The sequence below is a fragment of the Aegilops tauschii genome, chromosome 1 (assembly GCF_002575655.3).
Source record: "Aegilops tauschii subsp. strangulata cultivar AL8/78 chromosome 1, Aet v6.0, whole genome shotgun sequence".
Taxonomy (NCBI): domain Eukaryota; kingdom Viridiplantae; phylum Streptophyta; class Magnoliopsida; order Poales; family Poaceae; genus Aegilops; species Aegilops tauschii.
This window is the reverse complement of record NC_053035.3, coordinates 464,002,398-464,074,126: the sequence shown is the minus strand read 5'-3', so window position 1 is coordinate 464,074,126 and position 71,729 is coordinate 464,002,398. Positions and strand designations below refer to the sequence as shown.

Here is a 71,729-nt window from a genome sequence, read left to right as displayed (position 1 = left end):
AATGGCATGGAGGCTCAGATCCTTCACATGATTATACTGGGGAAAGGAACATCTTATAAGATATAAGGAGCTTACCGGATTGGCAGGGCGCTTGGCGCTGAGCCCGCGATCCTCGGTAAGGGGAGGAGGCACCTCGGCGGACTTGAACAGCACCTTCCAGATGTCTTGGTGCGTCGTGTCGAAAAGCTCTCGCGGCGTCTGGTGCTTGGCCGGGTCGAACTCCCACATATTGAATGCCCGTCTTTGACACGGGAGGATCCCGCGGAAGAGCATGACCTGGACCACGTTGACAAACTTGATTTTCTTGCTTATCATGTTTTTAACACAGCTCTGGAGTCCGGCCAGCTCTACCGATGAGCCCCAGGATAGGCCCTTCTCTTTCCAGGAGGTGAGCCGCATGGGGATGCCGGATCAAAATTCGGGGGCCGCCACCCAGTTGGTGTCGCGCGGCTCGGTGATGTAGAACCACCCCGATTGCCACTCCTTCATGGTCTCCACATAGGAGCCTTCGAGCCAGGTGACGTTGGGCATTTTTCCCACCATAGCGCCTCCGCACTCTGCTTGCTGGCCGACGACCACCTTCGGTTTCACATTGAAGGTCTTCGGCCACAGGCCGAAGTGAGGCTTGATGCGGAGGAAGGCCTCGCACACGACGATAAACGCCGAGATGTTGAGGATGAAATTGGGGGCCAGATCATGGGAGTCCAGCCCGTAGTAGAACATGAGCCCACGGACAAATGGGTGGAGGGGAAATCCCAGCCCGCGGACGAAGTGGGTAAGGAATACAACCCTTTCGTGGGGTTCTGGGGTAGGGACGATCTGCCCCGCGTTCGGGAGCCGGTGCGCAATGTCTGCGGCCAGGTATCCGGCTTCTCGAAGCTTCGTGATGTTCTCCTCCGTAACGGAGGAGACCATCCATTTGCCTCCCGCTCCGGACATGTTTGGAATGGTTTTTGCGGAGAAAATGAGAACTTGGGCGCTGGAGCTCGAGTGTGCAAGAATGGATGGGCAGGGAAGAAGAAGGCGTGGGTGAAAAGGAGGAGTCCTTGTCCCTTTATAAGGGTGGTAGAAACTGTGCGCCTCCCCCCCTGCCTGGTAAACGCGCTTATTCCCCAAGCGCCGTGATTGATGGCGCGATTGGGTTACCCATACCCGTATTGATGAGAATCCCGTGATAAGGGGACACGATCTCTACTTCGACAAGACGTGCCAAGAAAACCGCCTCGCAATATGTGCAGTAGCTGGTTGAGAAAAATGGTTCGAATAATGACCGGGCCGTGGCGTGGTGTCACACTATGAAAGTTAGTCAGCAGATTAGATTTGTGGAATATTATACTCTCTACGGTGGTATGTGGAAATTGTTTTGCAGAGCCAGACACGATCCTTGTGTTCAAAATCTTCTATGGAGTATTCGGAGGAGGAACCCGCCTTGCAATGCCGAAGACAATCTGCGCGCCGGACTCATCGTCATTGAAGCCTGGTTCAGGGGCTACTGAGGGAGTCCTGGATTAGGGGGTCCTCGGACTGCCGGACTATATACTTTGGCCGGACTGTTGGACTATGAAGATGCAAGATTGAAGACTTCGTCCCATGTCCGGATGGGACTCTCCTTTGCATGGAAGGCAAGCTTGGAAATTCGGATATGTAGATCTCCTCCCTTGTAACCGACTCTGTGTAACCCTAGCCCCCTCCGGTGTCTATATAAACTGGAGGGTTTAGTCCATAGGCCAACAAAAATCATAATCATAGGCTAGCTTCTAGGGTTTAGCCTCTACGATCTTGTGGTAGATCAACTCTTGTAATACTCATATCATCAAGATCAATCAAGCAGGAAGTAGGGTATTACCTCCATCGAGAGGGCCCGAACTTGGGTAAACATTGTGTCCCCCGCCTCCTGTTACCATCCGCCTTAGACGCATAGTTCGGGACCCCCTACCCGAGATCCGCCGGTTTTGACACCGACAGCCGCCGAGAATCAGGTACTATTATCCAACGGCCGGCGCCTACGTTTTCTTTCTTAGCATAAGCACCGCACCTTTGAATTTCTTCAGGGCATCATTCAGTTTTTCATGAGACGCGTTATTTTGCTTGCACCTGTAGGGCCATACTTCTGGCAGTGAACATGTTACATGTGCTAAATTACATACCAGTGCACATATAGTTAATATGCTTTAGTTTTGTCCTAAGTATTACTGTACTTCCTAGATATCACTGCCTACCATTTTACTTCTTGCATGCTATATTTATGATAATGGTGTTGTTCTGATGCCACCTGTTGGTTCCATCAGACTGCTTCATGTTCTCTATGCTTAATTACAAATCAGCAAACTAGCATGTGGTTCCGCTGGTTTTTGTTCGTTTTACCCTACATTTTTTGATGCTAGCTATTACATCACTGCTATGAGCCTCTGTTCATTACTTTTTTGTGTGTTCTTGATCTTCCCAAGTTGCATGACTAATTTGATGCTTCTATTAATTATGGAGCTGCCAACCCCATGAAGCAAAATATTTGTTCTTTTGGGGCTGGCACCTCGAACAAGCATAAAAATAGAGGGAAGCAGATATATTGTCGTGTATGCACACACCCTTCTTTCATTAGTTTAGATGGACCATTGATGATCAATTCGAACCAGTGCATGCGATTAAAATTAATTTTACCTAAATAGAGGGTGCAGAATAAACTACAACAAGTAGATTTGCAACCACGGGATGCTGACGATATCTTCAAAGAACATTGCAACAACAGCGAGGCTTCACAGCAACATATGGTAAGCCAGTGTGTTTTAGTACATGTGAAATGTAATGCATGTGGGCTGCTTTCTTGGCTTGTTCCCTCAACCTGTAATCCTACAGAATAACAAATAGTCCAGTTGTCTGCTTTGCTGTATTGCTTGATTCGAATGCTTGTTTGTTACTTGTTACGCTATACTTGAGTTGGCCAATATGTCAGCAGTGCCTGCTGTACTATCGTAAAGAAATGCATGCCTAGTTTATTTGAGTCCTTAACTTTTCCTCTGAACTTCATCACAAGACTGTCTTCGTAGTTTATATGAGGCCACACTGTTAAGTGCTTTCTCAGATTATTTCAACTGCTTAGATGCCTTGGCAACTTAAATATAGCGGTGGTACACTTCCTTTCAACTAGGGATGTCAACTGGGTCCCGGTTAATCCCGATTAAAGTCCACTAGTGGTATGATAGTTCAAAAGAGTTTTTTTTTGAGGAAAATGAACCAGGGAGCTAGCAAAAACTAACTAGATGGGACTGGCGGATGTCGTTTATTTGCCACTTACATCCCTAGTTTCATCTTACCATTTTAATTTCTTTTCGGTTGATGCTGCTTCGAACCATTTAAATATAGCTTGCCATGCTCGGCAATAATTCGTATGTCGTTTACCATGTAAGCTTACTGCCTGGATCATGCGATAACTATCTCTTACTTATGTCCAGCGGAAACCTTTCAGGATGCCGTTCACACTAGGACACAATGTACAACCCCAGAATCTATTTGTGGAAGCAGTGCGCCATCCATGTTACCAGATGGTAGCAGTTCAGAGGCAACACCGCCAGAGAGTAGTCTGAGCACAGATATTATAGTTCTTGAGGCTCTACTAGAGGCAGAAAGAGATGGTGTGGCTGGCATGAATGAGGTAATCTCGATCTTGAAGCTAGAAATTATGCAATTAGCTGCACGCATTATGCAAGCAACCCAATAATTGGAGGAAGTAAGAATGTTGCATTTGAAGACGGAGGAGGTCCTGCTGCTTCTGCTATCTGAAGCCCAGGGTAATCCCAGTTCTTCTTTAGATAGCAGTTGAAATTGTCATTAGATTATTGTACTTGCATGTTGTGTCATGTCTCTGAATGGATTATGTTGTAAGACCCCCTATGTTGTCCATGTGTTGTAATGATCCGAATTTTTTAGGCGAGGTAATCCTCAGTACTTGTATGATTGACATAAGGTGAACTGTTTTTCGTGTGAGCATATTGTATTGGATGAAATAACTGTTTGACTCAAAGTGTATCCAACCTACTGAATTCGAAGATCACGGCATTTCTAAATCATAATCATATATAAAGGTGGAATAAATCTTTGTTGTGGTTTTGAAGAAATAAATAACAAAACGTAGAATTATCTGTGGATATTCATAATCGAATAAAAATTGGATTTGGATATAGTTGCCAGGGCCCAGGGCAAACGTGAATGCTAATTCTCCCAAGTTTTGAACGAAGCGGCTAAACACCCACTATTATTTGTGGGCTGCCCGAAGCAAGTGTTTGCAAGATGGAAATTACTGTCTACCCCTGACACTTGACATCCTTATCGACCGGATTTACACTGATGTCGATAGGGGTAGACTAGTAACTTCAATCAGACGTGACACGACGGCCTCTGAGCCCATTCAGACACGGTGGACGCCAAACGTGGGCGGCAAAACACATTTGATTCAAGCTCGTCCGGAAGACATGTGTCTCTCCCTCCATTTCCCCATTCATCCACGGTGGGCGGCAAAACAAACTCTCCTCGTCCAAAATCAATGTAGGCTAATATTTTAAATAGGGGCAGATGTGTAACTTCCCTCAGACGTGACACAACCGCCCTACCTATCAGCCCCGTTCATACACCGTGGGCGCCAACCGTGGGCGGCAAAACACCCTCTCCTCGCCCGAAATCGTTACCGGCAAATATTTGGGAGATGCGAGATTACCGTCCTATCCCCAACCGACGTGATGTCCGAAATTTTAAACGGGGGATAAGTTCGTAACTTTCCCACATTTCAGACAAGCGCGTCCCAAAGTTTGAGATCCCCCCTCCCCCTCCATTTCCCCATTCATACACCATCGGCGCCACGAAAACCTCCCTGCTGCGGCCAGCCTCCTCCGTCTGCCACCCCATCCTCCACCTTGCCGGAGCCGCTACCCCTACCCCGTCGTCCACTGCAAGAGATGGACGTTGCTCATCCACGGCGTCGTACCAGGATCCTTTCATCGTGTCGTCTCGCTTCATCGGCGCCGTCGTCCACTTTGCCGTTGCCGCTCCTACGACCGCCTCGTCCACGGCAACAGGATTTATCCCCCAACCCGGCCGTCTTCCATCTAAAGTCTTCTTCCCCGCCGCCGACAGCCATCACACCCACAGCACCCTCAACGTATCAGCAGGGGCCTACACGGTGTCGCAAGAGAGGTGGTACTCTTCCATATGTGCTTAAGTTATTGATCTCACCCGGAAAATAGATCTTAAATTGTTTACTGTACTTTTCTTGTCCGTACCAAATCGTAGTGGCTAGTTGTGCAAACATTGGTTGCGAAGTAGCTTTGTCCCGTTTGCACCTTCAGATCCGCCATGTCACGGTCACTATACTCGTAAAGCTTATGGTTTCCCCCTTTATATTCACTACCATCATCGTAGGTGCTTCACTGCTTCGTGTCGTGCTAGCACTGCTCCTCAAGACCTCAACCCATCAAGCGAAACAACATGCCACTCATAATTCCAAAGCTTACGTGTTGAAATACGAATCTAATATGATGCTCATATTACTAAAACAGAGAACATTTAATTGGTCACCTAATGTTCCTATATTCATTTCGAAAAGCATGTGCACCACCCACTGGTCCAGCTAGTTCCACTTTCCTGATTTTACTCTTGATGCTTAGGGTTTTCCCCTTTTATCTACTCTACTATGATTTGCGTAGGTGCTTTCTGTCATACTAGCATTACTCTGCCCTTCAAGCTAAACAACACAACACTCAAAATTCCAAAGCTTAGTTGTTCAAATATGATTGTGATATGATACTGATATTAGTTAACAGACACATTTAATTGGTTAGCTAAAGGTCCCACTTGAGTTTCCAAATGCATGTCGCAACATATAGAGAGACAGCAGAATTGCATTTCTTTGTCAGTTGTTGACTGTACTTTCTTGTCCATACCAAATCTTAGTTGTTATTTCAAAGCAAATATTGGTTGCTAACTACCCTTTGCGCGGTTTGCAGCTTCAGATCTGCCATCCCACTGCCACGGTCAACACTATACTTATCATGCTTACGGTTTCCCCATTTTATGATGACCACGATCAGCCTACGTGGTTCGTGTCGTAATAGCACTACTCCACCCATCGAGCTAAACAAGCTTAGTTGTACAAATTCAAATCTGATATTATGCTGATATTAGTAAAACTGAGAGATGTTTAATTGGTCAGCTAAATGTTCCTACTTTAGTTTCGAAATGCATGTGAGCCACATATGGAGAGACTGGAAGGAATAGTATTTCTCTATGCGCTCTGGTTCATCATGGGTGGCCAACCGACATTGTATAGAAAGACTTGTAATATCTTTAATCTGCTTGCTCTTTTGCTCTTCTTTAAGATGATCCTCTTCTCTTGCGGTCGACTGGTCAGGTCGAGTTATTCTCCCTTAGTATATTTTGAATCTGTCAAGTCAGGTCGACTTGTTCTTCTTTACTATATGTTGAAGCTGTCATCTGCGAAGTATCATCACTTCTGGAGCTCTCATATTTTGAGTAGTAGGCCACATTATATTAATGCACACACCAAATTACAGCATGCATGACACCTCTTAGAAGAATTGCAGAGATAGCACAAAGGGGTTTACAGGGAGGAAGTATTGCATTAGAATTACTTCTGCATTACAAAGATAATCTCACTTGTTTTTATGTTTTCATGCATGTTAGGTATTGAACATTATCAAAATAAATATGATAATGGGCGCACGAGAGGGATATTGCGGAACAATCCACTGGCTAACAAACTTGGCATGGTGGAGGACGGTCTATCTTATTCACCCATCAAGGTGCATGCTCTAACTTGGCAAGGTTGTATTGGTCGCACATATTTTGCATCTGACCTCTTGCATTACTTCTACTTTGTTACACCATCTGCTTAGTTTAAGCATCATATATGAGTATATGCCATACCTATCCATTTTCTGTACCTATTCCATGTGTCGTCATACTATTTTTTCCAGTCAAATGTTGTTCTTTCGTAATAGATGTCCAAAAGGAAGAGGGTGATTGCAGATCCTCAAGGAGTACAAACTAGGTATTTGGAGAAGGTAGTGATGCCTGCTAAATCATATAGATCAGCAGCCACAGAAAACACAGGCCCAACTGTAACAGACTTTACCCCTACTCCAGTGGCCAAACCCCTATTAGAACTGCTGACAGCCCAGCGTTAGGTACTGTCTATTATATCAATTCAAAATTTGAACTCCTAAATTTCTGCATGTACCTTACCTTGTATGAAAACTAATTTCAGATGAATCTCCTTGCTCAAAGGATCATAGGATCTCACGACAATACTGGGCTCTGCATTGCTCTTGTCAGTACCTCTTGCCCTTTGTCAGCATACTTACACTCATTGCTGTTTGATTATGTAGCATCACTGTAATTGTTCGCTTCTTTATCCTCCCTTTGCTTGAAATTATAAGATCTATATTTACTCTTAGATAAATGTAGAATTAACACAATGGTTATGAAGTTTTGGATTGCTCATGTAAGTACCTGTTGTCATGTACTCCCTCTGTATCGAATTAATTGTTGATCAATTGGATGTATTTAGAACTTAATAGTGCTAGATACATCCATTTGAGCGACAACTAATAACGGACGGTGGTGGTATTACTGTACATGCATCGCGAGATAGTTGTTTGTCTCGCATTACTCTGCATCTTATCTGCCCTGCCCTCCACTTTCTCCAAATAATCATATCTACATTTACTCTTACCAAAATGTTGAATAAAGCCAATGCCATTGCACACGTTGATGTCTGCATTCCTCTTGTCAGTACCTTTTGCCTTGTAACGCTGTAATTAATTAATTGCTATTTGATTATGTATCACCAGTATGCACCTGAGCTTCATTATCCTCTATTTCTTCTAACATTATTTTATCTATATTTACTCTTTGCAAAATGTAGAATAATGGCAACGCTTATAAAGAATTTTCTTTGGGGAATTTATTGAATTATCTTTCCATCAACATGGAGAAGGGCTTTGTCCAGCCCGTGTTAACATGTAATGTAAGTTCATCCTTCTCAAGCCTTCAAACTTGTTTCTAGTATAGATTTGGATAGGCATCATTTCCTCCACTGCTGTTTACATCTGATTGGATGTTTGCAACAACTACCAGTTTTAAATTGTAGTTGTAAAAACATGTTCCTTATGCAGAACAGATCCATTTATTTGCTTATATAATTGTGAAACCTGTTACATGTCTCCTTGTTTCTCTTTCAGAGTCGTATCTCTTATGCCAGGCAGAACTTTAGGAAAGATAGTGAGCCAAACCATCTTGAGGACAGCGAGATGACCCCAATGTCCTGTCTTGATGAAGACAGTGAGTTGAAGCTACTCACCAGCAGGTGTGAGACAACCTCTGTGCAGTCACTGCCTCAATCAGTTCGACTTCTTCAGTCTCAACTTAAAGCGGAAAGGCTTGCTTCAGCTCAGCTCTGAATTGAAGTCAAAGATGTAATGAAGATGTCAGGGGACTGCCTTGCGCACTATGGTGCCATACAGCTAGGGATGAAGCATCTATCGTTGACACAACTGAGGTCTCATCAGCTTGTTCGGCTGCTTGCGGGGCCCGAGCTTGCCATGTCTAGTGCCTTCTAAAGTGCTCTCAGTTTTGTATATTCTTTTGTCGGCGCGTTTATATGCACTGGTGGCGACCTTTGATGCCCAGTGTATGTAATCCGCGGTCATGTTGCGCTTTATTATCACCGGTAGCGAACTTTGATTCCCAGTGGATGTAATATGCCGTAATTTCTTTGTTGTATAGTCTAGGTTTATTCTTTGGTCGGTATGTTGTAATTTAGGCCGGAAGGTTCAGTGGATCTCACTGTTGTCGGTCTTCAGGCCGACCCGTTACTCATATGAGCCAAAACGTGGGCCTATAATCATCTTGGGCCATTAGCAGGTCTAAACCTATAGTAGTTTCCTGCCTTTAACAGGCCATGAGCTACATATTTACTGTAGTGACACTAGGCTTCCTACGGGCCGTAGAAACAATGGGCCTTCTACGGTCCATAGAAACAATGGGCCTTCTACGGGCCGTATCATCAATGGGCCTTAGACAGGCCGTATGATCGATTGGCCAAACATGGGCCAAAAACAGACCGCATTATGGTCGTAAACAGGCTAGAGTTGGAGTTGTTCGTTCATGGGCCGACCATAACGGGTCATCATTAATAGGCCATATTTGATGACTCTATGAAAACGGCCCAACGTATTAACGGGCCACAAACGGGCCGACTGTAACCACGGGCTGAATTTGGCCCACAAGCAGAAAATGGCAGTAACGGGCCGTAAGTAACTGAATGCTGGAAATGAGCCCAAGAATAAATTGGCCCTGAGAAGGCCGAAAGCTAACATGGGCTGGAAACGGCCCAACGGAATAATGGGCTGTTAATGGGTATAAAGTGATACACTGTTCATTACGGGCCAGTTTCACCACGGCCCGTTAATGGGCCAAGAGTTACAAAGGGCCTCATATGGGCTGAAAGACGTCATGGGCCATACATGGGTCGGAACTTAAAACGGGCTGGAATTATATTGGACGGCCCAGATGACGCTACTGGGCCTAATTCGGATAGGCCATAAACGGGGCATGGGTTAGCGAGCTGTAAATGGGCTATATGCGAACAGGCCGTTAATAGGCTTTCCGTGGGCCGGCCCGCCACCTTTTGACCAAGTCAAACGGGCCGGCCTTTTCACGAGAATGGGCCTCTGTTGGGCCGTGTCACGTGTCGACGTATCATAGGCGCTTTTGGTCCAATGAGTGGATGACATCTGTCCCAACGGTGAGCCGACACGTGTTTCCTCCAGCCAATGATGATTTTACACGTGGAAAATTCCCATTGGTCGGGGCTGTTAACGGGTTGTCGGATCCAAAACTGGACCCGATAGCTTAACGGCGTTCCGTTACGGTGGATGCCACGTGTCGGTCACCCTTGACGAAAGCACTTCTGCGACGCGCGATTTATCGTCAAGGAAGTGGACACTTCCGTGATGATAATTTTGGTAATGTCATGGAACACTTCTACGACAGCACAGGTATGACTATCTTGATTCTGTCATAAATTTGTCATGGATGTACATGCATGACAGAAAACGTGACCTACTGTGACAAACACGTATCATCACGGAAGTGTATTTTTTTGTAGTGTAGGCTAGACTTCTAGGGTTTTACCCATTACGATCTCGTGGTAGATCAACTCTTGTAATACTCATATTCATCAAGATCAATCAAGTAGGAAGTAAGGTATTACCTCCATAGAGAGGGCCCGGACCTGGGTAAACATCGTGTCTCCTGTCTCCTATTACCATCGACCTTAGACGCACAGTTCAGGACCCCCTACCCGAGATCCGCCGGTTTTGACACTGACATTGGTGCTTTCATTGAGAGTTCCGCTGCGTCGTCACCAAAAGGTTCGATGGCTCCATCAATTATCTACAACAACGCTACCTTGGGGGAGGATTTCCTCCCCGGCCAGATCTTTGTGTTTGACGGCTTCTCACTGCGGGCCAACTCGCTTGGCCCTCTAGAGCAGATCGACAGCTACGCCCTAGGTCACCAGATTAGTTTTGGAAATCTGGACTACATCGCTGATATCCGAGGAGACTTGATCTTCCAAGGATTCAGGCCCTCAACCTCCGCTCTGGCCTTAGATCCGGAGCGTATCGCCAGGTCCGAAGATGGGCTCCCTGAGCTCGCCGGACTATCTGCGGCCATTAGGCCCATTGTTGGAGAGCCGGCGGAAGTAGTGTCGCGGGCAGCCATCACGGAGCCGGACCCTTCTCCGGACACTAGCTCCAAATCCTCGGAACCAGCATCGTGTGAGTTCGGCCAAGGTGTTTCCCTCTCGCCGTACTCCACGGGCTCTCTTCTCTCGGGCCAAAGCTCGCCTTTAAGCGAGGCTCTGGACTTAATGCGATCCCTTGTCATTACAAATGAGCAACGTCCGAACTATGCCCAGCCCGGACTAGGGGCTGAGAGCAAGGAGTTTTATGTCCCGCCCACCACCCACTTTATAGCCACTGTCGAGGACTTAACCGACATGCTCAATTACGGCTCCGAAGACGTCGATGGTATGGACGACGATGCCAGAGAAGAACAGGCCCAAAACCCGCCGTTTACCGGACGCTGGACGGCCACCTCTTTGTATGACGTGTACATGGTGGATACACCCAAAGAGAATAGCGGCGATGACAAGGAAGATCCAGTCGAGGACAAGCCTCCTGAGATACAGCCAAAGCGCCGACGTCAGCGGCTCTGCTCTAAGCCACGCCGTGGAAAAGACAGCAATACCGGCACAGGAGAAAACAATACTCTCGGCGATGCCGAAGACAATGAAGACCCCGTTAAGCCAACCTCCAAACAGGACAAACGGGAAGATGGGCGGGTCAGCCCTGATGAACAGGCCATAAACGAAGACTCGGAGGACAGTAACTACCTTCCGCTCTCCGAGGATGAGGTGAGCCTCGGCAACGAGGATTTTATCGTGCCTGAGGAACCTCTCGAGCAGGAGTGCTTTAAGCGCCAGCTAATAGCCACTACAAGGAGCCTGAAAAAGAAGTAGCAGCAGCATCAAGCTGATCAAGATCTGCTCAACGATAGATGGACTAATGTCCTGGCAGCCGAGGAATACGGCCTCGAGAGCCCAACCAAAAGTTACCCGAAGCGCAAATTGCTACCTCAATTCAACGACGAGGCACTTGGGCCCGTACCACCAGCGTGTAATGCGGTTGATCGACCACCACGTGGCCGGGACAAAGCGGCAACTCAAGCCGAACACCAGCCCCTACTACCTCGCCGTAAAGGCAGAGATAAAGCAGCTCGAGGATATACATATGACCTGCGGCAGGACCTGGATAATAGAGCAGGACAGACCAGATCGATCTACGGATCGCGAGGGCGTGCCCTGACACGCGACGACGGCTATCTAGCCGGACGTGACAAGCATAATCACGCCCGGGCCGAAAACCGCACACGAACTCCATCCGAGCTACGTCGCAACGTGGCCCGATATAGAGGCGCCGCACACCCCCTTTGATTCACTGATGAAGTAATGGAGCACGAATTCCCAGAAGGGTTTAAACCCGTAACATCAAATCATATGATGGGACAACAAACCCTGCGGTATGGATTGAAGATTTTCTTCTCCATATTCATATGGCCCGTGGTGATGATCTTCATGCCATCAAATACCTCCCACTAAAACTCAAGGGACCAGCTCGGCACTGGTTGAACAACCTGCCAGAAAATTCCATTGGCAGCTGGGAGGACCTGGAAGACGCCTTCCGCGATAACTTCCAAGGTACATATGTCCGACCTCCGGATGCTGACGACCTAAGTCACATAGTCCAGCAGCCCGGAGAGTCAGCCAGGAAATTCTGGACTAGGTTCTTAACTAAAAAGAACCAGATCGTCGACTGTCCGGACGCCAAAGCCCTAGCGGCCCTTAAACATAGCATCCGTGACGAATGGCTCGCCCGACACCTCGGCCAAGAAAAGCTGAATTCCAAGGCAGCCCTCACGGCGCTCATGACCCGCTTTTGCGCGGGCGAAGATAGCTGGCTAGCCCGTAGCAATAACAGTGCAAGCGAACCTGGCACTTCTGAAGCCAAAAATAGCAATGGCAAGCCCCGACGCAATAGACACAAGCGTCGAAGCAACGATAACAATATCAATGACACTGCGGTCAACGCCGGATTCAGTGGCTCCAAGTCCGGCCAACGGAAGAAGCCATTTAAAAGGAACAATCCGGGCTCATCCAGCTTGGACCGCATACTCGATCGTCCGTGTCAGATACACGACACCCCCGATAAACCAGCCAATCATACCAACAGAAGTTGTTGGGTTTTTAAACAGGCCGGCAAGTTAAATGTGGAGAACAAGGAGAAAGGGTCGCAAAGCGAGGACGATGGCGAGGAGCCCCGTCCAAGGAACACAGGGGGACAGAAGAAGTTTCCCCCTCAGGTCAAAACGGTGAACATGATATACGCTACCCATATCCCCAAGAGGGAGCGCAAGCGCGCGCTCAGGGACGTCTATGCAATAGAGCCAGTCACCCCAAAATTCGACCCATGGTCGTCCTGCCCGATCACTTTCGATCGCAGGGACTATCCGACAAGTATCCGTCATGGCAGTTCAGCCGCACTGGTCCTTGACCCAATCATTGACGGATTCCACCTCACGCGAGTCCTCATGGACGGCGGCAGCAGCCTCAACTTGCTTTATCAGGATACAGTGCGCAAGATGGGCATCGATCCATCAAGGATCAAGCCCACTAAAACTACCTTTGAAAGAGTTATACCAGGTGTAGAGGCCCGTTGCACGGTCTCAATCACATTGGAGGTCATCTTCGAATCTCCGGACAACTTCCAAAGCGAAGAGTTGATCTTCGATATCGTCCCCTTCCGCAGTGGCTATCACGCACTGCTCGGACGAACCGCGTTTGCTCGATTTAATGCGGTGCCACACTATGCTTATCTCAAGCTCAAGATGCCCGGACCACGCGGCGTCATAACAGTCAATGGAAACACAGAGCGCTCCCTCCGTACCGAGGAGCACACCGCGGCCCTGGCAGCGGAAGTACAAAGCGGCCTTCTAAGGCAGAACTTTAATTCAGCGGCCAAGCTCCCGGACACTATCAAACGAATCTGGACTACTCCGCAGCATGAAAATCCGGCTTGTCAGGAGTTAGAATAGCAATTCGACCTCCGTCTCAGTCCCGAACAAGTGGCGGCATACGTACCGCGCGTACATAATTACGCACTAAAAATACCATGGGTAGAGACGGAGGCATAACCAGATTGTGGTCCATAATACGGCTCCACCTTCCTTGGACACACATACTTTCACTTTTCCCTTTTATCCTTTTCAGGTTTCTCTTCCACAGGCCCCTCGCGGCGGCCTGCTCAACGGTCCTTTCGAAGGACGGATACACCAAGGCGGCAAGTAGCACAGACGTGTGGGGGAATCTTTAGATGTTCTTCTCGACGATCATTCTACCTGTTTTCAGGACCCGCACGCAGCTCCCCCTTGGTCTTGGCATGTTAAATAGCCAGGTTGCTTATCGCACTATTTGTACAAATACGCTTTGACGTATTAATCAAATTATAATGGAAACAGTTTGCGGCCCAACTTTTGTGGCACTAGCTTACTACTTCATTTTATTTCGTCATTCTTGTCGATTGCACCCGTACACTTTGGTACGCTTTAAATTTGCCACGGGCTTCATTATGCTCCACACTATGCGACAAAGTCTGAACACTTTTTACAGTATAGTTTGGCACCCCGAATTTTAGCATTATATGCATCGGCTCCGAATCATGTCTTTGGTCAATAGTTGGGTTGCCCGGCTCCTGTGCTTGCTACCTTATGTTCTGTCCTATCGGCTAGGGTAGTAAAGGGAGAACTACTGCGATTGTGTTTTCGGTTCATCTGGTCAAACACCTCAGCAGAGAAAGCCGAAAACTAACTGTCATGATGCGGCAAGAGCTGGTCAGCTATTCGGAGGTTAAAAATCTTTTGCGATTTTTTCCGTGTTATGCGATGACTCGGCCTTCATCCGATCAGGTGTTTACAGCACCCTAGTCCAGCTTAAATGCTAACTAGGGGCTGCGCCTACATTTTTATTGTCAAACTCCTATGGCTAAGTGAGGGTGATAAAGCCACATAGTCCGATTGCCTGGTTCGTTGCGCTAAACACCTCCTTCAAGGACCAAATTCTTGGATCAAGAGTGTTTAGATTCCATCCCGAACACCCCCGTACTACCTACGTGGGAGCCGAAGCCGACGAGTGGCCAACCCTCAGATTTAATAAAAACGGCCGCACAGGAGATAAATTTTTTAAAATAACAAGCATTATATTACATATCAGCCTTGTTTCACCATACAGGACAACATGAATGTATTCATTCAAAAATAATGTCCTTAGCACATTGCTCTGCTACAATGCGGGATCCCTCCAGGACATCATCAAAATACCACTCGGGCGTGCGGTGCTCCTTGCCAGCGGGCGGTCCCTCAGTCGCGAGCTTGACGGCGTTCATCTTCGCCCACTGCACATTGACACGGGCGAAGGCCATCCGCGCACCCTCGATGCAGACTGACCACTTGATGACGTCAAACCGGGGGCAGGCACTGACCAGCCGCTTCACGAGCCTGGAGTAGCTGTTGGATATGGCTTCGGCAGGCCATAGCCGGACTATTAAATCCTTCATGGCTAGTTCGGCCACCCTATGAAGTTCGACCAGATGTTTTAGCTGATCGCTAAAGGGCACCGGATGCTCTGGCGCAATGTATTGCGACCAGAACAGCTTCTCCGTCGAGCTCCCCTCTTCGGCTCGGAAGAACTCCGCAGCGTCGGCAGCACTGCGCGGTAAATCCGCAAACGCTCCTGGAGAACTCCAAATCCGGGTTAGTAAGAGATATCTCTTCTTCACATATTTGCTCTGCATAATGAAGGCCTTACCCGCCGCGATTTTTCTGGCCTCTTGGATTTCCTGGAGGGCGCCTTGGGCTTCAACCCGGGCATCTTGTGCGCTTTGGCGGGCCTTAGTAAGTTCGGACTCTTGGTCCGTAATCTTGCGCTCCAAGGACTCGCACTTCTTTACGGCGTCCTGGACCTCCTGCTGGACCTCCTCGACCCTCGCCTCGTGCTTCTCGCGGGCGGCTTGTTCCTCTGCTACTCTCTTCTGGGCGACGGCCAGCGCGTCCTTGAGGGTCTCCACCTCGGTCGCAGCCCCTACGAAGTATCATGATAATATGATCAGCACAAATAATTCATATCTTTCTAAGATCTGAATATGCCATTGCATACCTTGCTTGTCCTCTAGTTGCTTTTTCACTCGGCAGAGCTCTTCCTCGGCCCGCTCCAGACTCTGCTTCATTCCGGAGACTTCGGCAGAATGGGAGGTCGCAGCTAGCAGCGATGCCCGCTTATTCATATAGACTTGTATGGTTAGTCTCCTGCAGAAATTATTTGACCCTCTGTCCGGTTTTTCTTTTCGAACACCAGACAGAGTCTCAGGGGATACTGTCTATACTATGGCATTGTTTTCTGCATAATTATGTCACATACCTCAAAGCCTGTTAAAAGGCTGGTGCAGGCTTCGGTCAGTCCGCTCTTGGCAGACTGTACCTTCTCAATCACCGTACCCACAATGATACGGTGTTCCTCAACAATGGAAGCGCTTTGCAGCGCTTCCAGTAGAGTATCCGGTGCCTCTGGATGGACAGAGGTCACCGGTGGAATTGGCACACCTCCTTCTTTTGAAGGAGGCTGCTTGCCGGATTCCGGAGCCATATATGTCTCCGGGATCGTATTCGGCTGGGGGCCGAATTGGATATGGCCCCCATCGCTAGTCTCCATGGGGATTCGCTCCCCCATGTGTCCGGTGGCCGAGGTATCATCCTCTGGCGTCACCGTGACGGCCTCCTGTGCCTCCCCCTGAGCCGGGAGGGTCCTTCCGGACAGCACCTCGGTGTCGCCCGTGGCCTTGGGAGAAGAAGCCGCCGGAAGGGACCCGCTGTCCATCACCTTCGGATCCAGCGAATTTCCCGAAGATGAGGATCGCTCTAAGTCGGAACGAGCCGGACTGCAAGTGCATGATTTAACATGTTAAAATTATGAAGTAAGGAGGCTGGGTATATAAACGCGTCAGTGCCTTTGAGTGCTCACGATTTGCCCAGGGGCTTATCTCGGGCGCGGCACTCCGAGCTGCTATCGATGTCCCACACGGAGTTATCCGCGAGGGAGACCTTCCCCTTCTTGGACGCCTCTGCCTCTAGGTGCGTGGAGGCCACCCTTTTCTTCCTTCCCCCTGAGGGGGAGAATTGCTTTCCTCCTCCTTGTCGTCGTCCTCGGTGGGGGAGGAGTGGGTCTCGGTGTCCTCGGACATCGCGTCCGAAGTGCCCTTATGGCGGAGGCCACCTCTGGCCCCCTTGGTCTTCTTCTTGGCCTTCTTCTCCGATGCTTGATAGGGCGCCGGAACCAGCATCTTCGTCAGAAGTGGAATTGCTAGTTCTTCGGGCAGTGGAGCCGGACACTAAATCCGCTCCACATTATTTGTCCAGCTCTGAAAAAACAAATAGGGAGGCTTAGACATCTTCCTTGAGTAAACAAGTAAAGGGAACACCTTGAAATACGAAAGACTTACCGGACTGGCGGGATGGGCCGAGTCATGCCCGTGGTCCTCGGTCATCTTCGGTCACGTCTCGTTGGCCTTAAAGAGCACCTTTCCAGATGTCTTCGTGCGTAGTTCCGAAAACTATTGCAAGATCTGGTGCTCGGCCGGATCGAACTCCCACAAAGGGCAAGTCCGGCTTTGGCATGGAAGGATCCGGCGAACTAGCATCACCTGGATCACATTGACGAGCTTAATGTTCTTGTCTACCATGCTCCTGATACACACCTGGAGCACTGGCAGTCCATCCAACGAAAACAAGTCCAGGCCCTTCTCTAGCCAGGAGGTGAGCCGCATTGGGGCTCCGGACTGGAATACGGGAGCCACGGCCCAGGTGGCGTCGCGAGGCTCTGTGACGTAGAACCACTGCTTTTGCCACCATTTGACGGTCTCCACGAAGGTACCTTCGGGCCATGTGACGTTGGGCATCTTGCTCACCATGGCGCCTCCGCACTCTGCATGTTCGCCACCCACCACCTTCGGCTTCACATTGAAGATCTTTAGCCACAATCCAAAGTGGGGTGGGATGTGGAGGAAGGCCTCGCACACGACAATAAATGCCGAGATGTTGAGGAAGGAGTTGGGGGCCAGATCGTGGAAATCCAGCCCGTAGTAGAACATGAGTCCGCGGACGAATGGGTGGAGAGGAAATCCCAACCCGCGGACGAAGTGGGGGATGAACACAACCCTCTCATGGGGCAACGGGGTGGGGATGATCTGTCCCTTGGCCGAAAGCCGGTGGGCGATTTCCTTGGCTAGATACCCGGCCTCCCGGAGCTTGGTGATGTCCTTCTCCTTGACGAGGAAACCATCCACTTGCCCTGCGCTCCAGATCCGGACATGGCTGGAGTGCTTTTTTGAGGCGGAGAGGATGAGGACTTGGGCGCTGGAGCTCGATAATGGGTGGAGAGAGAAGGCGTGGGTGAAAAGGGTGAGAATCCTTATCCCCTTATAAAGGCAGCGAATATCAAGAGCCTCCCCGCTCGCCTTAAAACTCGCCTATTCCCCAAGGGTCGTGCAGACGGCGCGGTTGGGTTATGATGTCTACTACACAACCTTCTTCTTGTAGACGTTGTTGGGCCTCCAAGTGCAGAGGTTTGTAGGACAGTAGCAAATTTCCCTCAAGTGGATGACCTAAGGTTTATCAATCTGTGGGAGGCGTAGGATGAAGATGGTCTCTCTCAAGCAACCCTGCAACCAAATAACAAAGAGTCTCTTGTGCCCCCAACACACCCAATACAATGGTAAATTGTATAGGTGCACTAGTTCGGCGAAGAGATGGTGATACAAGTGCAATATGGATGATAGATATGAGTATTTGTAATCTGAAAATATAAATACAGCAAGGTAACAAGTGGTAAAAGTGAGCGTAAACGGTATTGCAATGCTAGGAAACAAGGCCTAAGGTTCATACTTTCACTAGTGCAAGTTCTCTCAACAATAATAACATAACTGGATCATATAACTATCCCTCAACATGCAACAAAGAGTCACTCCAAAGTCACTAATAGCGGAGAACAAACGAAGAGATTATTGTAGGGTACGAAACCACCTCAAAGTTATCCTTTCTGATCAATCTATTCAAGAGTCCGTAGTAAAATAACACAAAGCTATTCTTTCCGTTCGATCTATCATAGAGTTCGTACTAGAATAACACCTTAAGACACAAATCAACCAAAACCCTAATGTCACCTAGATACTCCAATGTCACCTCAAGTATCCATGGGTATGATTATACGATATGCATCACACAATCTCAGATTCATCTATTCAACCAACACAAAGAACTTCAAAGAGTGCCCCAAAGTTTCTACCGGAGAGTCAAGACGAAAACGTGTGCCAACCCCTATGCATAGATTCCCAAGGTCACGGAACCCGCAAGTTGATCACCAAAACATACATCAAGTGAATCAATAGAATACCCCATTGTCACCACGGGTATCCCACGCAAGACATACATCAAGTGTTCTCAAATCCTTAAAGACTCAATCCGATAAGATAACTTCAAAGGGAAAACTCAATCCATTACAAGAGAGTAGAGGGGGAGAAACATCATAAGATCCAACTATAATAGCAAAGCTCGCGATACATCAAGATCGTGTCGAATCAAGAACACGAGAGAGAGAGATCAAACACATAGCTACTGGTACATACCCTCAGCCACGAGGGTGAACTACTCCCTCCTCGTCATGGAGAGCGCCGGGATGATGAAGATGGCCACCGGTGAGGGATCCCCCCTCCGGCAGGGTGCCGGAACAGGGTCCCAATTGGTTTTTGGTGGCTACAGAGGCTTGCGGCGGCGGAACTCTCGATCTAGGTTATTTTCTGGAGGTTTCTGTATTTATAGGAATTTTTGGCGTAGGTCTCACGTCAAGAAGGTGCCCGAGTCGTCCATGAGGTAGGCCCACGCGCCCGGGGGGTGGGTGCGCCCCCCACCCTCGTGGACGGCCCGGGACTCTTCTGGCCCAACACTTTTACTTCGGGGTCTTCTTTTGGTCCATAAAAAATTGTCAAAAATTGGCACGTCAATTGGACTCCGTTTGGTATTCCTTTTCTGTAAAACTCAAAAACAAGGAAAAAGCAGAAACTGGCACTGGGCTCTAGGTTAATAGGTTAGTCCCAAAAATCATATAAAATAGCATATAAATGCATATAAAACATCCTAGAAGGATAATATAATAACATTAATACTTCATAAATTATAGATACGTTGGAGACGTATCAGGTTACCCACGCCCGTATTGATGAGAATCCCGTAATAAGGGGACATGAGCTCTGCTTCGACAAGACGTGCCAATAAAACCGCATCTTGAAACATGGAGCGGGAGGCTAAAAAAGGTTCGAAATAATGACCGGGCGGCAACGTGATGTCACGCTTCAAAAGTTGTCAGCAGATTGGACTCGTGAAGTATTATACTCTCTGCGGTTGTGTGTTGTACTAATTTTGCAGATCCGGACACGCTTTCTGTGTTCGAAGGATGCTTTGGAGTATCGGAGGAGGAACCCGCCTTGCAATGCCGAAGACAATCTGCGCGCCGGACACATCGTCATTGAAGCCTGGTTCAGGGGCTACTGAGAGAGTCCTGGATTAAGGGATCCTCGGGCGTCCGGCCTATGTGACGTGGGCCGGACTGATGGGCCGTGAAGATACAAGACAGAAGACTCTCTCCCGTGTTCGGATGGGACTCTCCTTGGCGTGGATGGCAAGCCTGGCGTTCGGATATGAAGATTCCTTTCTCTGGAACCGACTTTGTACAACCCTAGTCCCCTCCGATGTCTATATAAACCGGAGGGTTTAGTCCGTAGAGGCAATCACAATCATATAGGCTAGACTTCTAGGGTTTTAGCCATTACGATCTCGTGGTACATCAACTCTTGTAATACTCATATTCATCAAGATCAATCAAGCAGGAAGTAGGGTATTACCTCCATAAAGAGGGCATGAACCTGGGTAAACATCGTGTCCCTCGTCTCCTGTTACCATCGACCTTAGACGCACAGTTCGGGGGCCCCTACCCGAGATCCGCCGGTTTTGACACCGACACCCCCCTCCCCCTGGTACCGGTTCAACATGAACCGCCACTAAATGGCCACCACGTGGCACAAGCCAGTGCCGGGGGCGAGGAGGCCTTTAGTACCGGTTGGTAACACCAACCGGTACTAAAAGGTTTGAGGGTTTTTGTTTTATTATTTATTTTTCCTTTAGTTTTGTGTTTTCCATTTAATTTTTTCATTTGCTGGTATTTTACGATACTACATATTGTACACGTTATGCATATATATATATATATATATGTCTCGCACCACCATTCACACATACACACATGTATATATACAATTTGGTATATACAAATACCGGCAAGGTACATTTACGTACAGTAGCAATTTAGAGATTGTTTTTACATCATTATGAGTTATTAAATCACTAGGTGAAAGAACCGCGGATTAGTTTCAAGGGGATGGATCCTAAGTGATCAAGTCATGGATACTTGATCACTTAGGAACCATCCACTTGAAACTAATCCGCGGTTCTTTCACCCAATGATATAATAACTCATCGTCATCATCATCATCATATTAATATAAAAACTCTTGCATCATATCATCACCAACAACACTAGCTAATAATCATCATAGTCATAGTGTAGCACATCATCATCTTCAAACACATTGTAGCTAGCTAATCACTCCTGCTGCTCTCTCTCACGTAAAATAGCATAGAACATGTGTAGCAGTCCTGATTCATCATATTGGAGCATGCAGATGAACCTGTCTCCTAATTGTGGGCTACGCTTCTGATTGCTGCCCCCTAGTACTTCTCTGCGATCCTTCACAATTCTGCTCCAGTCTTTCACTATTAAGACTTGCTCGGTTTTAGAAATCCTGAATGCACTCATGTGCAATGTAGGATGTCTTGGCCGTAAGCTAACCATTGCCATGCGACCTTTAGACTCGATCCAATGAGGCACAACTATCATCGGGAGTCCCTGTTGAAGAACATCGTAGTAACATACTTAGCAATGAAGTTTAGCTTAAAAAATAATGTATGTAAAAGATGCACTGAGGACAAATAGTAAAATTCTTACCATCTTTCCTAAATAGATGTGACCGTAGTTCAATACAAACACTTTTGGTCGCACGTTTTGAGTACTGAGATTTTCAAGTCCAGGAAAATAATTTCTCTTGACAGCATCAAGATCCTCAAGCCATGAAACATAATGACTTATCTCCTCACAGTTTAGTTCGGCCTCGGGACAATGGTAGGTCATGTCTACCAAGCACCGGACATGTTTGCTTGAATGGAAATAAGCTGTCAATAGAAATTAGTTGTCAACTATTTTTGAATAAACAATATCGAAGACATAAATATGGTTGAGAAACTCACATAATGGTAGAACTGGAGGCGTATGCACATCGACCCAGATGTCGATATTACCTTCAATATCATCTTCCGGACGAATATCAAAGGTGATAAGCATATCGGGCTCAAATGCATAAGCCTTGCATAGTGCTCTCCAATTTTTGCATTCAAAATAGGTGTAGGTGTCTGCATTGTATAATTTTGCGTCGAAAGTATTACCATGCTCGGTCCTCAAGTGAACTCTCTTTACCTTCATAGTTTTCATAGGATTGGAACCAATCTTATCCAAGACAAAAATTCTTGCATGGCAGGGGATACGCTAGTAGAATAGTAAAAAAATTAAAATTATAAGTTGAAGCAAATGAAGCAGAAGTCATGCTTAATTACGAAAAAAGTCTTGTTGTTGTGACTTACTGTATCCACTTCGAAGGTCTCATCCAGCTTGATGCTGAAGCACCTACCATCAACTAGGAAATTTCTGTTGCACATGTCGCACTCGTCTTCGCAGTATTCGCACAAACCGAAATCCTTTTCATCGTCAGACATTTCCTATGTTCATAGTTGAAACATTAATTGAAAATCTTATAATCCGAACATTTCATTTGGTTAAGAAGCATAGCTAAATACCCTAGTTCTACTCTATTCAACACCGAGGGGTGGAGAAGGAGGTGGACTTTTAGCTCACCAACTAATTCAACTAAGCACTTACTAAAAATAAACTAGTTCTATTAATTTTCTTACTAAAAATAAACTAGTTCTATAGTAAAATTTTAATTAGATCATCAAATCTCATATACCTAAATTTTCTTACTAAAAATAAACTAGTTCTATTAATTCATCTAACATTTCTATCTAACATTTGACATTAATATCTAATTCATCTAACATTTGACATTAATATCTCACATTTCTATCTAATTCATCTAACATTTGACATTAATATCTAACATTTCTATCTAATTCATCTAACATTTGACATTAATATCAAATATTTCTATATATATAATTCATCTAACAATTTGACATTAATCTAACATTTATATAAACTAAAAGTATAAAAAACTAAAAACAGAAAACAGAAAATAATTAAGAAAAATCCGTCTGTGTGTGTGTGTGTGTATTGTGTGTGTGAGGGCCGCCATGGCGCGGCAGGGAGAGGTCTTATAGTGGGGCGACAGCCGGTGATGCGTGGCGACGGGGTCGGCGACGGGCTGGGGCGGCGACGGGGACGGGCGCACGCGACGACGGGGCGGCGACGGGGACGGGCGCGGTGATGGGGACGCCGACGGGGACGGGGACAGGCGCGCGCGACGGAGGCGGCGACGGGGACGGGCACGACGACGGGGCAGAAGCAGAGGAAGAAGAAAAGAAACTGAAATTTTCGTAAGTGCTATATATTTTGGAGGGGCCTTTAGTACCGGTAGGTGCCACTAACCGGTACTAAAGCTCAACTTTGGCCAGGCCAAACGGTGGGAAGCGACCCCCTTTAGTACCGGGTCGTGGCTGCAACCGGTAGTAAAGACATGCCCTTTAGTACCGGTTTTAGCCACGAACTGGTACTAAATGGGGTGCGCTGCCATCCCGCGGTGCACAAAGTTTAGTCCCACCTCGCCGAGCAAAGGGCAGCCGCACTGGTTTATAAACCCAGCCGCGGCTGCTCCTTCAAGCTCCTCTCTAAAGCAGGCTTCTGGGCCTACCTGTGCTGCGCTGCCCTGTTGGGCTTGCGGGCCTGCATCCTGGCCCAACTACAGGTTGGGTTTCTAGTCGTATGCAGGCCACTGTGGCCGAGTAGGCGGGCTTTTTTCAATTTAGTTTTTTTCTTTTTTTTCGTTTCTGCTTTATTTATTTTCTTTTATTTATTTCTGAGTTGTTTTTTGCTGTATTTAGAATTTCTTTGTGAATATTTTTGCTTTAGGTATAAAAAATTACAAACTTTCTATTAGTGCTAGTAGTTTTCAAATTTGAATAGTTTAAATTTGTCTATTTTATTTATTTTCTTTTATTTATTTCTGAGTTGTTTTTTGCTATATTTAGAATTTCTTTGTGAATATTTTTTCTTTAGGTACAAAAAATTACAAACTTTCTGTTAGTGCCAGTAGTTTTCAAATTTGAATAGTTTAAATTTGAATTATTTTAAATTTGTGTGAAACACTAGTTTGGGAATAACTTTACTTTAAAAATCAGTACATGCATGAAAAAATAGCAAATGATGTCAGAAAGGGTTGACAGTTGATGACGTGGCTTTGAATGGTGCATACTGAATGCACAAAAAGTCTAGAGTTGTAATAAGTTTAAAAAAAATGAATTGCCTTTGTAACAGATGAGTTTTCGTCCGAAAACCTGATACTTCAAAAGAGATTGTCCAGTTTGTACACAAAGTGCATCCAGTTTTTTCCGTAACCCTCTCTACTTTTTTGCACATGCTGTGTGGGTGAAACGATGATACCATGCCAACTTTCAACCTTTTCAGAGTTCATATGTAGTGCTTTTGAATTTCAGGGTCATCTAGCTCAAAAAATCAATAAATGCATGAAAAATAGCAAATAATGTCAGAAAGGGTTGGAAGTTGATGACGTGGCTTTGAATAGTGCATACTAAATGCACAAAAGTCTGCAGTTGTAATAAGTTTAAAAAATGAATTGCCTTTGTAACAGATGAGTTTTCGTCCGAAATCCTGATACTTCGAAAGAGATTGTCCAGTTTGTACACGAAGTGCATCCAGTTTTTTCCGTAACCCTCTCTACTTTTTTGCACATGCTATGTGGGTGAAATGATGATACCATGCCAACTTTCAACCATTTCAGAGTTCATTTGTGGTGCTTTTCAATTTCTGGGTCATTTAGCTCAAAATAATCAGTAAATGCATGAAAAATAGCAAATGATGTCAGAAAGGGTTGGAAGTTGATGACGTGGCTTTGAATGGTGCATACTGAACGCACAAAAAGTCTAGAGTTGTAATAATTTTAAAAAATGAATTGCCTTTGTAACAGATGAGTTTTCGTCCGAAACCCTGATACTTCGAAAGAGATTGTCCAGTTTGTACACGAAGTGCATCCAATTTTTTCCATAACCCTCTCTACTTTTTGCACATGCTATGTGGGTGAAATGATGATACCATGCCAACTAGCAAATGAAGGCAGAAAAGAGTTTAACTTTGATGATGTGCCTTTGAATGGTGCATACTAAACACACAAAAAGTCCGAAGTTAAAATAAGTTATTAAAAATGAAGGAGAGGCGCAATGCTCACCTACACGTTGCTTAGCTTCAGGCCTTGAGAAACTACACATAGCTCCATGCAGTCTACACCATTTCCTCAAGGCCTGAAGCTAAGCAACGTGCAGGTGAGAATTGCGCCTCTCCTTCATCGTTCCTCGTCTCTGCACTCAGGGCTTATAAACCGCTATGAGTCCCTCTCGCTTGGCGAGGTGGGACTAAATTTTAGCCACTGCTAGGACAAGGCCTTTAGTCCCGGTTGGTGGCTCAATTAAAATATTTTGTTATGATCCACTTAAACAAAGCTATAATATTCTTCAATAGCAAAAAGAATCAACTAAAAATCTCTAGTACCGGTTCGTGGCATAAACCGGTACTAAAGGTGCTGGTGGGGCCCCAGCCTGACAACAGCCTGCCACCACCTCTTTAGTACTGGTTCGTGGCATGAACCGGTACTAAAGGTTAGCCACGAACTGGTACTAATGAGCGCCGCCTGCCTAGCCGTTAGAACCGGCACTAATGGTCACATTAGTGCCGGTTCAGTTACAAACCGGGACTAATGTGCTTCACATTAGGCCCTTTTTCTACTACTAGGAAGAAAGAAAGACTTTTCTTTTGTACCCTTGGCAACAAGCTTGTCCACCAAGGTGATTCAGTATAGCTTAGCTTACCCTAATATATTGTTCTCTGCTGGTCTTTGCTGCCAGCTTGTCCTTCTCAAGCAGCCAAGGGAAAAGACCCACAATGTCTTTTTTTTACTTCTCATTTTTTTCTTTTTTACTACTATTTTTTAGAACGAAGATTCAAGGAGAGTACGTCTTTAAATTAATAAATCACACAACAAGTAGAGCGACAAACTTATCGTTCAAAAACAAACCTAAACCGGACAACGGCTAAACCAAGTCAGCACTACAGGCGGTCAACTAGCCCCAACCCACAAGAGTGTGTTGGCTCAAAAGGATCCCAAAATAAGACCTCAACCGAGCGAAGAGAGATGGCGAGCAATGACTTGGATCATTATGATATTCTCCATTTCCTCGAGCATGTGATCAGTGTCATGTTTTTTCCCCAAAGATGTGCATTGGTACAAAAAAAGATGACATTTGAAGATGCGGTCAGCTAGGTGAGAAGGGAAGCACTTCTCTATTGTAATTTTGTTCCTAATTGACCAAAGCGATCACAAGAGAGCCCCAACACATCTTCCTAACACCCTGCTGAAAGGGCCACGATGGGCCTTAAGAATATTACAGGTCAACACCCGGAGAAGAGTTCTAGCTTTGCCCGAAGGCCTCGCGAATTGTGCTCCAACACGTGGTTAACGTCTTTTGCACCGCCACAAACAGCACAGGCACCGTTTGATGGGCTTTATCTCTTAACCACGTTATCGGATGTGGGGAGACGGATTCTGAACATTTTCCAAAGGAAGATTTTTATTTGGGTTAATTATCCTTTTTCCCTTAGTGGTGTCCATGTTCTCAGTTTTGCCCTCAGATGCGAATCGTGCTCAGTTTTGCCCCTAGTCCATGCGCACCAACTCGTTCCGTGAGTATTGTCGTCTCCGTCAGGTCAACCTTTTGACTCGCCCCTTACAGGTGGGACCAGGCGGCAGAGACGCGCTAGACGATCAGACCATTGCACGTGTGGCTTGTGGGACCCGGCAAAGAGCCGTTGAGCAGAGAGCCGTTGCGGGTGTGCTATATAAGCGGGGAGCGGCGGTGACCACGGGGACAGAGAGCGCGGGCGACAGAGAGCATGGCGGTGACCACGGTGATAGAGAGAGCGGCGGTGGGAAGATAGCTGTGGAGGGCTCGGTGGCGTTGAGATCCCCTTCGGCTCCGAGCTCCATATCTTCCTCAAGCTCCCGCGCCACCTCGTGGATGCAGAGCCTGGCGCGCGTGGAGATGCATATCTTTGTCTGTCCGCGGTGCCGGGCGGGCGTTGATCACAGGGTTTCTCACACACCGAGGAACCAGAATCGTCCGTTCTACATGTGCAGCGAGAATGGGGTAAGAATCGGGGCAATTGCACCATTTTAGTGGTCGGGATCTTTGAGCAATGGGTTGATCTTTTTGGCGTTCATGTAGGTGAAATGCTTCTTTCTTTGGGTCGATGCTCTGGCCAAGACTCTGATGAATGAACTGCAAGAAGAGCATGAAGAATGGTTGCGCATGCTGCCACGAACGGCAGTGGTCGCGGGACGAGCTCCGGAAGAAGAGATGGAGGGCGAAGCACGCACTGACAGAGAGCTAGCTGTTGATCTTAGGATGTTGAAGAAGAAGGTTAGGAAGCTTGAAGATCAAGCACAAATACCAATACCCATTTGCAATTACTTTTGGGCATTTGTAGGTATGGTAATCGCAGTGGGTGTAATGTTGAAATTGCATGGAAAGGCATGAATTATGGAGGAATTTGTAAGCTTGAAATTGTATGAGAAATTCACCTTGTTTAAATGTTGGTCAAAGTTGTTTAAATGTTGAAAAAAGGAGAAGTGACCAACATTTAAATATGTTGAAAAAAGGGAGAAGAAATGAGGAATTCAGAAACTTTTGATCAATGAAATGCAGCTCTCTGCTCTGCCTTTCTGTAAAAAAAGGTTCCTCTGTGGGCCAAATTCAGAGCATAGAGCCAAGTGCCGGCTAGACTAATGGGCCAACTGCATCCAATTAGGCCCATTCGGGGGTTCTCTTGCGTGTTTTTCTGTTTTCTGTTCTAATTTAATTTAGGCAGTAAATTATTTTATTTAACGCTGAAACTTTTTATGGAAGCTAATTGAATTATTCCAGAGCCAAACAATTAAGTTTAGAAATATTTTTGGCACTGTTAAATATTTAGCAATTTAATTACTCCAATTCATACACCGTGATTTAAATCAAAGACCAAAATGTCATGGAAAATGTGCCTCAGCTCTGGTAGAGGTTTACACCTGGTGCCAAAATTAATGAACATTTTTTAAGGGCATTATTGAGAAAAAAATAATTTGTCTAAAAAATGAAGGATGGAAAATTCACAAACAATTGGTGCGGCTGGGGACTCGAACCCAGGACCGCGTGGGTTTGTGGCGTTTAGGACTGCGTTAGTAACCGCTAGGGCATATGGAAAGACTTTGACATGGGTACGGAAGGAAGCTATACATAGTGAGACCGTGACATGGTTTAGGGTTTAAAAACGCATGTTTGTACTGAATGTTTGCACAAGCGTGAGAATGGTTTTACTTTGTTTTGCACTGAAATTTTGGAGGGTTGGAAACGTATGTTTGCACTGCCACATGATTCTGTTTAGAGTGGCACTTGGTTTAGGATTTAAAGGGAATAAATTTGCATGTTAGTTCATGACTTGGTTTAGGGAAGAAATGATATGTTTGGGCACGGACATTTTTTAACACAGATAATAACTTGGATAGATAAGATGCAACACACCGTACCCTTACATAGATGGGTACCCATAGATAAGTTCACGGACATGACAGGCACGACACGGCACGCATGACATAGAAAAGCAACAAAATAAAAACGATAAAACTAAAACATGACGAGCTTGACTCCGGGCTCGCACCCCTTCTTGAACATCTGCATGTTTACCTCCTTCTTCCATCTTGGCCGCGTGCCCCTTCAACACTGTCTTCAACTTCACTCCTCCTCCTCCTTGTAGGGAAGGGAGTGCATCTGGTTTGGAGTGGGGAAGATGCACTCGTAGTTGGTGAAGATGTTGTACACCGCGAAGATGGACTCATAGCCGCACCAAAAGACTTGGCTGAGGAGCTCGCGCGCGTCAAACGGGTTGGTGAAGGTGACCGTGAGTAGTAGGAGGATGCCGGCACGGTCACGAACCTCGTTGAGGGTGAACATACTAGGCGAGCCCCGTGGGAGGTGGGCATAGCTGGCTCTGAGGAAGGCGCAGGTGAGTTCGACGGACCCCCTCCACCTTGAAGTTGCCCACACACGGAGCTCCCTCTCCACGAGCACGCCTGGTGGGTAGCACAGCTCCGGCACGACAAGCGGACGAAGGAAGGTCGGCACGTTGTACTGCATCTTCACTTGGTCGCTTGGAGAGGGATCGGTCGCTTGGGTGTTTGAAGTTGGAGAGAATGGATCTGGCTTTTGGGTGGTGAGTGGGAGAGGAAGAGAGGCACCCCATTTATAGGCATGTGGGTGGGAGAGGAAGAGAGAAGGGATGAGAACGGTGCGTGTTGTGTATCCATTAAGTTTTGGACCCTTAAATTTTTGCACGGAAATGACGCATGGGGCGCGTGCGTGCATCTGAATCACTGCATAGGGAAGCTCTTTGACCGGGCGCGTGCATCTGACTCGCTGCCGTAATCTGAACCACTGCTGTAATCTGAAACAGTGGCCTAAGTCTGAATCAATACGTGCATGGCCACGTCGCTCGCCTAGCTCGCCTCGCTCGCATGCATGCACGTCCGCCTCCCGCGCATGCAATCCCACGTCGCCCCCTTCCCATGCATGCAGGCCTGGAAAGGCTGAGATGGGAAATTAACTGCGCTCTCAGGCCCAAACAGCGAGACGGCCCAATGGTCCATCCAGCGTGCCCGGTACTTGTTGAGAAAAAACAATCGCCCAGCCAATCAGATTGCATCTCGCGGATCGCCCCCCTCCTCCCCATATATTCCTTCTAGAAGGGTTAGATCGATGGTCCTTGATCGCCACTAGGGTTAGATGGACAGTCCTTGTTCAGCGCTAGGGTTAGCGGGGTTTGGGAGGGGTTTGGAGCAGTCAAAGATAGGTTTGACCAGATTTCAAATGAGCATAATAAATTAAATAAAAATCGGAAAAATGAAAAACCTGCGCACATAGTCTTCTTATGTCATATACTAACGATTTAAGTTGATAAACAAGGTTTACATACATTTAAACAAAAAGTGCATGTGTCTTATGTGATATCTCAAGTATCTCAAACTCTCTTGTATGAAGTGAAGAGAAGTGTTTTGGGGAAATGAACATGAAAATTTCAATAAACTCACCACGGCTTCATTTTGGAGTGACTAAGAAGGATCCAGGCTTAGTTTTTCATTTTGATGTTTTAGACTTGTTTAAATCTTGGTCAAAGTTAGGTTTGACCAGAATTCAAATGAGCAAAACAAAATTCAAAAAAAGGAAAAACCAGCGCACATAGTCTGTGTATATAGAATATATGTGTAGGAAAGTTATTTGGCTCATTTAGACAAGGTCAAAACAAATCTTGCTTAGAAATGAGGCCGTTTACCCTACCTTTGGAGCTCTTTTTTAGCACATTTTTCATGAATGTGAGTTTACCAAAGTTTCGAAAGAATTCCAACATCCATATAGCATGTCAAATTTGAAGTTCTAACATAGGTCCAACATCATTCAAACATAGTTCTAACATAGGTCCAACATCATTCAACAGAAATACAACATTATTCATAATGTTTCATAATTATTCATAAATAGCGTTCGGGCTTCTGTCTGTTCCTTGAGCTTCTTGCCATCACTTTGCTCCTCGTGCACCTTGTGCTCATTGCTTCTTCTCTTCTCCTCTTGGTTGTCGGTACCTTGCGCGTCTTCTTCAAACCTACCACAGAGCTGTGCAAAACATAAAGGGTAATGAGATCATGTCAAGTGATAAATGTACAGTAGTATTTGCAAGATTTACATACCTAGCAGAACTCACAACAACAGAAGGTTGGTCACCATTTGGAGCCTCACTTGGATCACCATTTGGAGCCTCACTTGAATCATCATTTGGAGGATATTTTGGATCATCGTCAAAATCATGCTGCTGTTGACCATCATCATTTGGAACCTCGTCAAAATCCTCATCTGATGCAACCGGTTGTTGACCATCATTTTCATCATCTGTTGAGGCAACCGGCTGCTGACCAACATTTTCATCGAAGCCTTCATCGAAACTCTCTCCGAACGCTGGATCTACTATGTTATCACAATACTTACCGAAATGACCAGACCCACCACACCTTGTGCACTTACGCTTCCTCGCTCCAAGTCTAGCTCCTTCGCTCTGAGGTCTGATTCGACTCTTCCTTGGTCTACCTGCTGCTCTCTTCAGAACTGGAGCGCAAAGCTTGAATCCATGGTCCCCCATGTCCCATTGTTGTTTTCCCTCCATAGCAGGCAAGGCATACGCATATGTGGCTTTGAACCTTGCAACAGAGTAGTAATCATGCACATACTGTTGTATGTTCCCTGCTGGACCTGGGAGAGAAGTGATGAAAAACAAGGCATGAATGCATGGCAACCCAATTATCTACCATTGCCTACAACTCCAAGTTCTAGCTTCTAAATCCACTGGATATCTCCATTCCCTCTTCTCTTTATCCAAATATGATATCTGCTGTGGTACCCGAGCAAAGAGTCATGTTCATTTCCAAGCCTGTTGTTTTCTGCTTCAGTTCATTCATCATGGCAGGGATGATAATGTGGCCCATGAATTTTTCCTCGGCTATTCCTGCACGATAATGAAATTTCTGCAAGTATTCTATCCTTATCCTGTCAAGCAAATCCACCACATAATGACCCTTTAGTTTCCGGATCATTGAGTTGAAAGACTCTGCTAGAATATTGTGCACATAGTCAACTTTGCTCGGTTCACTGAATTGGCTTCTGGCCCATAACTTGGAGTGGTGTGTTTTCAAGTATTCTTTCACTTTGGGATTCATGTATAACTGCCTCAAGTGGTAGTTCTGCTTCTTCATACTGCAAGTCAAAGATGTTGGCCATAAATTGTCGGTATACACCTTTCCTTTGAATTTCTTCATGAAATTTGCAGCAAGGTAACGCATGCATTCCCTATGCTCTACTCCAGGGAACACATTGTCCACGGCCACTTCTAAACCTTTGCAGGCATCTATAATGACCAACCCATTGGGATGTGCAATAGCCCGGCGCAGATTATGCAAAAACCAAGTCCAGCTCTCCTCAGACTCTGTCTCCAGCACACCGTACGCAACTGGAAATACAAAACTATGTGCATCAACTGCACAAGCTGCTACTAACTGTCCTTTAAACCTCCCAGTGAGAAAAGTGGCATCAATAGCCAAATAAGGCCTGCAGCCTGCCAAAAAACCTCGGCGACAAGCCTCAAAGCAGACAAAAACCCTCCTAAAGCATTCCTTTGTCTTTGTCACTCCCCTGAATGTGTACTCCACGGTGTGGTGGTCAATATCTACAATACTACCTAGGCTAGTCCTCTCCACTTCACCTTTGAATGAATACAACAACTGAAAACTTTCCTGCCAGTTACCATAAATAGAATCCATAGCATGTTGTTTACCACTGAACAACCTAATGTATGGTAAATCTATCTTGAACTTGTCTTTGATGTTCTTCTGCAATTCCTTTGGACCCACTTGCTGGTTTTCTTTCACCCACTTCTTTACTTCTTCTGCCACCCATCTTGACTTGGCTCTACTGATTGTATCCTTCCTAAGGGTTGATTCCTGGCATGTGTGCTTAAAAGGGTTCACTTTGACCTGAACATTCGTGCTATTTCGCATTTTAGATGCGAGCATCCTCCATGGACAACCCTCAGTCGGACAGTGCACTCTGTAACGTACTTGATCGCTCTTGTCAACTTTGAAAGTACGTTCTACGTTGATGCAGTATGTCACAAGTGCATTTCTACACTCAGTCATGGATGCAAAAATGGTACCTTCTTCCATATGAGGGTTCAAAGGGTCCCATTCAACAGCTTCAAGGTCTTCGTCCTCACCCACCGCGTCATCATCCACACGGACTGCATTGTGAGCCTCATCTTGGTTTTCAGCCTGAGGTGCCCATCATAAATTCTAAATAACATCAGAATATAGCTTCTCTTCATCAACCCCAGAATTTTAGTCATCAGGCTCCACTTCAAGGGGGACCCTACTGCCGGTGCCCACGCTTGTCGAGCCACCACGTCGCCATGCACTAACTGAACTGTTCTGGCTAGAGATGCCATTACGACGACTTGGTTCTCCCCGAGATGTTGCACCCGCCATCCTAGGTCCAAATGCCCGCTCAAGCACATCAATTTGCAGCCTCACATGAAAATTCTCTTTCTCCTTATGCCTAGCAAACATGGTAGCCAGCTCTTCATCATTACTAACTGTCACCCATTTATTTTCCCCATCATAGTATTTGTATACCACTTCATCAAGCAAACCCCAAGGATATTGGCTACAAATTACCTCCCCAGATTGTCTGAAACTCCAATTACTAGCCATTGGCAACCGATAACTGAAACCTCCTTGGAATTTCTTCTTATTCTTTGCATTGAAGATGTACCGGTCCCTTCTAATGTGCACCAAGAAAGCAAACCGCAACTCCATCCTAACCGACGAAAAACAGAGACGCTATCAGCACACTAATCGGGCAAACCAACTCGAATCGACTGTTCAAATGCACAACTAAGCTCAATCTAAACAGGAGGCGTGACTTACCCCTCGGGAACCCAGTCGTGGACGCGGCGGATCTCCGGGGTCACCGCTGCTCGCCATTTCGCCCTGGGGTTCTTCCTCCTAGTTCAAACAGCTCCAGCAGCCCCCCACCTTTGAGCGCTCCGGCCGGGGCACGGAAGGAGGCCGTGCCGCGGGTCGAGCAGGTGGCGGTTTCCCCACCCGTGGCGTTGCAGGAAGGTGGCGGGCGGAGCAGGTAGCGGTGGAGCAGGACGAACGCGGCCGCGGCAGCGCAGCTAGTGGCGGCGCAGGTGCTGGCGGCAGCGCAGGACGGCCGGCCGGCGGATGGGCAGAGTGGGCGTCGAGTTGGCCGGCTAGAACCCTACGAATGATTTGGGGATTTTTTTTGCACGGGCCCACATGTCAGCTCCGGACCCACGTCCACGCGGTCCCACGTGTAAGCTCCGGACCCACAACCACTAATGCCGGCGGACAGAATGGACTAAAATCTGGCCGTTTGGCCTCGTCATAGTAGTTGCGCATGGACTAGGGACAAAACTGAGCACAATTCGCATCTGAGGGCAAAACCGAGCACATGGACACCACTAAGGGCAAAAGGATAATTAACCCTTTTTATTTTCAGAGACGGGCCAGCTTCCCAAAGCCCTTGGCGATGTCAAGGGTTGGCCCTTTAGTGAGCTTGGAATAGAGAGATTTGACCGAAAACTGGCATGAGTTCGGAAGCTTCCAAGAAACCCCATCTTGAGCTTCGTAGAACAGCAGGCTAGTTAGCCTGCTGTACATCTGTGACCAGCTGGTCCCTTCAGCCGGCGAGAGTGCACTTCTGAAGTAAACAAACGGAAGCATTGCACCCAATTCATCGGCCACCTAAATGTCAGTGTTAGTAGTGAGTTCGTAGAGGGACTGTAATTCCATCCAGAGAGGCTCGCTGCCCATCCACAAGTCCTGCTAGCAACGCGTGGATTTCCTGTTATGGACATGGAATTGGGCACCTAACGCAAAAGTTGGTTTGACCGCGTGGATCCTATTCCAAAAGGTCGATCCACGCTTTGAGGACTCAAATAAAGTGTCGTTCGGGAAACATTTGGCTTTTAGTAAGTCTACCCAAAGGCCTGAAGCATTCTGAGTTTCAAATACACTTGGTAAGAAGGGCTTGTCTCAAAAAAACTTGGTAAGAAGGGGTACACAAAAAATCTGATGAGAATTTTTTAAACATGTTAAATCTGGCATTTTTCATGACAATTTATATTGACGCGATGATAACAAATTTAGTTTGCAACCATGACAATTTTCTGATAAGGATAAATGAGTCGGATTTGTCATGCTCACCAACACTTGCCATCCTCGAGGAACATTATTTTTCACAAAAAAGGTTTGATTTTTTAGGGGTATTACCAAGTTTTATTGCTCAAAATCCACATGATGTGGGATACAAAATGGATCATGGGGTTGGACCAACCAGACATGTCGCCCCTGATCAAGAGAATGCAAAAACTTGGCCAACCTACTGGCGTTGCTATTAGTAGCTCGGCCTTCAAAGGAAAAAATACAATTAAAGAATTGAGACCTACTATTAATCTCCCTGATGATGTTCCCATGTGCTCCCTGACTTCCTTTCTCTATGTCCTTGACAATATGTTTCGAATATGAGGCTACAACAAAATTTTGGAGCATGAGATCTTTCGTTAGAGATAAAGCCACCCGAAATGCAATAGCTTCTAGTGTCGTTGCATCATTTATGCCATAAATTACCAAGGAGGAGCTTCCCATATAATTTCTGTCTCCATCGCGACATACAGCCGCCACCGCAGCCCTCGCCTCATTTCTTGCACTGGCTGCTGTCGGTGTCAAAACCGGCGGATCTCGGGTAGGGGGTCCCGAACTGTGCGTCTAGGATCGATGGTAACAGGAGACAGGGGACACAATGTTTACCCAGGTTCGGGCCCTCTCTATGGAGGTAATACCCTACTTCCTGCTTGATTGATCTTGATGAATATGAGTATTACAAGAGTTGATCTACCATGAGATCGTAATGGCTAAACCCTAGAAGTCTAGCCTGTATGACTATGGTTATGAGTATTGCCGATCCGGACTAAGCCCTCCGGTTTATATAGACACCGGAAGGATCTAGGGTTACATCAGGTCAGTTACAGAAAAAGGAATCTTCACGTTTGGTCGCCAAGCTTGCCTTCCACGCCAAGGAGAGTCCCATCCGGACACGAGTAGAGTCTTTGGTCTTCATATCTTCACAGCCCATCAGTCCGGCCCATGGCTAACAGGCCGGACGCCCGAGGACCCCTTAGTCTAGGACTCCCTCAGTAGCCCCTGAACCAGGCTTCAATGACGAGGTGTCCGGCGCGCAGATTGTCATCAGCATTGCAAGGCGGGTTCCCATTTCCGAACACTCCAGGATAGTCTTCGGACGAACATTCGTGTCCGGATCTGCAACACAAGTACCACACACACACCCATAGAGAATATAATATTTCACGAGTTCAATCTGCCGACAACTTTTTGTAACATGACATCATGCTTGTCCTGTCATTATTTCGAACCGTTTCTTGTCTTGCCGTTCCGCGTTTCGAGGTGCGGTCTCTATTGGAAGGTTTTGTCGAAGCGGAGATCGTGTCCCCCTTATCGCGGGATTCTCATTAATGCGAGCGTGGGTAACCCAACCGTTCCACTGGAAAGATTCCTTAGGAATAGGCAGGTTTTCAGGCTTAGGAGGAGGCGTTCGATACCCGTTGCCTTTATAAAGGAGCCAAGGGTCGTCGCTTGTCACGCCAAACTTCTCCCCAGCCTTTCCAACCTCGAGCTCTAGCATCCCAGGTTCACCTTCATTGCTTCAAGCTCCCCCACCATGTCCAGGCCCAGCCCACAGGGTCGATGGGTGGCTTCCTCTATTACAGAGGAGGACATTGTGAAGCTTCGGGCGGCCAGATACCTGACTGCGGAGATCCCCCACAGGCTTCCTTCTCAAGGACAGGTTATTCCGACTCCCAGATCCGGCGAGAGGGTAGTTTTCATCTCTCACCTCCTCCGAGGGCTAGGATTCGCTCTTCACCCCTTCGTCCGGGGACTCATGTTTTATTACGGACTAGATTTTCACGATCTAGCCCCAGATTCCTTCCTCCACATCTCGGCGTTTATCATCGTGTGTGAGGCCTTCCTCCGAGTTCCCCCACACTTCGTCTTATGGCTCAAGACCTTTAGTGTGAAGCCGAAGGTGATCGAGGGGAAACAGGCGGAGTGCGGTGGTGCTGTAGTGAGCAAGCTTACCAATACTCCCTGGCCAAAAGGCTCTTTCACCGAAACCTCCGACCAATGGCAGCGGGAGTGGTTTTACCTCACAGAACCCCGCGGTACAAAGTGGGCAGCCACGCCTGCATTCCGTTCTGGCCCTCCATTACAGCTTGCATCATGGATTAATAAGGGGCTGGACTGGGGATCCATCGATGAAGTGCAGACTCTACAGAGTCGCATCCGAAGCATTCTTGAGAAGGACATCGATCTCTTCATCGTGATTTAGGTAATGTTAGTCCGCCGAGCCCTGTAATGCTAGTGCTGGCCGCTCCGTATGTGGGAGTTTAATCCGGAAGGACCACGGACCCTCCAACACTTCTTCGGCACTACGCACAAAGGGATGTGGAAGCTATTTTTCGGGAAACGAAAACAATGGCCGGACACCACCGAGGACATCGGCCTCGACTGCAACCATACGGATACCTCGGTAAGCGCTCGACTCCCGAGCTCTTTCTAGTTAAGTACGCCGTACTATGTTGCTGAGCAAACTGTCTTCTTCCAGGGCTGGATAAAGAAAACGGAGCGGATTAGGTGTTCGGCCCCCCTCCCCGAAGACTCAGCGGATTCCATACTAACAAGGATGCTGGCCCCGGCACCATACCAGGTGCCTGTGGAGGAGAACAAGGCGGGAAGCGGGAGGACCAAAAGCGGCCTCCATCCCGAAGGTATATCAGACATTACGTCCAGGGGAATCAAAATTCCATCGTCCGAAGACAAAAGTGAAGGAGAAATCAAGGTCTCTTCCCTTCAGGGTAAGAAAAGGGCTGCCTCTGAAGAGTGGGAGGAAAGGGCTTCCAAGCAAGGCAAGGTGCCCCAGTCAGGCGGCTCGGGCTTGGAGGATGGCGTCCTCGCACAGTCCCACGATGAGGACAAGCCTCTAGCCGAATCGTAAGTGAATAAGGATGTTGTTGAACATATCCCGCTCCTTTCCTGTTACCAAGGTAACATCTAGAATATATGTTTTTGCAGCTCGGCACACAGCCTTCTTCACCAATCCTCTTCCTCGGGGGATCTTCTCCTGGAGATGATTGAAAGCGAGACACCTCCGCTGGTCTCCTCGCCCAATAGGGCGGACGACCTCGAGGTGTCTTCCCGGAGGGTCTCTCCCGATCAACAAGTGGTGCGAGGGGTGATGAAGACACACCCCGAAGGTGATACTTCGGTAGCCCAGGGTCCGGGGGCCAACAACGAAGGCCCCGAACTGTCCGGCCTACGGCCGGAGACAACACTAGGGACGAATAAACGGATCCCTTCAAAGGGAGGACGTACTCCTACGGCAACTTCCGGAGGTCCTGAACCGCCGGATATATTGACGAACATGTTGCGACAGTCGTCCATCTCGGAGGAACATCGTACCTTGATGGGTACGGTGGTTGAGAAAGTTCTATCCGCGAAAAGCGGATTGACTGAAGCCTGCACGAGCCTGCTAAGAGGTTTCGAGGTTTGGACTGTAAAAAATTTTGACTGTGTTTTATTCACAAACTGCACCTGTGTATAGGTAGTAGCCCCTGAGACTCCGATTTGCTTCCAAAGGGAGGCGATCAAGGGATCAAAAAAGATATGCCCAGGAAGCAATCTAATTAATTGAAACGCAGGCTGTTACTTCCTTGGCGACTGCCCGAACTATAGAGGTTGCTGATCTGCAGCGAAAGCTCGATGTGTCGGATGATGACATCATGCTTATCAACAGGCGGCTTGACGAGGCGCAAGGTATGTCTTGGGGGTAGTCACTACATGCATGTGCTTTATATTATAAGCGTGACTCTGAAGACTGTATACTGAGCTATGCATGGTTGCAGATGGTGCTGCCGCAGTGGAGATTCTTCGGGCGGAGCTAGTCCGGGCCAAGGAGCAAGCCCGGTTTACTAATGCGGCTGCCGAAAAGGCGTCTGCCAAGTTAAAGGCCGAACATGCTGCTGGGTGCCAAAGTGAGGAGAAAATATCCATGATGGCGCGTGAACTGAAGGCTGCTGCTGACCATTGTGAATTCCTTGAGAATGATAATAAAGCCAAAATTGCTGATCTTGCCAAGGCCTTACGAGAGGCGAAAGAAGCGTGGTCCGAATCTAGAGCGGCCCGGGAGGAGGTCCGGCAAGCTGGGGAAATCGCGGCTGGTAAGCTATTTTTGTTACAAACTAAGTTCGGCGATCCGAATTATGCCCCGCTTAACCAAGTGTGGAGTTCTCTAGACACTTTATTGGATTTGCCAAAGAGTGCTGCCGATGCCGCGCAGTTTTACCAAGCGAAAGAAGGGCATGCAACAGAGAAGCTTTTCTGGTCACAATTCGGTGCGTCAGGGCGCCCACTGTTGCTGAACGAACAGATGATCCAATGGGCCGAGCTTCACCGGGTATCCGGCACTGCCATGAAGGACGTCGTGGTCCGACTGTGGCCGACCGAGCCAACTCCGGATAGTTATTTTGGTCTGGTGCGGCGACTTGCTGACGCAGTGCCGCGTATCGACGCTGTTAAGCGATCAACGTGCATTGAAGGTGCACGGATGGCCTTTGCCCGTGTTAAGACGTACTGGACGAAGATGAAGGTCGTCGATGTTGCAGCGAAGAGTCCACCCAAGGGCAAGGACCACCACGGACCAGAGCATTATTTCGATGATGTCTTAGAGGCTGCCCACTTAATAGAGGGTCAATGCTCGAAAGACATAATATTCGAGTGAAGTGTACGGAAATTGTAAAAGACAATGTTATAAGATAATAAAGCTATTTTCATTTTAGTGTTCCCTAAAAGCTTTGGTTCCTCCTGTGCGGCCGTTTGTGTATAATCTGGAAGTTTTCCAGTCGTCGGCTTCAGCCCCCTCGTAGGAAGTACGGGGGTATTCGGAAAAGCATTTGATCACTCTTAATCCAACGTCTTGGTCCATGAAGGAGGTGTCAATGCGGCGAACGAGGCAATCGGACTATAGGGCGTTAAAACTTTCACTTAGCCATAGGAGTTTTATGGTGGGTCTACGATATAGCCCCTGGTATGTACGCGGTTATCCCAATAAGGTGCGTTACATGTATGACCTGAAGAAAGGTCCTTCGTGTAATACGGAGGGAATCACGAAAGATTCCAATAAGTCGTCGAGTGGTTGACCAGCTCTCGCCGCATCATGACAGTCAGTTTTCGGCTTTCTCTACTGAGGTGCTTGACCAGATGAACCGGAAGCACCGTAGTAGTTCTCCCTTTACTACCTTAGCCAATATAGCGGAACGTAAGGTAGCAAGCACAGGAGCCGGCCAACCCAACTATTGACCCAAGACATGATTCGGAGCTGACGCATATAAGGCCAAACTCGCGACGCCGAAGTGTGCTATAGAGTTGTTCGGACTTTGTCGGCAACTCATTTGTTCCCATACCGAGCCCCTGGCAGGTTATGCCGAGGTGTGTGAAACAACAAAAGAGGTAAAATTCAGTTTTTTAGAAGAAAAAAATGGATACCGAATACGGATTATGTCCGCTGGGACCTGAGTGACCTGCCGATCGTTATTGTATAGATTACAAAGCCGCAACCCCGGCTATTTGACATGCCAGGGGTCGAAGGCTGAGGAAAATGGCATCTTACAGGCTCAAGATAGAGAGTGCGGTCTACAAAAAGTTATTTTGGACATCCTGTCGCACGTCCGCGCTGCCTGTCCTTGGTGAAGGGGTTCCTTGACGGGAATAGCCTTTGGGTGAGTATATGAATCCGGACTTCAATAGAGTCCGTGGGATGACCCGCCTTTGAGCCACCTGTGGTAAAGGATAACGAAAAGGAAAGAGTAGTTAGAGAAGAAAAAAGAGGTTTATGGGAGTACTTGCAGGCTCGTCCGTATATTGCTTCCGCCGATGCCCAGGGTATCTTAAGTGCATAGTTATGTATGCGCGGTACCGATTTCGTAGATATATGAGGAGGACGGCGGAAGCCGAACTGCTAGTCCAGCTCCGAAATTGGTCGATCCTGTTGGATGGAGACCGGTGGCTTAATGGCCGACAAGGTAAGCGGTTTAATAAGACCGCTTTGTAGTTCGGCTGAGGTTGCCGTAGTATGATCCTCAGTCCGGAGGGAGTGCTTCTCCTGCTCCCCTGTAGAATTGTGTGTCATGTATACCATGTTCACTGTTTTTACTTCGGGGGGAAACTGCTTCTGACCCCTGGTTTTTGGCTGGCGAGTCTCTTCGTCGTCGCTGTCGCCGGGCGGCCTCTTCCCCTTGTGTTCAGCATTTAACTTGCCGGTCTGTTTGAAGACCCATAGCTTCTGTTGGTGTGATTAGCTGGTTTATTGGGGTGGCCGTGAATCTGGCATGGCCTGTCCAATATCTTGTCTAAATTGGACGGTCCATCTCTGTTTGCCTTGAATGGCTTTTTCCGTTGACCGCGTTTGGGGCCGCTAAATCCAACGTTGACCGTTGTGTCTTGCGTTTGTTTATTATTATTGCGACACTCGTGCTTGCTACGTCATGGCTTGCCATTGCCGTCTCGGACTTCGGAAGTGCCCGGATCATTGGCGCCGGTGCTTCTACGAGCGAGCCAGTTGTCTTCTCCCGCGCAAAAGTGGGTCATCAGAGCGGTAAGGGCTGGCATGGATTTTTGTTTTTTTTTGACCGAGGTGGCGGGCAAGCCACTCGTCCCGGACGCTGTATTTGAAGGCCGCTAGGGCTTCCGCGTCCGGACAGTCGACGATTTGGTTCTTTTTAACTAAGAACCTAGTCCAGAGCTTCCTGGCTGACTCTCCGGGCTGCTGGACAATGTGACTTAAGTCATCGGCATCTGGTGGCCGGACATATGTACCTTGGAAGTTGTCGCGAAAGGCGTCTTCCAAGTCCTCCCAGCTGCCAATAGAGTTTTCCAGCAGACTGTTTAACCAGTACCGAGCTGGTCCTTTGAGTTTTAACGGTAGGTATTTGATGGCATGGAGGTCATCTCCGCGGGCCATATGTATATGGAGAAGAAAATCCTCGATCCACACCGCGGGATCGGTTGTTCCATCGTATGATTCGATATTCACGGGTTTAAACCCTTCTGGGAAATCGTGTACCATTACTTCATCAGAGAAGCAGAGTGGGTGTGTGGCGCCTCTATATTGGGCCACATCGCGATGTAGCTCCGATGGAGTCCGTCTGCGGTGTTCGGCCCGGGCGTGACTAGGCTTGTTACGTCCGAATAGGTGGCCGTCGTCTCGTGTCGGGGCACGCCCTCGCGATCCGTAGATCGATCTAGCATGTCCTGCATTATTGTCCAGTTTTTGCCGCAGGTCGTAGGTATGTCCCCGAGCTATTTTATCTCTACCTTTACGTTGAGGTGGAGCGGGCTGGTGTTCGGCTTGAGTTGCCGCCTTGTCCCGACCCCGTGGCGGTCGGTCAGCCGCATTGCGCGATGATGGTATGGGCTCCAACGCCTCATCATCGAACTGAGGTAGCAATTTACACTGCGGGTAACTTTTGGCTGAGCGCTTAAGGCCGTATTCTTCGGCTGCCAGGACATCAGTCCATCTATCGTTGAGCAGATCTTGATCAGCTTGAAGCTGCTGCTGCTTCTTTTTCAGGCTCCTTGCTGTGGCTATTAGCTGGCGCTTAAAGCGCTCCTGCTCGAGGGGTTCCCCAGGCACGATGAAGTCCTCGTTGCCGAGGCTCACCTCCTCCTCAGAGAGCGGATGATAACTACCGTCCTCCGAGTCTTCATTTATGGCCTATTCATCAGGGCTGACTTGCCCGTCTTCCTGATTGTCCTGTTCGGCAGTTTGTTCGTCGGGGTCTTCTATGTCTTCGGCACCGTCCGGAGTGTTGTCGTCTCCTGTGCCGGTGTTGCTCGCTTTGCTGCGACGCGATTTAGAGCGGCGCCGCTGACGCCGGCGCTTTGGTTGTGTCTTAGGGGGGTCATCCTCCACTGGGTTTTCTTTGTCATCGCCGCTATTATCTTTTGGCGTATCCACCATGTATACGTCATATGAGGAAGTGGCCGTCCATTGTCCGGTGAACGGCGTGGTTTGGGCCTCTTCTTCTCCGGCATCATCGTCCATACCGTCGATGTCTTCGGAGTCATAATCGAGCGTGTCGGTTAGGTCTTCAATAGTGGCTATGAAGTGGGCGGTGTGTGAGAAACGAAATTCTCCATCATCAGCCTCCAGTTCAAACCGGATATAATTTGACTGAGAGTCCCCCGCTAGGGATAGATTTTTTAATGAGTTGAGCATGTCGCCTAAAGGCGAGTGCCGGAAGATGTCCGCGGAACTGAATTCGACGATCGATGACCGATCGAGCTCGACGCATGTGGACACGCATAGTTCGGAATCTGTAGCCGGAGATGAGTCCGGGGCTCCGATGACACAGACTCCACTCGAGGTTGGGTCTGTGTGCGGCTCCGACGCCGCTGGGACTGCGACATCCGAGGCGGGGTTGAGCTTCCCGTCGTCGGACGGCATGATCTGCTCCGGATCTAAGGCCAGAGCAGTTACAGGTGCTATCTCCTGGGCGTGGTCTGATGACAGATTTACGTCATGTTCATCGTGGTGGCGAGGAGCGGCTGCCGCGGTCTCGAATCCGTCGAAGATCAAGTCTCCGCGGATGTCCGCGACGTAATTCAAGCTCCCAAATCTGACCTGATGGCCAGGGGCGTAGCTTTCGGTCTGCTCCAGATGGCCAAGCGAGTTGGCCCGCAGTCCGAAGCCGCCGTACACGAAGATCTGTCCAGGGAGGAAGGTTTCCCTTCGGACAGCATCGTCGTTGACGATCGAAGGAGTCATCGAACCTTTTGGGGACGGCACAGTGGAACTCTCAATGAAAGCACCAATGTCGGTGTCAAAACCGGCGGATCTCGGGTAGGGGGTCCCGAACTGTGCGTCTAGGATCGATGGTAACAGGAGACGGGGGACACAATGTTTACCCAGGTTCGGACCCTCTCTATGGAGTTAATACCCTACTTCCTGCTTGATTGATCTTGATGAATATGAGTATTACAAGAGTTGATCTACCACGAGATCGTAATGCCTAAACCCTAGAAGTCTAGCCTGTATGACTATGGTTATGAGTATTGTCGATCCGGACTAAGCCCTCAGGTTTATATAGACACCAGAAGGATCTAGGGTTACATCAGGTCGGTTACAGAAAAAGGAATCTTCACGTTTGGTCGCCAAGCTTGCCTTCCACGCCAAGGAGAGTCCCATCCGGACACGAGTAGAGTCTTCGGTCTTCATATCTTCACAGCCCATCAGTCCGGCCCATGGCTAACAGGCCGGACGCCCGAGGACCCCTTAGTCCAGGACTCCCTCAGCTGCTCCACATGTATTTTCATATATCATGGCGGGGGTGTCTTCGGTCTCACCCTTGTTCTGCCCAGCAACCCAGTGGTTCCGAAACTTTTCGCCTGCTCCATATTCAGCTCATTAATGAATCTGCATATAAACCCGTGTGTGGCCGATGGACTCTGGAAAATCTCATCATAAATTACCTTTCGACGTGCCCACCAGATGGCCCTGAGTGTGACAGCCAATCTTACAAATGAAACATTTGATAATGTATCTATCATTGAGAAAATTCACTGTCTCGCACTGAGTTCAGTTGTCTCGCACAGGTGTTCTGCTAAACCTCCATCAACCAAAGCCCACACGCATCAAGCCATCGAACACTCTAGCAAAGAGTGTCGCCAAGAATCCTCTGCACCACACAGACCACAAGTACTCGTAGTTGACATGTTTTGGTGAGCTCTGACATCTTCTGTGGGGAGAGAATGTTTCGCCAAACGCCATAAGAACATTCTTATTTTACCTGGGACCGGAGTTTTTCACAATAATTTTCATGAAGTCGAGTCACGATCCATACTGGAAGATCCCGACAGGCCATCCAGCCAAACCCATCTCCTCATCTTAGTATCTATCATCATTCTATACGCGGATCTCACAGTAAACATCCCACTTTTATCAAAGTTCCAAGCCCAACTGTCAGCGATGCCTGTTGTGCAAAGAGGTATGCTGACGATAACAGGGATATCAATTGGCAAGCACAATTCCTCAAGTCTCACATGATCCCATGTAGCAGATGTATGGTCAATAAGATGTGACGCAAGTTCGGGAGGGTTACCAACTCTGCACCCATAAGGTCTCATGATAACATCCCTAGATATCCAGTTGTCCAACCGAATGTTAGTCATCTCCCCATTACCTATTCTTCTTATAAGACCTTAGTTTCAGTATGTCTCGACCTTCAATTATTGACCTCCTGATTTGGCTCGGGTGACTTTCCAGTTCGGCATTGAGAATTGAACACTGCGCAGAATTCTCGCACTGAGTGATTCAGGAATTGACAACAAAAAAGGTTTGATTGTCATGTCAAAAATCTTAGGTCAGATTTGTAGTCGAGTAAAAAAAAACGATGATATGGCCCACGAGGCCACGATCAGGGTTCAGGGGTCGTAACAAGAAGGAACCGCCCAGGCTCAGGGGATCTGGCGGCCGCCAAACGCACCGCAGCGGCACGCCATCCTACCGTTTTCACTGCCACGCAATGGAAACCAGTCTGGTAGCAGAGGGGCGCGCCGCCCACCCGGACGGCGGGCGCGTCACGGCGGCGGCGGTGGTCGGCTGCATCTGCCTCGACCACGTCGCGTGCGCCGAGTGCGATCGCATCCTCGGCATCCCATTCCTCGCGATCGACGCACGGCCCCCGTCCCCACGGCACGCGTCGACGCCGGGCTCAGGCTCGCCGCCCGTCCCCATGGCGCGCATCGGCGTCGGGCTCAGGCTCGGGATCGGGCCGGGCACAGGCAGAGACGGGACCCGGGCCGAGCAGTTCGACGCGTCCATCTCCGGCATGGCGGAGCGGCTCGGTCTCGCGGCCGCCGTCGGGGATCGGGCCGAGGAGGTGTTCAGGAAGATGGAGGAGGCGAGGGCGTGGCCGCGCGGCCCGGGCTGCCGCTGGGGCAATGGCCGGACCCTCCGGGACATGGGCAGCCTCTACGCGGCCTGCCTCTCCATCGCGTGCCGCAACGAGGGCTCGCCGCGGTCGCTGAGGGAGCTGGCCATGGCCACGGCCGACGGCAGCGCGGCGGCGAGGAAGGAGATCGGCAAGCTGATCGCGCACATCAGGAAGCGCCTGGGCGAGGAGGAGGCGGGGCAGGCGGCGGGCGTCGGCGTGGTCCCCGTCTCCGGCTGCCTGCGCCGTTTCGGGCCGCTGCTCGGGCTGGGGGACCGGGAGGCGGCGGCGGCGTTGGAGGCCGCGCGGAGGCTGGAGGAGGGCGCCCTCGACCTGCGGCACAACGCGGAGACCGTCGCGGCGGCCGTCGTCTGCATGGCCCTGGAGCGCGCCGGCGCAAGGAGGCACATCAGGGACGTGGCGACGGCCACCGGCATCTCCTATTTCGGCGTCGACATCGTGTGCAGGAAGCTGCGGCCCCACGCCGCGCTGCTCTTCGACTGACGCACGTGCCGCCATGGTTTCGTTAGTGCTCTTCTCCTGGCAATCTGGTAATACTACGTACTGTATGTTCCCGTAGCGTCCGAGAACTACTTGCATTATTATTACTACGCCGATTAGTAGTACTCCAGTATTATTTAATTCGGAACTCTTGTAGAGAGATAGTTTGCAAATTATCAGTTAGTTAAACTCGTTTGCGTGAATCTTTTGACTCGTTTCCTATTGTTTTCTGCGCTTGATTTGGAAAAAGAAAACCACCAGCTTAATACTGCTGGTAAACGCTCTTATATTTCATTACAGAATGAGTACAAAATTACACCCGAGATACATTAACTTGCTGACATCGGTGCTCCTCCCAGATCTCTTAACTTGGCAAATGTGACCGGTTTAGTTCCTAGTATCAAGTTGTGCTCGGTACATCTCAAGAAGGAAAAGAATTCAACACATGGCGTCCTTCTCATCAAGCAGCGAAAGGAAAGGACCACAAAGTCTTTCTTTACTTTTCCTCCTTTTTTTCTTTTCTTATTATTCGTTTTACCATGGATGGCTAAAACAGTTTGGTTCTTGCAAGCATGCATGTTCTGGTATAAGCAAAAAAAAAAAAAAAAAAAAAAAAAAGCAGCAGCAGCACATGATTCCTGCAAACGCATGCTATTGCGAGAAGGTTTTTCTTCTTCCCACTAAACTTGCAGCTTACTTTTTTTTTGCGTCGAACTTGCAGCTTCCTGGAAGCTTCCCACTAAACATGCATGCACATGACGCAGTTCCTGTTGAATTCTAACACAATTAATTTGGCACTGTCTAGACAAATCTAAGACAACTAATTTGGGATGGAGTGGATACTACCCTCACAAAAACAAAACAAAAACACGTAATTCATTTGTGTACCTCCTCCCAACCCCACAACCATTCACTTGTGTAACTGTATTCCCCTTTCATTTTAGTCAAGTGTACATATTGTGAAGATTGATATTTGGTCAGTCGATTTTGTTGGCAGTTGATTCCTACTTTGAGATTTGTGCTTCCCTTTTTTTCACGGTGGTTCTTTTTTTTTTTTGGGCTGATTTTTTGACGGACCACTGGTTTGGGCAAGTCAGTTCCTTGATGGACTGAAGCCCGTTACCCGCGCGGCACAGCCCTCCCCTATCTCCATTTGTTTTTTTTCTATTTTTCTGCTTTTATGTGTTTTTGCTTTTGGTTTTTGTTTTTCCTTATTAATTATTTTTTATCTGAGTATTTTTGGTATTTGGATGAGTGTAAATATACACACAGATATTATAAAATATATGCGAAAATTGCACAACTATATGATTATTCTTTGCATGCTACAAAGAAGTACACTTTCAGCACAGAGTTGTATGCAAGTTTTATTGTTTACTTATTGTATTTTTTTATTAAAAGGTAATGCCAATGCAACTAATTGATTTTTCTTATAAAACTTCATTTTTTAATTTTTTTAGTTCTTATTTTATTTTCTTTCTTCTTTAAGGGTGATACCAATGCCACTAATTCATTTTTCCTTATAAAACTTCATTGTTTTTATTTTTTAATTATTATTTTATTTTATTTCTTTCCTATGGGAAATACCAATGCCAATAATTCATTCCTTCTTAGAATTTTTTTTTTTTTGCGAAAAATCCATTATTATAAGCTTGTTGTTGCTTTTTTAAAAGCAAAAACTCATGGGAGTATAAGTTGCGCCCCCACGCCATGCTGCTCTTCGACTGACGCACGCGCCACCATAGTTTCGTCAGTGCTCTTCTCCTGGCAATCTGGAGAACATACTTATACTATGTATGATCCCGTAGCGTCCGAAAACTATTCCTCAGTCCAATGCTACTACGTGCTCGATTATTACTACGCCAATTAGTACGTATTTAATTCGGAACTCCTGTAGGACGATGATTTGTAAATTATGCTGTTAAACTCGTCGACGTGAATCCTTTCTAGATAAGTTCATCATATGTACTGATCCTCGCAAAAAAAAGTTAATCCTACTGATATTCAGAGTCAAGCCAAGTATCAAGGACGTAAACGCCTTGCCATAGCTTGTTTTCAAAGACGTTAGCAGTATTCCCGCCAATGTTTGTACTTCAGTGTAAAATAAAATGTACGTACTTAACAAATGAAGATAATAAATATCATTTTCAATCCTTCTTCACAAGTTTTTAAACCTTTCGTTTATATATTTTTCTTGCAACAAGGACTTGTATATTTTTCTTGCATCCAAACTATAACAAAAATTATGTCAAGGTGAGAGCGCCGTCTAAGAGGATTGAAACCCGGAAGACCAACTCGAAGATGAGCACGTCTCTATGAGGACTAAAACCCTAACTTGTCTGCTAACCAGAGTCGAAGCACCAAAATTCTTCTCCTCGCCGCCGGCCGTTGGAGCAACAGGCAAATGGGAGGCAAATCCACAGACTCGCAAGCAAAGATTGGGGGGGGGGGGGGGGGGGGGGGCTTTCCTAATGGTCTTGCCAGATAGATTTTTCTTTTATACCCTTGACAACCAAGCTTGTGCATCAACATGATTCAGTAGTATAGCTTAGCTTCTCATGTGTCGTTCTCTGCAGATCTTTGCCGCCCGCGCGTCCTTCTCAAGCAGCCAAAGGAGCCCACAAAGTCTTTTTTCTTTTCACTTTTCCTCATTTTTTCTTTTCTTGTTACTATGACGAAAGGCTAAACAGTTGGTTCTTGCAAGCATGCATGCCAAGTACTACTCCTTACTATAGGCAAGCAGCAGCACATGGCACCGGAGCGTTTGTTCCTGCAAACATGCGTGCTATCGCTATCGCGAGTAGCAACACACCACAACTATTCTCCCCACAACACACTTGTTTGCGGAAAGCCTTCCTTTCATTCTTCCCTCTAAACTTGCAACTTCCACGAAGCTTCGCCCTCTCCGAATATGTATACGCGGGTACCCAGCATGACACGGTCCCTGTTAAATCCTAGTACGACCAACGCAAAAATAGAAAAACTCTCTTGATTACGGTACAACTACAGGCTACAGTCCTCTCTAAAGTTAAGCCTTGTGGCTTGTCCCACCCTTTCAAAATCTCTTGATTATGATAGGTCTCATTTGGAATATCAAGGGTCTTGGCCAACCTGAAAAAATTCAATGCCTTTGCGATACTATTTCTAAAGCTAATCCTGACTTCATTGGGTTCTCATTCATCATCAAGAAACAAAAGGAGAGTTGATTTCTGAGGGTTTCCTCGAGTCACTATTCTTTGTAGATTTCTATATTTCCAACATCAAAACTATTGATATTTAACGATCGGAACCAACTGAATAGACAGGGCTCAAACTAAACATAGGCAGCAATTAAGGGGCTCCTCAACTAAGACCGATTAAAACATTTGCAAGATCTTAACCGAACCAACTCTGCAGGTCCAATATAACAGGGCTTGGAATTCCTCTCCAGCTTGAATGATGGTAGCTCCAGAGCTGATCTTCTGACCTCCCAGGCCACAATGAAAATGCAGGTTCCCCTCTACACTCTACAGGCTGAGGCAATGGCCCTCCTCTTCGCAGGAAAAATTGCCAGCAGCCAACATGGACATTAGAGCCAACCCTGGCCAATGGAAGATCAGGTCTCATCTATAGCCGTTTTCTTTCAAAACCTCGATGACTCCAGAGAATTGAATGGGCTGGTTCACAACTGCGCGTCTGCGCCCAGCATAGTATGAAGCTGAATTTGAACAGCAACCCTACCTTCAACTGGTGTAATTCAGCTCATAGTGGCTTCTCAATGTCCTATACTTTCAAAGTTGGAGTAGGAAACTTTTCCATGTAAAGGATTTCTAAATCCTATCTGTAAACTGTGTTCAAATGTAATATAGGACGCCTCCCGCTACAAGTGGTTCTGGCCGGTCTCTCACACTCAGCAAAGCACTCCAAAAAAATTGCAATCACAGCAATTTCATTGCATAAAAAGTAAAGCACAATGAGCAGAACGCAAAGAACAGAAGAATAAAGGGGAGAAACAAACATATTTATAGGCCAATACTCTACTTCCTGTAAGATCATACAGTCATGAAGCCATAATTCTGCAGACTACTCCAGGTATACAAGTTCATTGCGAAACACTGATCAAACTAGCAATATAATCCAGCAGCTCTCTAGACAAGTAACAAAGCATCACCAGCACACAGCAAGCATTTCAGCCCAGAAATTATGAATGAAAACCCAAAACATGCAAACAATCAATATCTCACTCAGGTTCACAATTAAAATATGGCAGTCAAAAAGATCAGCGACAAATGTCACAAACCACATTGCCATGAACAGCTGAAATAACTTGCTCACGAGCAGCTATATGCTCAAAACTGTCAGGTCAGGGATAGGAGAAAACGCACTCGATGGATTATATTTTCAATCACGACAATTTCATCACATAAACAGCTGCTGATGGCACATCAACGACAGAATGCAAGGAACAGAGAATGGCTAGTGAAGTGGTAACAGGACTTAGATAGGAGGAAAACATGCTATGGATTTATCCCCAGCAATAAACAGATGGTTTCTCATGTTCAGATTTCAGCAAGCATTCCACTATTTCCAATCACCGCAATTTTATCACATAAAAAGCTGCTGACGGCACAACAATCAGAGAACACAAGGAACAGAATGGATCATTCTGCTTCGCCTCCCCCTAAGGCAGAGTTGCCACTGATTATCATCATCTCAATACTGGTAAATTCAGTAACTGTCCTTTCATGCTACTAGTCTATGTTTACGCCATAGCAGTTGTGGATAACACGAGTGATCAACCAATATGTCAATACTCACCATGTCCTCTACCGTATTTCCAATCACAGCAATTTCACATAAACGCTGCCAACAGCACAACAATCCCAGAATGCAGAACAATAACCAATGAAGTGATAAGAACAGAAATTAGATGCAGCAGCATAATAGCAGCAACAGGTGGCTCACGTAGTCTTCACATATTATTACCATGGCAAGGCAAAGTGCGTAAACATAAGGGCTCGCGATATAAGTGCCCAACTCTGCAGATTCATCAGGCTACTAACCAGCAGAACGTAAATCCATAACACTACCAGTCCAGTAATAACAGCGCCACCGACAGAAAAGGATTATCCAGTCTCGTACGAGCCATACATAGCAGCAGAGCAAAAACTTCCGGCGCGTGGATTAGGAGCACCAGATTACCTCTTGAGGTTGAGGAGAACCACCGTGATGGCTGCAGTGGCGGCGGCTCCAGCGGCTGCGGCTGCGGCCACCTTCCCGTGAGGCGCCGCCAGCCCTTCCTTGGCCGAGGGAGCGGCAGCAGCCTCCTCCTTGTCTGCGGCAGCGGCGGCGGCGGAGGCCTTGAGGGCCTTGATCTCCTCCTCGAGTGCGAGCTTCTCCTGGTGCGCGGTGGCCAGGTCCCCGCCGGCGCCCCGGGGGCGGTCGGCGTCGCGGTCGGAGCTGTCGAGGAGGCCCTGGAGGCGCTTGACCTCGGCGCGCAGCCCCGCGGCCTCGCCCTCGGCCTTGGCGGCGGCGCGGTCGGCGGCGGCGATGTCCTCGCGGGCCCCGGTCACCAGCGCCTCGAGGCGGGCGGCCTCCGCGGAGAGGAAGCCGTTCTCGTGGCGCACCTCGGCCAGCTTCTCCTCCAGGTCGCGCTTGGCCGCGCGGAGCGCGTCCATCTCCTCCGGGTCGTAGGCCTTGGCGTGGCCCTCGCCGTTGGTGAGCGCCGGGCCGAAGCCGAAGCCGAAGTCCGCCGCGGCCGCCGTCGGGGACACGAAGGTCTCCTCGCCGTTCTCCATCTCGCCCGCCGAAACCCTCGCCGCTTCCTCCCTCCCCCTCTCTCTCTCTCTCTGTCTCTGTCTATGTCGCGCCGCGTGTGCCGTGCGCTGGATGCGAGGGTGGAGAGGAGCTCGAGAGGGAGGGCCGCCTCGGCGCATATATCCTGGGCCGGAAATGCGATCCCCAATGTTCCGATCGGACGGTTGAGAAACGCCCTAACCGATCGGACAGCTGACGGTGTGCGGCGCATGGAAAAGCCAGGGTTGCGGGGTTTTTTTTTTTATAGAAGGGTTGCGTTGTGTCCACGGGGGAAAAGCAGAGGAGGGCGGCTCGGCTGGATTCCATCTCCCCACTCGGCCACTCCCCACCCCATCGCCGCGGATCCACTGCGCCGCGGCGAGGACGACGGCGAGGCGATCCCGGCCCTGTGCACCAGGGGCGCGATGGTAAGATCCGCGGTTCGCTTCCTGTGATTCGTTGGCTGTGTGGCGATCTCGGCCTGTAGCGCGCGCTTAAATCTTAGGGTTCTTAGGTGTTTTCGGCGATCTGTGGGTTGTTGACTGGTTGGCTCGGTTGGCCTTGTATGCTGCGTCTTCCAGTGTTGACGTGGTGCGGTTGCTTTGATGTCTTGGCCGGTGGGTGGTGTGTCGGGCAGATTGAGCTGATGCTGGTTTTGGTAGGCCGAGGAAGCCTGTGTAGTACGTATGGCAAGTGCTCGCAGTATAGGCAGAACGGTGGATATATCTGAGCTCCTGTGATTTTGCTTGCTACTCCGATTAGGAAGTGAGTGAGGAGCCGACAAGGGTTTGTCGGCGCGCTAATTTCGGCGTCGAGTTATCCATAGGGGCCATACTTGTTTGCTTGTCAGCATGTATTTTTGTCAAGCGAGTGAAGGGGCGGTAAATTGACGGTTACAACACGAGTCCCATTGGCTGGCCTCCTGTGATTTTGCTTGCTACTTCGAATAGGAAGTGAGTAAGGAGCAGACAAGGATTTGTCGGCATGCTAATTTAGGCATTGAGTTCTCCTTAGGGGCCATACTTGTTTGCTTGTTGGCGTGTATTTTTGTCAAGCGAATGAAGGGGCGGCAAATTGATGGTCACAGCACCACCTGGGACTGCTTTGTGTTCCTGGAACCCAATTGGCTGGCCTAGAAGTGCATCGCAGCATCTTGATTCCGGCAGTGTTGTTTGTGCCACCAGTGGCACTTCGTCTGATAATACACGCGGATTTCTTCATAGGAATCAGCTCTTCAATTTACTGTTTTCGGACAAAGTATATATACTGTTGAAATTTGCATGCAAGCTTAATCCCATGTGGAATCTAGACCAGCTGGGTGCATTGGTATGTTTTAATTGTGGTACTGTTATATTCGTCTAATACATACCATCTATTGAAACCGATATTTTTCTTGGTAGGCTGACCATGACCCAGAGTTGGAGGCCATTAGGCAGAGGCGAATGCAAGAGCTAATGGGACAGCGTGGTGGTGCGGTAAGTTACTTAAGTGCATGGTGGAAGTTGAATCTGTACTGAAAAAAAGTGCATTTTCTTGATTAACTGACTGGAATGTAATGATTAACTTCATAATTATAGGCAAGCCCACAAAATGCAGGGCAACAAAAGGCTCAGGAAGATGCAAAGCAGTATGGTCTTATTATCCACCATATTCCCATGATTATCTTATCCTCCATCTTACGCTATGTCATGTGAAGCTTTAGGAGACACTGAGCTGACTTTGTATCTCAAACTCAACCAGGGAAGCTGAGGAACGCCGGCAGATGATGCTTGCTCAGATACTGTCTTCTGAAGCTAGAGAAAGAAGTAAGTTCTCTGTTAATGCCATTTCTGTTGTGTATGATGGTTGTTTTTTTATTTACAGCCAAATAATTCGAGCCAGAGTACTTGCTTTTCTTAACAACTGAGAGGTTCAATTACTTAACAGTCTACCACTAAGCAATATGGAAAACGTTTAGGTGTTTCAGAAAATTTCCTGCGGTTCTTCAAGTAGTTTTCTTTTAGGGAGTAAATATTCTAATTAGAGATGACGCCAGGCTGGGAAATAAGCATGAGTCTGCTCTTTGAAGTGGCATAATTTAAGCGGAAAATGTAATTTAATACATCTGTACTCTGTAAAATTGGCAGTCTCCCGCATAGCTTTGGTCAAGCCTGATAAAGCAAGAGGAGTGGAGGATGTTCTGCTGAGAGCTGCACAAACTGGTGGAATATCTGAAAAGGTAATACCATAATAGATATGTAGCACATTTCTCTCGTATATCAACATATTTGGTAGAACTTGCTTGTAACAACATTGCATTTGCTTGTCTGCAGGTGTCTGAAGAAAGGCTTATCTCACTTCTGGAGCAAATCAACACCCACACAAGCAAACAAACCAAAGTGACGGTGCGTACATCATTACTTGTTGTGCCTTGTATCGATTCTTAACATAAGACATATAGTTGCATAAAGAGAGTTCATTACATTCAAGAAAATCTACTTTGCTTGCACAGTAGTGGGTTTAGGCTTAAGCTTCATTAGAATTCCATATCGTGCGAGGTGCAAAGTTCTCTTCATCTGAAAACTATCCAACTAAAATGCAGTCAGCTTTATCCCCCTTTGCCGTCCATGCTAACTCTTGTATGTTCAACAGATTCAGAGGCGTCGCTTTGACGACGATGACTAGTTGGTAAGCTTGATGTACTAGCGAATGGGTGCAGTAGCGTCTGTTGCTTGATTCAACAACCGTCAGAACCTGACAAACTATTTGATTGGTCTTGGGTTGTATATGATCTGGATATTATTTGGTGGGGTTTTTCATTGATAACTGTTGGATGCGTCACTTCTACCCCTGAAACTCTCTGCGAAACCTTTGAGTTGTGGTCGATTTATCAAGTTCTATCAGATAATGTTAGTCTGTACGAGTTCCTCCTGTGAAATGTGATGTCTGTCTCAGCTTTCTCCTAAGTTCTTCATGTGCAATGTGATGTCTGCCACTCAGTGATTACATGGTCCTACTACGCCTGTGAAATGTGATGCCTACTTCGGCTTGCTACTACATTAAGTGGATTGCATTATTTTCCGTCATTGACAATGTGAGATATCGTTGATAGAGTCAAGTTCCCGTCTGCATCACTCCTGTTTATGCGTCCATATACCCACATGCCCTGTATTGACCTTTTAGTATTTAATCGAAGGTTTAATGTAAGGAAAATAAGTGCAATCCAAGAACAGAAAAGGCAGGTAGGTTTGGTGATGCAAAATATTCTTATCGGGTTTTTCATGTGCATTTTCATCCCAACGTCCTTTGCGCCGTAGCAGCTTGGAACCAGATTTGAATCCAAGCACACTCTAGTTGCAAACTGCCAAAAGTTTGAGTATCCAGGGAATTTGAAACCAAAAACACTATGATTGCAACACTCCAATTCCAGCACGATTCTTGCGATATGATAACATGGTCAGAACGCACGCCAGCATCTAACTATAGAGCACCACAAGGAGCAGCACACCAAATGTGCATAGAAGGCACGCATGGTTTCTTCAGTTGTCAGATAGGCAATGAAACTGAGAAGCGCCGGCCTAGAGCCTCATCTTGTTTAGTTACTACAAGAAATCGAGAGTAACATACGCTTAATTTTTCTCGAAAACAACTCACATTTGCCATTTTCAGAATTCAGAGGGTAACACAAAACTGCTGCTGCCAGCTGATATACAAACTGCAGAGTAAACTACTGTACCTTAAGGACAGGACATGGTAAGGCAAACCGTTGGGTTCTGTGCCTAATGGAGAAACAGAACCTACTGATGGAGGGTCATGAATCTGGAAACACAAATTACACTGCTACGGTATGAAAGCACGGACATGGCAGGGACTAGCTCAAGCACCTAGTAAAAAATCAAATCTCTAATGCATAATTATTTCTCAATCTCAGTTTGCACCACTGGATTCAGTTCTTACTACCAAATTCCAACAAATTCAGTAGTAGCACTGTTTGCAGATAACCAGAGTTCAGCAACCAAGATACCAAGAGGGCCAGACATTTCAGAAGGATAAAAAGATAACTTCAGTTCTAGATAGATTTCATCAGTATGCCAAAGCAGCAACTTCAGTTCTTACAACCAACGGGCCAACAAAGCGTTGGCAATCACCCAGCACAGGTGCTACTACTGCTACCACTACTTGCGGATAGATAGATAAGCAGAGTCAACAGTACAGATGCAGATGCAGAAACCAACTGCACGCCGTCAGTCTAGGAGGAGGTGAACTTGGTGACGGCCTTGGTGCCCTCGGAGACGGCGTGCTTGGCGAGCTCCCCGGGGAGGACGAGGCGGACGGAGGTCTGGATCTCCCTGGAGGTGATGGTGGGCTTCTTGTTGTACCTCGCGAGCTTGGCCGACTCGCCGGCGAGCTTCTCGAAGATGTCGTTGATGAAGGAGTTCATGATGGACATGGCCTTGGAGGAGATGCCGATGTCGGGGTGCACCTGCTTCAGCACCTTGAAGATGTAGATCTTGTACGTCTCCACGCCCTTCTTGGCCTTGCTGCCCTTCTTCCTGCCCCGGGTCTTGGCCTCGCCGCCGGCCTCCTTGGACGCCGTCTTGCCCGCCGGCAGCCGCTTCTCGGCCTTGGGCTTCTTCCCCGCGGGGGTCTTCTCCGCCGCCTTCTCGACCTTGTTCTCGGCCGCCGGCTTCTTGTCTGCCTTGGGGGCCATGGCTGCTGCTTCGGGTGGGGTTGGGGGCTGCGGTGGTGTGGGTTGTGTGAGTTTGCTGGAAGGGAAAGGTAGGGACTGAGATGGTGTGGGGAAAGGAGCGGGGTGGGGGTTGGGTTTTATAGGGGAGGAGAGGTGGGCGCTGATTGGTGGAGGGATGAGTGCCCCGGATCGATGACGTGGACACACTCCCCAACTGCAAAGCGAGCATTCTTGCTGGAACCAGAGCATGCCCTCTGGACGGGCCGGGCTTGACAAAGCCCGAATCAAGAATCCCAAACCCGTATTCGGCCCGGCCTGAAACATTTGAACAGTACACTTCTTATTTACAGTAATTACTTTCAGTTTATTTAAATATAGTACTATACCGGTTTTTAAATTAAAACAATTATTTAAAACTCATTCGGCCTCTGTTCAGGCTTCGGACGAAAAGGTCGAGCCCATGCCTAGACCAGATGCCAGGCTTTCGGGTCAGGCTTGTCAGGGCGGGCTGCTCATGAATAGGCTTACGGAAAACGGATAGGATGCCAATTGAATAGTGTTCTTCCACGTGGGTGCTAGTCCGCAAGGTCTACAACAATTCTCGAACCTTTGGTCCGTCGTCAGGAACATACAGCTAAATAGTGCTATCCCGGATGTTTTCTCATGGAGGTGGAGTTCGACTGGACAGTACATGGCGCAATCAACCTACAAAATGCTATGCTAGGGCATGATTCGTTTGCCCACTGCTCACTATATCTGAAAAAGCTTGGTGCCGCTTAAATGCAAAATCCGCTCACTATATCTGAAAAAGCTTGGTGCCGCTTAAATGCAAAATCTTCATGTGACTTGCTATTCAATACCGACTCTGGACCTCCGACCATCGATTCCGGCATGGGCTACAAAATGCTACCTCCAATTGCTTCACTTGCTGCAGGAAGAGGATACTCCCGGCCACATACTTATGCAATGTGTTTATGCACGACATGTGTGGCAAGCATATTTCACTACATTAGTTGTCCATGTCGGCATCCCCAAAGCGGAGGACAACCTGGAGGAGTGGTGGCATCGTGCGGGCCAAGCTTTGCTGAAACCAATCAGAAAGAGTTTTGATTCACTAGTTATTCTTATCGCTTGGAGCTTGTGGAAGCAAAGAAAGAGCGAGGATGTTTGGGAATGTGACGCGGCAACATAATATCCCTCAATTTGTAAACCACATTCTTGATGAGGTTCGGGCTTGGAGATCGGCAGGAGCTAGGTGTTTTTTTAAATCTTTATGAGACAGAAGCCCATAATATTCTAGTGGGTGCGGATGATTGCCGTTAGCTTAGCTTGTTTTGCCTCCGTCATTTCTTGTAACATATTCTCTGCATTCTATAAAATTATGGTACGTAATTTGTGAACTCTTGAAAATAGTCTTCTTTCCATTACCGTTTTCATAAAAATAGATACAAATGCGAATACGAATGTTATAGGATACAAATACAGAGCAGGTGCTACTTGAATATGGACATATATCAGAAGTTTACTCGATTAGGAACGGATACACATAATAGCAACATATTCGTTAAAGAGAATAAGTTAATAGCTACGTGACGCGAAATAATCAACTTGCGACATACAAAATAAGTCAATGGGAGACAGGTTTATAATAAATACCACTATAATGCATAATAATTTCTAGGTTTTAGACCTTTCGTGGAACAGGTTCGTAAAGGGGGAAATAATGTTTGACCGAGGCGGCCCGAGGGCAACCTAGTGCCGCCGCCTTCCGGTCGGGACCCCCATACCACCAGTGATGCTTCCATGTGCTCCCCTCGAGAACACTATGGTCTGGTTACGGCCTCGTCCGCCCCTCGAGCGCCGGTTCACCGAATCCCTGACATGTCGATGTAGATCGGATCGAGAAAGTTTAGTGTGGGAGTTCGAGCCCTACACTCTCGCTCTGGCACACACACAAACACATGGTACTTGCTACCTAGGTACGTGACACCGTCTCAGACTTGGTCTCCTCTCTCTCTTTCACACACACACACAAACACACACACACACAAACACACACTCTCCCTAGCTCGGATTAATCTGACTCCCTCTTTGTCTCTCCGGGCATCCTCTCTTACATAGAGGCATCAACCGATCTCCCTCTATATTCAGGTCTCTCTCCCACACACATTGATCCATTTGCCTCTCTGGTTAGGTCTCTCTCACACAGACACCCTCTATTCCTCTGCCCATCTAGTAGGCCTATCTCTCTATCTCTCTGCCGCGTGCGCACACGCACACACTCGCCCCTTCTATATCGATCTCGCACTCCTATGCTCCCTCCCTCTATCGATATCTCTCGCATCCGATCCCTCCCCTCTCTCTTTATGTAGGTCATCCCTCTACATATATGAGACCTCTCTTTCACACACATTGACACATATCCGCTTTATCTATCTATCACGCATGGAGACATCCTCTCACACACACGTACACTCACCACTCTCTATTGCACACACCATATCTCTCTAGGTCGATGTCTCCCCCACTCGCACGCATGTACTTTAGGTGGAGTCCGTATACAAAGAGAAAAGGCGCACTAAAAGGATCGGTATGGCCGACTAGAGGAGGGTGAATAGGCGACTAACCATTTTTAACTTTGTTTGCAAATTTTAGGCTCAACAATAAATTAGGTTGTCTAGATATGCAACTAGGTGGACAACCTATATGACAAGCACAACAAACAACACAAGCAAGCAAGAGTAAACACAAGGTAATAGTTTGCACAAAGTAAAGGGTAGAAGTAACTGCAAGTGGAGATGATGGAGACGAGGATGTGTTTCTGAAGTTCCCTTCTTTGGGGGAGGCACAATGCTCCCAAGCATCCCAAGGACTCACCCTACTCTCCTCACGCCCTCCCACAATACAAGATGCCGTGAATCCACTGGCGGCGACCTTGAAGGCGACAACCGGGACCTTTACAATCAAGGTTGGGGCAATCTCCACAACTAAATTGTAGGCTCCTAGCGCCACCACGAAGCTTCACCACAATGGAACGTGGCTCTGCGGTAACCTCTTCCTTCTTGGGTGCCCAAACACCCAACAATAACAAGTGCATGAAGATGAAAGAGTCAGGGCAACGCAAATTGGTTTGGTAGAAATGTAGATCGGGTGAATATCCTCAAATCCCCAAAGTATTGAAGAGTTTGGGTGGATGGGGATGGAGATATTGAGCTTTTTCTGGTTTGGCAATGGCGGGTAAAAGCTTGAGGGAGATTAGGGATAGGAGGTGGAAGAAGGGAGGTATTTATACCCCTCAAGTGTAAAAAGCCGCAACCTCGGGTACCCGAACTAAAGGGGTCCGAGCACCCGGACATAATAGCCGGGGAGAACGCAGAGGGCGGCTACTCGGGAGGCAAGACCCCGGGCACCCATACTGTCTAGAGACGGGGCACTAGCTTCGAGCACCCGAAGGTCTAGGGACCCAGGGCACCCGGACACGGCAGAGGCAGAGGCAAACCTCTCTGGTGCCAAAGGGCACCCGGACCACAAAGGACCTGAGCACCCAGTCCTCTGGGTGGGGCTCCAACACTTGAGAAAAACCCTTTCGAAGTCTGAAATAATTAGAGAAAATTGTATATGGAATTTAATTGAGTTCTCCAACTACCTAATCTCTGCAACCCCTCTTAATAGTGAGGATTTCCTATGGCTCAAAAAGTAACCAAAAAACTTTGTGAGACTATGAAGAACTTGTCTTTTTCCCTTTTTAAATAGATGAGGTTATCGAAGTCCGTAGACCAAATAGATAAGCCAATGTCATGAGATAAGCTTGTAACCGACCTTAGTTCTCGCAAATAATATTGTGATCAACACCAAAATCGTAACTGAGTGACAATTGCACTTTCAATCTCCCACATGGGAAAACATATAATGGAGTGAAAACTATATTGTCATGCAGTACTATTAATGTAGGAAGTGAAGGAAATATGCCCTAGAGGCAATAATAAAGTTGTTATTAATATTTCCTTATATCATGATAAAATATCTAGGGACAATTCCATTTATCCCCCTAACTTGAGCCACCACCTGGCATTTGCCCCTAATTTTCAGGTATGCTAAAAAATACCCCTCTTCCGTCAAGTCACCTTACAGAAATGCCCTTGCCGTCCGGTCAAAGGGGCTTGACCGTCTGGTGAATAGTAACATGGGGAACAGTAAATTTGAAAAAAAAATAGCAAAAAAATCAAAAAAATCTGAAATTTTGTGGGATCGAAGATACTTAAGGGCGCAAGGTGTGTGCGAATTTTCGCGTTGTTTGGACATTCTAGGAACTCGTAGGAAAGGAAAAAATTTAAATCTATACGCTGTGAACAGTAAATTCAAAAAAAATAGCAAGAAAATTTTAAAATATGATTTTTTTGGCATCAAAGAGGCTTGGGTGCGCAAGGCGCTTGCAATTTTTTGTGATCAAATGACATGCGAGGTGCTCTAGAAAAAAAGCAAAATAGTGCATTTTTTTCAAAGTTTTCTGCGCCAAATTTTGTTTTTTCTCCTCGAGCTCCTACAGTGTCGGAACGCAAAAAAAAAATCACGCACCTTGCGCACCCCAGCCTCTTTGATGCCAAAAAATTTCATATTTTTTTGAATTTTCTTGCTATTGTTTTTTGAATTTACTGCTCACAGCGTACATTTTAAAGTTTTTCGTGTGACACGAGCTACTGGAATGTCCAAACGGTGCCAAAATTTGCACGCGCCTTGCTCCCTTGAGTATCTTCGATCCCCCAAAATTTCAGATTTTTTTGATTTTTTTTGCTATTTTTTGCGAATTTACTGTTCACCATTTACTATTCACCAGACGGTCAAACCCCTTTGACCGGACGGTAACGGCACAGAAGGGCATTTCTGTAAGGTGACTTGACGGAAGAGGGGTATTTTTGAGCATACCTGAAAATTAGGGGCAAATGCCAGGTGGTGGCTCAAGTTAGGGGGATAAATGGAATTGTCCCAAATATCTATTATTCATATTAGAATTGTATTAACCGGAACTTGATACATGTGTGGATACATAGACAAAACAGTGTCCCTAGTAAGCCTCTACTAGACTAGCTCGTTAATCAAAGATGGTTAAGTTTCCTAACCATAGACATGTGTTGTCATTTGATGAACGGGATCACATCATTAGGACAATGATGTGATGGACAAGACCCACCCGTTAGCTTAGCATAATGATCGTTAAGTTTTATTTCTACTGCTTTCTTCATGACTTATACATATTCCTTTGACTATGAGATTATGCAACTCCCGAATACCGGAGGAACTCCTTGTGTGCTATCAAACGTCACAACGTAACTGGGTGATTATAAAGATGCTCTACAGGTGTCTCCGAAGGTGTTTGTTGAGTTGGCATAGATCGAGATTAGGATTTGTCACTCCGTGTATCTGAGAGGTATCTCTGGGCCCTCTCGGTAATGCACATCACTATAAGCCTTGCAAGCAATGTGACTAATGAGTTAGTTACGGGATGATGCATTACGGAATGAGTAAAGAGACTTGCTGGTAACGAGATTGAACTAGGTATGAGGATACCAACGATCGAATCTCGGGCAAGTAACATACCGATGACAAAGGGAACAACGTATGTTGTTATGCGGTTTGACCGATAAAGATCTTCGTAGAATATGTAGGAGCCAATATGAGCATCCAGGTTCCGCTATTGGTTATTGTCCGGAGATGTGTCTCGGTCATGTCTACATAGTTCTCAAACCCGTAGGGTCTGCACGCTTAACGTTCGATGACGATTTGTATTATGAGTTATCTGATTTGATGACCGAAGTTTGTTCGGAGTCCCGGATGAGATCACGGACATGACGTGGAGTCTCAAAATGGTCGAGAGGTAAAGATTCATATATTGGAAGGTTATATACGGACATCGGAATGGTTCTGATAAGGTTCGGGGATTTATAGGAGTACCGGGAGGCTATCGGAACCCTCGAGGAAGTTAATGGGCCTTATTGGGCTTTAGTGGAGAGAGGGAAGAAGGGCCACGAGCCCATGAGGTGGCGCGCGCCTCCCCCCTGCCCAAACCAAATTGGACAAGGGGTGGGGGCGCGGCCCCCCCTTTCCTTCTCCCTCTCCCTCCTTTCCCCTTTCCCCTCTGCGTAAGATGGAAGGAGGGGGCCCCGAATCCTACTAGGTTTGGAGTCCTAGTAGGACTCCCCCCATGGCGCGCCTCCCCCTTGTCCTAGTTTGACAAAGCTCGACTTGTCGCAAAAGGTTTTCGACAAAGTTCAAGATGTTGACTACGATGAGATTTTCTCACTCGTAGTGATGCTTAAGTCTGTCCGAATCATGTTAGCAATTGCCACATTTTATGAAATCTGGCAAATGGATGTCAAAACTACATTCCTTAATGGATTTCTTAAAGAAGAGTTGTATATGATGCAACCAAAAGGTTTTTGTCGATCCTAAAGGTGCTAACAAAGTGTGCAAGCTCCAGCGATCCATCTATGGACTGGTGCAAGCATCTCGGAGTTGGAATATACATTTTGATGAGGTGATCAAAGCATATGGTTTTATACAGACTTATGGTGAAGCCTGTATTTACAAGAAAGTGAGTGGGAGCTCTGTAGCATTTCTGATATTATATATGGATGACATATTGTTGATTGGAAATGATATAGAATTTCTGGATAGCATAAAAGGATTCTTGAATAAGAATTTTTCAATAAAAGACCTCGGTAAAGCTACTTATGTATCGGGCATCAAGATCTATAGAGATAGATCGAGACGCTCAATAGGACTTTCACGAAGCATACACCTTGACAATATTTTGAAGGAGTTCAAAATGGATCAGTCAAAGAAGGAGTTCTAGCCTGTATTGTAACGTGTGAAGTTGAGTAAGACTCAAAGCCCGACCACGGCAGAAGATAGAAAGAGAATGAAAGTCATTCCCTATGCCTCAGCCATAGGTTTTATAAAGTATGCCATGCTATGTACCAGACCTATTGTGTGCCTTGCCATGAGTTTGGGAAGGGGGTACGATAGTGATCCAGGAGTGGATCACTGCACAGCGGTCAAAGTTATCCTTAGTTACCTAAGAGGACTAAGGACATATTTCTCGGTTATGGAGGTGATGAAGAGTTCGTCGTAAATAGTTACGTTGATGTAAGCTTTTATACCGATCTAGATGACTCTGAGTCTCAATCTGGATACATATTGAAAGTGAGAGCTGCTACCTCTTGAGCATGCGTTGGTTTTCCCTTGAAGAGGAAAGGGTGATGCAGCAAAGTAGCGTAAGTATTTCCCTCAGTTTTTGAGAACCAAGGTATCAATCCAGTAGGAGGCTACACGCAAATCCCTCGTACATGCACAAACAAATAAGAACCTTCAACCAATGCGATAAAGGGGTTGTCAATCCCTTCACGGCCACTTGCAAAAGTTAGATCTGATAGAGATAATAAGATAAATATTTTTGGTATTTTTGTTGTATAGATTGAAAAGTAAAGATTGCAAAATAAAATATATCGGAAACTTATATGATGGAAGATAGACCCGGGGGCCATAGGTTTCTCTAGTGGCTTCTCTCAAGATAGCATAAGTATTACGGTGGGTGAACGAATTATTGTTGAGCAATTGATAGAAAAGTGCATAGTTATGAGAATATCTAGGCATGATCATGTATATAGGCATCACGTCCGTGACAAGTAGATCGAAACGATTCTGCATCTACTACTATTACTCCACACATCGACCGCTATCCAGCATGCATCTAGAGTATTATGTTCATAAGAACAGAGTAACGCATTAGCCAAGATGACATGATGTAGAGGGATAAACTCAAGCAATATGATATAAACCCCATCTTTTTATCCTCGATGGCAACAATACAATGCGTGCCTTGCTGCCCCTGTTGTCACTGGGAAAGGACACCGCAAGATTGAACCCAAAGCTAAGCACTTCTCCCATTGCAAGAAAGATCAATCTAGTAGGCCAAACCAAACTGACAATTCGAAGAGACTTGCAAAGATAACAAATCATACATAAAAGAATTCAGAGGAGATTCAAATATTGTTCATAGATAATCTTGATCATAAACCCACAATTCATCGGATCTCGACAAACACACCACAAAAAGAATTACATCGAATAGATCTCCAAGAAGATCGAGGAGAACTTTGTATTGAGATCCAAAGAGAGAGAAGAAGCCATCTAGCTAATAACTATGGACCCAAAGGTCTGAGGTAAACTACTCACACATCATCAGAGAGACTATGGTGTTGATGTAGAAGCCCTCCGTGATCGATTCCCCCTCCAGCGGAGCGCCGAAAAAGGCTCCAAGATGGGATCTCACGGGTACAGAAGGTTGCGGCGGTGGAAATAGGGTTTCGTGGTGCTCTCAGATGTTTTCGGGGTATATGAGTATATATAGGCGAAAGAAGTCGGTTGGGGGAGCCACGAGGGGCCCATGAGGGTGGGGGTGCGCCTACCCCCCTGGGCGCGCCTCCCTGCCTCGTGGCCACCTCGTCGCTTCCTTGACGTCTACTCCAAGTCTCCTGGATTGCGTTTGTTCCAAAAATCACTCTCCCGAAGGTTTCATTCCGTTTGGATTCCGTTTGATATTCCCTTTCTGCGAAACACCGAAATAGGCAAAAAACAGCAATTTGGACTGGGCCTCTGGTTAGTAGGTTAGTCCCAAAAATAATATAAAAGTGTATAATAAAGCCCATTAAACATCCAAAACAGATAAAATAATAGCATGGAACAATCAAAAATTATAGATACATTGGAGACGTATCAAGCATCCCCAAGCTTAATTTCTGCTCGTCCTCGAGTAGGTAAATGATAAAAACAGAATTTTTGATGTGGAATGCTACCTAGCATATTTTTCAATGAAATCTTCTTTATTGCGGCATGAATATTCAGATCCAAAAGATTCAAGATAAAAGTTTAATATTGACATAAAAATAATAATACTTCAAGCATACTAACAAAGAAATTATGTCTTCTCAAAATAACATGGCCAAAGAAAGTTGGTCATCCCTACAAAATCATATAGTTTGTCTATGTTCCATCTTCTTCACACAAAATATTCAAATCATGCACAACCTCGGTTCCAGCCAAGCAATTATTTCATACTTTAGAGTTTTCAAACTTTTTCAACTTTCACGCAATATATGAGCATGAGCCATGGACATAGCACTATGGGTGGAATAGAATATGATGATGGGGATTGTGTGAAGAAGACAAAAAAGGAGAAAGTCTCACATTGACGCGGCTAATCAACGGGCTAGGGAGATGCCCATCAATTGATGTCAATGCAAGGAGTAGGGATTGCCATGCAACGGATGCACTAGAGCTATAAATGTATGAAAGCTCAACAAAAGATACTAAGTGGGTGTGCATCCAACTTGCTTGCTCACGAAGACCTAGGGCATTTGAGGAAGCCCATTGTTGGAATATACAAGCCAAGTTCTATAATGAAAAATTCCCACTAGTATATGAAAGTGACAAAACAAGAGACTCTCTATCATAAAGATCATGGTGCTACTTTGAAGCACAAGTGTGGAAAAAAGGATAGTAGCATTGTCCCTTTTTATTTATTTTCTTTTTTGGGCCTTTTTTTATTGGGCCTTTCTTTTTTTATTGGGACAATGCTCTATGAATGATGATCATCACACTTCTATTTATTTACAACTCAATGATTACAACTCGATACTAGAACAAAATATGACTCTATATGAATGCCTCCGGCGGTGTACCGGAATGGGCAATGAATCAAAAGTGACATGTATGATAAGTTATGCATGGTGGCTTTGCCACAAATACGATGTCAACTACATGATCATGCAAGGCAATATGACAATGATGAAGCGTGTCATAATAAATGAAACGGCGGAAAGTTGCATGGCAATATATCTCAGAATGGCTATGGAAATGCCATAATAGTTAGGTATGGTGGCTGTTTTGAGGAAGATATAAGGAGGTTTATGTGTGATAGAGCGCATCATATCACGGGGTTTGGATGCACCGGCGAAGTTTGCACCAACTCTCAAGGTGAGAAAGGGCAATGCACGGTACCGAAGAGGCTAGCAATGATAGAAGGGTGAGAGTGCGTATAATCCATGGACTCAACATTAGTCATAAAGAACTCACATACTTATTGCAAAAATCTACAAGTCATCAAAACCAAGCACTACATGCATGCTCCTTGGGGAAGGGTTGGTAGGAGTTAACCATCGCGCGATCCCGACCTCCACACAAAGGATGACAATCAAAGAACACCTCATGTTTCAAATTTGTTACACAACGGTTACCATACGTGCATGCTACGGGAATTGCAAACTTCAACACAAGTATTTCTCAAATTCACAATTACTCAACTAGCACAACTTTAATATCACCATCTTCATATCTCAAAACAACCATGAAGTATCAAACTTCTCATAGTATTCAATGCACTCTATATGAAAGTTTTTATTATATCCATCTTGGATGCCTATCATATTAGGACTAATTTTATAGCCAAAGAAAATTACCACGCTGTTCTGAAGAACTCTCAAAATAATTTAAGTGAAGCATGAGAGATCAATAATTTCTATAAAATAAAACCACCACCGTGCTCTAAAAAGATATAAGTGAAGCACTAGAGCAAAATTATCTAGCTCAAAAGATATAAGTGAAGCACATAGAGTATTCTAATAAATTCCGATTCATGTGTGTCTCTCCCAAAAGGTGTATACAGCAAGGATGATTGTGGTAAACTAAAAAGCAAAGACTCAAATCATACAAGACGCTCCAAGCAAAACACATATCATGTGGTGAATAAAAATATAGCATCAGATGGACGAAGACGAAAGAGGAGATGCCTTCCGGGGCATCCCCAAGCTTAGGCTTTTGGTTGTCCTTGAATTTTACCTTGGTGTTCCTTGGGCATCCCCAAGCTTAGGCTCTTGTCACTCCTTGTTCCATAATCCATCAAATCTTTACCCAAAAACTTGAAAACTTCACAACACAAAACTCAACAGAAAATCTCATGAGCTCCGTTAGCGAAATAAAACAAACCACCACTTTAAGGTAATGTAATGAACTCATTATTTATTTATATTGGTGTTAAACCTACTGTATTCCAACTTCTCTATGGTTCATACCCCCCGATACTAGCCATAGACTCATCAAAATAAGCAAACAACACTCGAAAAACAGAATTTGTCAAAAACAGAACAGTCTGTAGCAATCTGTATCAAACGCAAACTTATGGAACTTAAAAAATTCCGATCAATTAGGAAGTCCTAGATAATTTGTTTATTAATCTTCTGCAAAAAGAATCAACTGAAAATCACGTTTCTGTGATTTATGAAAACTAATCTCGTGCGCACAAAAGTTTCTGTTTTTCAGCAAGATCAAATTAACTATCACCATAGGTTGTCCTAAAGGTTCTACTTGTCACAAGCACTAATTAAAACACAAAAACACATATAACCATAGGCTAGATGAATTATTTATTACTAAACAGGAACAATAAGCAAGGAACAAAAATAAAATTGGGTTGCCTCCCAACAAGCGCTATAGTTTAACACCCCTAGCTAGGCATAAAAACAAGGATAGATCTAAGTATTATCATCTTTGGTATGCAATCCATAAGTGGCTCTCGTAATAGATTCATAAGGTAATTTAATTTTCTTCCTAGGAAAGTGTTCCATGCCTTTCCTTAATGGAAATTGGAATCTAATATTCCCTTCTTTCATATCAATAACTGCCCCAATCGTTCTAAGGAAAGGTCTACCAAGAATAATAGGACATATAGGATTGCAATCTATATCAAGAACAATAAAATCTACGGGCACATAATCCTATATGCAACAATAAGAACATCATTAATCCTTCTCATAGGTTTCTTAATGGTGGAATCCGCAAGGTGCAAGTTTAAAGAACAATCATCAAATTCACGAAAACCTAACACATCACACAAAGTTTTTGGAATCGTGGAAACACTAGCACCCAAATCACATAAAGCATAGCATTCATGATCTTTAATCTTAATTTTAATAGTAGGTTCCCACTCATCATAAAGTTTTCTAGGGATAGAAACTTCTTATTCAAGCTTTTCTTCATATGATTGCAAAGCATCAACGATATGTTTGGTAAAAGCTTTATTTTGACTAAAAGCATGAGGAGAATTTAGCATGGATTGCAACAAGGAAATACAATCTATTAAAGAACAATTATCATAATTAAATTCCTTGAAATCCAAAATAGTGGGTTCATTGCTATGTAAAGTTTTGACCTCTTCAATCCCACTTTTACCAATTTTTGCATCAAGATCTAAAAACTCCGAATTATTGGGACGCCTTCTAACTAAAGTTTACTCATCTCCAGTCCCATCATTATCAAGATTCATATTGGAAAATAAAGATTTAATAGGAGACACATCAATCACTTTTAGATCTTCATCCCTATTATCATGAAAACTAGAAGAACACGCTTTTACAAAGCAATCTTTCTTAGCACGCATCCTAGCGGTTCTTTCTTTGCATTCATCAATGGAAATTCTCATGGCTTTGAGAGACTCATTGATATCATGCTTAGGTGGAATAGATCTAAGTTTCAAAGAATCAACATCAAGAGAAATTCTATCCACGTTCCTAGCCAATTCATCAATCTTAGGCAATTTTTCTTCAAGCATAGCATTGAAATTCTTTTGCAAAATCATAAATTCCTTAACACTAGTCTCAAAATCAGAGGGCAACTTATTAAAATTTCCATAAGAGTTGTTGTAGGAATTACCATAATTATTAGAGGAATTACTAGGGAACGGCCTAGAATTAAAGTTTCCTCTATTTGCGTTGTTACCAAAATTGTTCCTACCAACAAAATTCACATCCATAGATCCATTATTATTCTCAATCGAAGTGGACAAAGGCATATCATTAGGATCAGAAGAAACACTCTTATTAGTAAACAATTTCATAAGTTCATCCATCTTTCCATTCAAAACATTAATCTCTTCTATTGCATGAACCTTTTTACTAGTAGATCTTTCGGTGTGCCATTGAGAATAATTAACCATAATATTATGTAGGAGTTTAGTAGCTTCTCCTAAAGTGATTTCCATAAAAGTGCCTCCTACGGCCGAATCTAAAAGATTTCTAGAAGCAAAATTCAATCCAGCATAAAAGTTTTGTATGATCATCCATAAATTCAAACCATGTGTAGGACAATTACGTATCATTAATTTCAACCTCTCCCAAGCTTGTGCAACATGCTCATGATCAAGTTGCTTAAAATTCATAATGTCGTTTCTAAGAGAGATGATCTTAACGGGAGGAAAATACTTAGAGATAAAAGCATCTTTGCACTTATTCCATGAATCAATACTATTTTTGGGCAAAGACGAAAACCAAGTTTTAGCACGATCTCTAAGCGAAAACGGAAATAGTATCAATTTAACAATATCATTATCCACATCTCTCTTCTTTTGCATATCGCACGAATCAACAAAGTTGTTTAGATGGGTAGCGGCATCTTCACTAGGAAGGCCAGAGAATTGATCTTTCATGACAAGATTCAGCAAAACAGCATTAATTTCATAAGATTCAGCATCGGTAATAGAAGCAATCGGAGTACAAAGAAAATCATTGTTTTTGGTATTGGAAAAATCACACAATTTAGTATTGTCTTGAGCCATCGTGACAAACAATCCAACACACATGCAAACGAGAAGCAAGCGAAAAGAGGCGAACGGAAAAGAGGGCGAATAAAACGGCAAGGGTGAAGTGGGGGAGAGGAAAATGAGAGGCAAATGTCAAATAATGTAATGCGAGGGATAAGAGTTTGTGATGGGTACTTGATATGTCTTGACTTGTGCGTAGACTCCTCGGCAACGGCGCCAGAAATCCTTCTTGCTACCTCTTGAGCATGCGTTGGTTTTCCCTTGAAGAGGAAAGGGTGATGCAGGAAAGTAGCGTAAGTATTTCCCTCAGTTTTTGAGAACCAAGGTATCAATCCAGTAGGAGGCTACACGCAAATCCCTCGTACCTGCACAAACAAATAAGAACCTTGCAACCAACGCAATAAAGGGGTTGTCAATCCCTTCACGGCAACTTGCAAAAGTTAGATCTGATAGAGATAATAAGATAAATATTTTTGGTATTTTTGTTGTATAGATTGAAAAGTAAAAATTGCAAAATAAAATAGATCGGAAACTTATATGATGGAAGATAGACCCGGGGGCCATAGGTTTCACTGGTGGCTTCTCTCAATATAACATAAGTATTACAGTGGGTGAACAAATTACTGTCGAGCAATTGATAGAAAAGTGCATAGTTATGAGAATATCTAGGCACGATCATGTATATAGGCATCACGTCCGCGGCAAGTAGATCGACACGATTCCGCATCTACTACTATTACTCCACACATCGACCGCTATCCAGCATGCTTCTAGAGTATTAAGTTCATAAGAACAGAGTAACGCATTAGGCAAGATGACATGATGTAGAGGGATAAACTCAAGCAATATGATATAAACCCCATCTTTTTATCCTCGATGCCAACAATACAATGCGTGCCTTGCTGCCCCTGCTGTCACTAGGAAAGGACACCGCAAGATTGAACCCAAAGCTAAGCACTTCTCCCATTGCAAGAAAGATCAATCTAGTAGGCCAAACCAAACTGATAATTCGAAGAGACTTGCAAAGATAACAAATCATACATAAAAGAATTCAGAGGAGATTCAAATATTGTTCATAGATAATCTTGATCATAAACCCACAATTCATCGGATCTCGACAAACACACCACAAAAAGAATTACATCGAATAGATCTCCAAGAAGATCGAGGAGAACTTTGTATTGAGATCCAAAGAGAGAGAAGAAGCCATCTAGCTAATAACTATGGACTTGAATGTCTGAGGTAAACTACTCACACATCATCGGAGAGGCTATGGTGTT

The 71,729-nt window shown here is 46.2% G+C and overlaps 4 protein-coding genes across 4 annotated transcripts; 1 reads left to right on the top strand and 3 right to left on the bottom strand.

Annotated features, from left to right (window-relative positions):
• Nucleotides 1-31,589: 31,589 nt before the first annotated feature.
• LOC109781466 (uncharacterized) lies at nucleotides 31,590-33,584 on the bottom strand. The gene is made up of 3 exons (XM_020340071.1): nucleotides 33,444-33,584; nucleotides 32,832-33,041; nucleotides 31,590-32,747 (listed from the first exon to the last, which is right to left on the bottom strand). The coding sequence occupies exons 1-3, from the start codon at nucleotides 33,582-33,584 to the stop codon at nucleotides 31,590-31,592; spliced, it is 1,509 nt and encodes a 502-aa protein (XP_020195660.1).
• A 17,713-nt stretch (nucleotides 33,585-51,297) lies between these two features.
• Nucleotides 51,298-52,241, bottom strand: LOC109781482 (uncharacterized). The gene has a single exon (XM_020340084.4). It carries the CDS (start codon nucleotides 52,132-52,134, stop codon nucleotides 51,535-51,537), a length of 600 nt encoding a protein of 199 aa, XP_020195673.1. The 5' UTR covers nucleotides 52,135-52,241; the 3' UTR covers nucleotides 51,298-51,534.
• Nucleotides 52,242-52,347: 106 nt separating this feature from the next.
• LOC109781480 (uncharacterized) lies at nucleotides 52,348-55,077 on the top strand. Its single transcript, XM_020340083.3, has 7 exons — nucleotides 52,348-52,560; nucleotides 53,533-53,607; nucleotides 53,710-53,759; nucleotides 53,873-53,937; nucleotides 54,259-54,350; nucleotides 54,445-54,516; nucleotides 54,764-55,077. Exons 1-7 carry the CDS (start codon nucleotides 52,363-52,365, stop codon nucleotides 54,794-54,796), a joined length of 585 nt encoding a protein of 194 aa, XP_020195672.3. The 5' UTR covers nucleotides 52,348-52,362; the 3' UTR covers nucleotides 54,797-55,077.
• A 1,073-nt stretch (nucleotides 55,078-56,150) lies between these two features.
• LOC109781479 (histone H2B.2) lies at nucleotides 56,151-56,917 on the bottom strand. The gene has a single exon (XM_020340082.4). It carries the CDS (start codon nucleotides 56,820-56,822, stop codon nucleotides 56,361-56,363), a length of 462 nt encoding a protein of 153 aa, XP_020195671.1. The 5' UTR covers nucleotides 56,823-56,917; the 3' UTR covers nucleotides 56,151-56,360.
• Between the last annotated feature and the right edge of the window lie 14,812 nt (nucleotides 56,918-71,729).

Excerpts from the sequence above, each read along its gene's own strand:
- LOC109781466 (XM_020340071.1), bottom strand. The coding sequence starts at position 33,584 with ATGGAGTTGCGGTTTGCTTTCTTGGTGCACATTAGAAGGGACCGGTAC. Across the intron at positions 33,042-33,443 it reads GTTTCAGACAATCTGGGGAG|GCTGAAAACCAAGATGAGGC; the intron begins GTAATTTGTAGC and ends TGGGCACCTCAG. Across the intron at positions 32,748-32,831 it reads AAGTTGACAAGAGCGATCAA|GTCAAAGTGAACCCTTTTAA; the intron begins GTACGTTACAGA and ends ACGAATGTTCAG.
- LOC109781482 (XM_020340084.4), bottom strand. The coding sequence starts at position 52,134 with ATGGAGAACGGCGAGGAGACCTTCGTGTCCCCGACGGCGGCCGCGGCG.
- LOC109781480 (XM_020340083.3), top strand. The coding sequence starts at position 52,363 with ATGGAAAAGCCAGGGTTGCGGGGTTTTTTTTTTTATAGAAGGGTTGCG. Across the intron at positions 53,938-54,258 it reads TTCTGAAGCTAGAGAAAGAA|TCTCCCGCATAGCTTTGGTC; the intron begins GTAAGTTCTCTG and ends TAAAATTGGCAG. Across the intron at positions 54,517-54,763 it reads GCAAACAAACCAAAGTGACG|ATTCAGAGGCGTCGCTTTGA; the intron begins GTGCGTACATCA and ends TATGTTCAACAG.
- LOC109781479 (XM_020340082.4), bottom strand. The coding sequence starts at position 56,822 with ATGGCCCCCAAGGCAGACAAGAAGCCGGCGGCCGAGAACAAGGTCGAG.